This window comes from Panthera tigris, chromosome B2 (assembly GCF_018350195.1).
Source record: "Panthera tigris isolate Pti1 chromosome B2, P.tigris_Pti1_mat1.1, whole genome shotgun sequence".
NCBI classification, from domain to species: domain Eukaryota; kingdom Metazoa; phylum Chordata; class Mammalia; order Carnivora; family Felidae; genus Panthera; species Panthera tigris.
In genome coordinates this window covers 99,270,208-99,331,155 of record NC_056664.1, presented here as the reverse complement: position 1 = coordinate 99,331,155, position 60,948 = coordinate 99,270,208, and the positions used below count along the sequence as shown (strand labels likewise).

General features: G+C 38.9%; 2 protein-coding genes across 3 annotated transcripts; both read right to left on the bottom strand.

Annotated features, from left to right (window-relative positions):
- Window positions 1-1,307: 1,307 nt before the first annotated feature.
- Window positions 1,308-34,706, bottom strand: RPF2 (ribosome production factor 2 homolog). The gene is made up of 10 exons (XM_007078727.3): window positions 34,612-34,706; window positions 32,519-32,651; window positions 29,247-29,284; window positions 22,945-22,984; window positions 22,206-22,287; window positions 21,521-21,597; window positions 16,850-16,949; window positions 8,157-8,259; window positions 2,287-2,431; window positions 1,308-1,500 (listed from the first exon to the last, which is right to left on the bottom strand). Exons 1-10 carry the CDS (start codon window positions 34,632-34,634, stop codon window positions 1,321-1,323), a joined length of 921 nt encoding a protein of 306 aa, XP_007078789.1. The 5' UTR covers window positions 34,635-34,706; the 3' UTR covers window positions 1,308-1,320.
- Window positions 34,707-48,189: 13,483 nt separating this feature from the next.
- Window positions 48,190-57,795, bottom strand: GTF3C6 (general transcription factor IIIC subunit 6). 2 transcript variants are annotated; one of them, XM_042986998.1, is made up of 6 exons: window positions 57,455-57,795; window positions 57,058-57,138; window positions 55,868-55,931; window positions 55,726-55,791; window positions 53,793-53,906; window positions 48,190-48,561 (listed from the first exon to the last, which is right to left on the bottom strand). In XM_042986998.1, the coding sequence occupies exons 1-6, from the start codon at window positions 57,563-57,565 to the stop codon at window positions 48,263-48,265; spliced, it is 735 nt and encodes a 244-aa protein (XP_042842932.1). In that variant the 5' UTR covers window positions 57,566-57,795; the 3' UTR covers window positions 48,190-48,262. The 2 variants fall into 2 exon arrangements, with proteins under 2 accessions (XP_042842932.1, XP_015391515.1); XM_015536029.2 differs by having other exon boundaries at window positions 55,726-55,770; window positions 57,455-57,753.
- Between the last annotated feature and the right edge of the window lie 3,153 nt (window positions 57,796-60,948).

Genomic DNA, 60,948 nt, shown 5'->3' with positions numbered 1-60,948 from the left:
AGGGCCTTTATGTGACCTTTAGCTACCCAGGGCTACTCAGTACCTAAAGTGCTCTCTGTCTCAAAACTTACCCATTCTCTCCTCTCTCACTTCTAGCCCTACTAACACTGCCTTTCTTTCACAGGAGTGGGGATAGGGCTTAGTGGCAGAATCTCTTCAGATAACCAATAGTACAACCTAAAATTAGTATTATACTGTATGTATGTAAATGAACTGGAATTTAAATAAAAACTTGAAACAAAAAAACCCAATAGTATGGTAATATGTCAATGATCAGGTACCGGACATGCTCTTAGAGAAATGTTTTAAGACGCAAAGTTAAAAATCTCAAATGAATCTCAAACAGGCAAAATAAAATAACAGAAAGGTAAAAAAACAAAAGTCAGACTGTAGGTCTGTGCTGGAAGATGGGGTTAACTTTCCAGGTAGTTCATACTGAGCGTGTATACAGTTCCTTTGGGCCAATTCTACTTTCCATGGCTTCCTCCCTTTATTGAAAGCTTAATCCAGAAATTCTTTAAAATACCAATCCTTGTTCTGGAGATCCCTCCTCACCTACCAATCCAATGAGACAGGAGACTTTGCAGGAGGGGGGGTGGGTAGAGGGCAAAGGGAATACCATAACATTCAAAGAAAATGCCCACTAGGATAAGCCTCAAGTAAGAGGCTTGGGATGCTTGGGTGGCTCAGTTGGTTGCGCATCTGATTCTTATTTCAGTTTGGGTCATGATCTCACAGTTCATGGGTTTGAGCACCACATGGGGTTCTGTGTTGGCAGTGCAGGGCCTGCTTGGGATTGTTCTTCCCGCCCTTTATGCCCCTCCCCCACACACATGCTTTCTCTCTCCCTCTCAAAACTAAACGAACATTAAAAAAAATATTTAAAAGGGGGCAGCTGGGTGGCTCAGTTGGTTGAGCATCTGACTCTTGATTTCGGCTCAGGTCATGATCTCACGGTTTGTGGGTTCGAGCCCTGCATCAGGCTCCGCACTGACAGTGCACAGCCTGCTTGGAATTCTCTCTCTCTTCCTCTCTCTCTCTGCCCCTTCTCCACTTGTGCTCTTTCAAAATAAATTTTAAAAAATTTAAAATATATATATATATATATATATATATATATATATATATATATAAAGAGGCTTACTTTCAACCTAATTCATAATATTTTTAAGTTTAGGTAAATTTATATATAGTTTAGGTAAATTACCATGTTATAAAAATATACAATAAAATCTTGTAAGAAACTCTGAAATGACTGATGCTTGATAACTCTATTAGGTAAACAGACTACAATAACACTGCAGTTATTGGCTAGTTCCATCAATTTTTTTTAATTCTCTTTGATTTTTTCTCCTGGTCTTCTGTTATCCTTTCTGCAGGTCGCTTCTTCAACCCCTTCATTTTCCTGGTTTGTAGTTTGCTTAGGTCTTGCTTCTGCATATGAATCCTTCCATAAGTTGTGCCAAAAGTGTCATGGGAGACATTTTTCTTCTTCTTTGGCTATGAAACAAGAATATACATATATATATACATATATACATATATACATATATATATAGGTAATGGTCTCTACTACCATAAACTGGTAAAAATCTAGTGTACAACAAAGGTCTTACTAACAATTTCCATTCGTGAGCTCCTACTCAATAATATAGTCTATAAGCCTACAGACTTTTCTTCCCAAACTTAAGTACATACAAATCACTTAAGGATCTTGTTAAAATGCATATTATAATTCAAAAGGCCTAGGGACCTGAGACTCAGCATTTCTAACAACTCCCAGGTAAACTGTCAGACAACATTTGAAAAGCAATACTATAGACTACACTAACCATTGTCATCCAGTGAGAGAATTTCCTGTGTTTAGCTTAAGGAATTGTGACTATCTAGTCAATCTTTATTGGCATTCCAGAGAAGCCATTTCTACTTGTTTTTCAAAACCATTCGAAAGTCAAAACACATTTTAAACAATATGAGTTACACATCCTGTGCTCTAAATCCTCCATCTCCACAACGCCCCACACAATTCTTTCTTGCTGAAAACTGGCAGTCTTGGCTACCAGAAAGCTCTCAGCCATAGTTGATGCATGGTTTCTACAGCTCTTTTATTATCCTTTATGGTTGGCTTATGTGCTTCTTCCTCCTTTTCTTTGTTCTGAGAGTCTAATTTTATCTATTTTATCGATCTCTTTCTGTATGTTCTTTAATGTACTATGCTGCTAATCTCTTTTGGAAAGAAGAGTGGAATATACAAATAAATATGGCACCAATCTGCAAGTTATAAACCTTGAGGGCTTTTGGCATTTTCATAGATAATTTGTAAAGATCATCTGACGCCAGATGTGTCCTCCTCAGAACCAGATCCAATGAGGGCCCCATCTCTTCCAATTCAATCCTTGGTGTTTTACAACCAGACTTCTTCAACAGCAACCTTTGTGAAATAGAAAAAAAAAAAAAAAAAAAAGAAAGAAAGAAAAATGTTGCTTTGACTTTGATGGAATCCTTATCCCCTCAAATATTTTTGTTCAAGAGAACTACAGTTCCATAAAATGACACCGTCTTTAGGAGGCTAAACTTCTTTTTTTAAATGTTTTTATTTATTTTTAAGACAGAGAGAGACAGAGCATGAGCAGGGGAGGGGCAGAGAGAGAGGGAGACACAGAATCGGAAGCAAGCTCCAGGGTCTGAACTGTCAGCACAGAGCTCGATGCGGGCCTCGAACCCACGGAGTGTGAGACCATGACCTGAGCCAAAGTCAGATGCCCAGCCAACTGAGACACTCAGGTGCCTCTAGGAGCCTAAACTTCTTAAATGCTTTACACATTTAGGCCAAGTATATTCTTTGGCTTGCTGGTTTTTAAAAATCAAACACAAAAGTATACAATACTGTTGAGAAACAGCAAGTGAGACAGACAACTGTTTTAAGAAATGGAATCCTTTGATTTGACTTCTTCATCTTACTTACAGATTTACATAATTACAAAAACATTTTCAGTTGGCCCTTTGAAATGTTATGCTTACATGATTAACAATTCTTATTTCTTTAATGTTTATTTTTGAGACAGAAAGAGAGACAGGGCATGAGTGGGGGAGAGGCTGAGAGAGATGGAGACACAGAATCCAAAGCAGGCTCCAGGCTCTGAGCTGTCAGCACACAGCCTGATGTGGGGCTCGAACCTACAAACTGTGAGATCATGATCTGAGCTAAACTCAGACGCTCAACCAAATGAGCCACCCAGGTGCCCCAACAATTCTTATTTCTTTAAAGATCCATTCAGAATCCACTTTTGTCCATAGTACAGACATTTACTGATCTCCATACACTGGAATGAATTTTAAAAGCTTAATATAACAAAACCACAACTTTCTAGATAACATATGTCCAAATAGCTATGGATGTGGAAACAGATGAGGAATGTGGAAACCGGAGGAAGGGAGACTAACAAATTCTTTTTGTGAGTCACAGAACAGTCAAGAACAGCTCAAAGACCCGGCAATTATTTGAGCTGACTCAATTTGTTATAGTGGCCAGATCTCCACATGGACTAAAAGAACTGAATGAAAACAATATTTATAAAAGGTCAAACTTTTCACACCAAAGGTGGAATGAGAGAGAGACAACAAATGACATGAGAGAAGAGAAAGAACATTAAGAGTAGAGTACAGTAAGGAATACCCAAGAGCAAGAAAACACCAGGAAGCAGAAGTGAATGTGCATAATAAGCTCATTAACAGCCCTTTGGGCCCTAAACGCGTCACATGCAGACAGTCCACCCATGGGAGGTACATCCACTAGCTGCAAGAAGAGTCATAATGATAGATATGCTGTATCAGATAGTTATTTATACCCAATTGAACAAGACAAAAAGAAAACAAAACGAACACCAGCCTAGGATATGTCAAAAGCAGAAGTATTTAAAAAAAAAAAAAAAAAAAAAAAGCTCCAATAACAGTACAAGGTAACATGAATATTTTATGGGACTTGAAGGGAGCAAGCAGAGAGAAAAAAAGCCAAAACAGGAGCCTTCAGGCCACTCTCTGCATACTGGTTCCAGTAGGAGAGAGTTGAGAGAATGCCTGCCTCAGGCCCACTGTGGGGAAAATACTTTTAGAAACTAAATGGTGATATCAGGGCATCTTCCATAAAAGCTAATTCAAAGCATATGGTGGCAGTGACCATTTGACTCAGTTCTAACACACATACTTCTGCTTTTGCATCCACACTTTCAGTACCTCCAATAAAGGATATTTAAAGCTGAACTCCCATCAAAATATCTTGATTAATGTCTTGTGTTCAGCAGACTATTTAAGACATCAGGGACATTGTATATATAAAAATGTCAAACTAAAAATGTTTCTACCACTTAAAATGCTGATTTTCAGCTCAATGGAAGAGTTGTAGATCTAGAACAGCTCCTGGCATGCCTGACGGATTCACGTTACCCAAGTACCTTTTAATTTATGAAAGTGTCCTCCTAACAGAGTAACCTTTTGAGTGGTGTATATAATTAAGATTTTCTACATAACTACATGTATATATATAACTACATGTGTTGCCATTTACCAAAGAATTAAGTTACAGTGCCATACTGTCTGTATAGATGATCTTATCTGAATTACTTCACTGAGCAGGTTTACTGGCACATCAAACGGACAGAAATAGAAGAAAACTTTCTCCAGATATCAGTTTTCTACATATGGTTGCTGGTGATAGACCTTTAATCCTTTCTCTTTGTTAAACTTTTTATTTTTTAATATTTTTTATAGTTTGTTTTGAGAGAGAGGGCATGAGAGAGAGAGAATCTCAAGCAGGCTCCACGCAGCATGGAGCCCAATGTGGGGCTTGAACTCACAAACCACGAGATCAGGACGTGAGCTGAAGTCAGACACTTATTTGACTGAGCCACCCTGGCGTCCCAACTTGATTAAACTTTTAACAATGAAATCTAGAATCTAAAATGATTGAGGAAATGTATTAATAGAGAATTTATAAATGATTTTTATAATCACACTAAGCAAAAAGAAGAGACTGACACTGACCCGTTAAAAACACAACTGAAACCCTTTTCCTTCACCCCCGTTCTATTATTCATCTCACACTTTTTTTATTTTTTTAAAGATAGACATTTCAATTCTAGGCCATCATGTCTCCAGCCAAATACCTACGCCAAGAAGTGTTATACCAATATGCCTATTAACTCCATCTCAGATCCTAACCTCAAGCTTTGTTTTGTTTTGGCTCCCTGTAATCAAAAGTGATATTCAATTCCGCAAGGTTATATACTATAAGACACAAAGACAACCCAGCTCCTTTGCTTTCAGATGGGCTCAAGCTATAAGATATGTTGATGGGTAATTTCTGTATATTTTAAAATACTGTTTGCCTATTTCTTGAGAAAGACTGCCATTACCACTTTTGTTCAAGTTTAATTTCTTTACTTTTCTCCCTTCCATATCCCTCTCTTCTGCTGATATTGTTTTCTTGCCTATAATGTTGTTTGCTTTTTAAGGTATGCTAATACTTCGTTTTGCATGTTTCTCCCCATAAAACCTTACAAATGCCATCGTAAAGGCAAATGTGGCAGTTACTAAAAATTTTTATATTCAGAACTTTAACTTTCTAAGTGAATAAAATTCTCCAAGGAATACAAATGATCACTCACATATGAGGAATTAATTACTATACAATATACAGGAAGAGGCCAGTAACAATATGATTTATTCCCCCAAAAGGTCAGATCAAAGGTTATATTAACACAATTTCATGTTTACACTTCCTTTCATTCAAGAAACTCTAAGCCATTTTATAAAATTAACCTTATTAATCTTCACAAGTAATGTGTGGTAATGTTAACTATTACCTTGTACCAACTGTTCCAGGTAAAAGCAAAGGCAGGACACAGAAGTGTAGCTTGCAAGAATGCCTAAGGAACCACACGAAGTCAGGCACACTTCTCTGGCATATTCCCACCTCTACCTGCAACTCTTTCCCTCTTATAAAGGAATTACTGTTGATCACAGAGGGGCTGCAGAATTACCGAAATAGCATCGCTACATTTTGCGAAGGAAAGGCCCGGAGAAGTGCTCTGCCTAAGTCATGTGGCTAATGCCTGGCCCTGAGCCAAGTCACTAGGCTCAGAGGTGATGTTCATTCCTCAGACCACTTCTTTCTTCCTCTCCCAAGTGGGGCACAGCCCCTGCAGGCTAAACTAATCTAGTGATTTTTTTTCTCCACTAGCATCTTGCTCTCAATCACACAATACTTTTTTTTTTTTTTTTTTAAGATCTTATTTTTAAGCAATCTCTACACCCAACATGGGACTCGAACTCACAACTCTGAGATCAAGAGCTGTATGCTCCACTGACTCAGCCAGGCAGGCACCCACAGTCTATTTTCTATTTTAAATCAACAGCTAACAGGTATTACAGGGCCTATACAAAATACCTGGGGTTAAAAGTTTACTCTAGGGTCTCTGATCTGAAAAATTCAAGCCTTTTTTTTTTTTCCACTAAGGGATGGAAATGGTTATGCCATGCTAACCTAACAGTGATTCCAGTTAATTCTTCTTAAAGTAAGTGGATGGGTAGATATGTGTAGTTACACTGCTAATTTATCCATGTTTCGAAGTCTGATTTACTAATTTTCTGACCATTTTATTATCTCTGCATTTCTTTCTTTACAAATTAATCTTTCTCTTCACTAAATATAAGTTCTGATATAAGTGAATACTTTCTTTGAAACTATTTACAATGAAAGAGTTTTAGATTACTGTTACCCATTTTTCATCCTCAAAGATTTTGATCTTTATATTTTTAGCTCCTTTATGTCCCTAGGGCCTGCTTAACACAAGTTTCCAAAAAGATTCTTTTTATTTAGTGATTTTTCATCTTTCTTGTTCTATAAATTGGAGCCATCTACTTTATAATATATTCTTCATAGCCCCAAAGTAAGTTGGGAAATTCCAACACATTTAAGGGGCTTTCAATCTCAACCAGCTAAAAATGATTATAAAATCCCTAATTACATCTTGCAATCATGTAGATATTTTACTGCATTTTCCCTATTATTATTATCTAAACAAAAGGAAAATAGAAAAACAGAAATGATGACACCAAACGTATAGTGAGAAGAATGGAGTTATCTCTGACTCAATACAATTGAGACAAAGATGTAAATTATTAACAAAAAAGGTGAATATTTACTTTCATTTGGACGTTCATTGATACAAGCTAGTCAACCAGGTATTTCATGATGAAGGAAAAAAACCAAAATGAGGGGTGCCTGGCTGGCTCATCAGTAGAGCATATGACTCTTGCTTTCAGGGTCATGAGTTCAAGCCCCACATTGTGGGTACAGTTTACTTTAAAAAAAAAAAAAAAAAAATTAAACCATGGATGAAATGCTGAAGTCCCCAAGTGGCTGCACATATAGCACAAATGCACACAAGTCACTGTCAACACTGAACTGTCAGTGGCTCTCAGGCTGCACTTCCATACCATAGCTCAAAAACGGGCATCGGTCTGACTTTCATGTACAAAGGAAGGCAGCTTGTGGAAGTCAATATATTCTCTAGGCAAGTGTGGGCTTGATCAGCCAGGGCCAACACTGTTATAAATAAGAAAAAAAATCATGCTTATCTCAAAAGACACAATTGTAGCATGTCATTAAGCTTTTTAATGAAAACAAAATCAGAGCATTAGGATTCATATTTATATTGTGGTAGGGGTAGAAGGGCTAGGCTGAAGAAGGTAAAACAGCCACTGAATGTGCTCATTCCATTCAGACTCCAGTTTTTAGGCTCAGAAGACTCAGAGTTTTGAGATTTGCTTTGGCTGGTCTAAGACTTGTGACTCGGTGTTCTAAATCCAGTCAAAAAAAAGAAGGAGATATTGCACAATGAATTAGTGTTCTAAGCTTGGAGGACTGCAGCACCAGATGCTCTGGGGCCCTGGAAAAGCAGGGTTTCAGAGGCAGACGTGAGCGGGGGGATGACACATCTGAGGATCAGCACAGAGCTGCTGTGCCTGCCACTGCTTGTCTGCCCACTCTCCAGACAAACTTTGGACCAAACGCCAATTCTAAGTTCGAACTCTATAAAAGTCACACTAAAGTGCTGTAGCCCTGGATTCAAGAGTATACTAACAAATGCACTCACTTGTAGCTTCGAAAGTAAATCTTCCCATTCAGTGCAGTGAAGTGCAGAACATACTCTAAACCAGCCAGGCGGATATTTGATACTGTGGGGCCTCTGAAGAAATCTAAAAACAAATTTTAGGTTGTTAAAAAAACAAAAAACAAAAAACTAACATGTTTTTAAATTCAGTTACAGAGAGCTGGACTGTCGATGCTCCATTTCGTACCACTGCTCACAAAAAAAGATAAAAAGGTGGCACAAAAACTGGTCCCCGAACAATGTCTGAGACTCTCATCCCTTTACCATTTAAGCTCATGACTATTGTTCCGTGTTTAGCTCACTAAACCATGTAATTTTTCAGTTGTGAAGTTCTCCTTCTAAGCCAATGCTCAGCATAAGAGTCCATCACATTTATCATGCATGTTCACTTTTTTACAAATGTAAATCAAAGCATAAATTTTTTTATCTATGAGACAGGTAGGTTAAGATGGCAAATTCCTATAAAAACAGCTGTTCAAACTTTGACTGTTAAATCAAACTGGCCTCTGTTTTATGGTAGAAGCCAAGACACAAGAAAATTCTAACAGGAAATCTCAATTATATGAGCAAAGATAACAAACTAAATTGTTAAAGCCAGAAAAGAACCACTGAGATCCATGAATAGGCTGTTTCCCCACGGGTGGCACATGAAGTGATCTTGAATGATACATAGGCAGAATAATTTACTATGTATTACTTATCTTTTTATCAGATACCATTTGCCATTCACGGTAGAGACATAAAGTTTCCTTGTAAAAAGAGGAGTCAGTGTAAAGAAACCTCTTCGGAGAACACCACCATAATACTATGTGGACTTGGCTAAAGGTATGAAGGTAGCACAAGAATGAAAGAAGTCTGAAAAACAAGTTTGGTCCCCTGATTTTACAGCCAAGAAGACTGAACCCCAAGAAGGCTAAACAAATACACAAATAATATTTAGATAAGGAAAAGTTATACATAAAAGTTTATCCAACTTAATTAGGAAGAAATGGCCCAAGGCAAGTGATGTAGTAAACAGAAAAGCTCATTGGGTCCCAATTTGTAGCCACCCAGCATTGTCCTTCTCACTTCCGATTAGCTCAGATGAGAAACATCTCCAGTGCATGGACATACACATCCTTTGTTGTTTGCTTTTTTCTTTCTCATGGTTAACTAAAAGAAAATCACTAACGTGTATAAAAGAGGAACAAGTGTGTATGCACATGTATACACCACCCTTCCCTACTCCCCCAACAAAAATCCCTCAAGGATATTTTTATAAACCAGGTATATACTTTTTCAAAGTAAACTGATCTAAATTTGCATCATAATCAATAAACAGGGCTCCCATTATTTTGTCAAAATCTAACTCTCCTTCAGTGGCCAAGTTAATAAAGTCCCCCTCATTGTGTTGGAAGCACTAGTGAAGTCAATCTTTCTGGGGAACAAGATATGTACATTTCAGTTTCCCTGAAGCAGCTTTTGTAATGCAAATCATACAGCAGGAATATGTGTTTCTTCCATAAGCTTTTAAGAATGCAAAGGAAAAAAATGATGGTAGAAAATTTTTTTTTTTAATGCTTATTTTTGAGAGAGAGAAACAGAGTGTGAGCAAAGGAGGGGCAAAGAAAGAGGGAGACACAGAATCCGAAGCAGGCTCCAGTCTCTGAGAGCTGTCAGCACAGAGTCTGATGTGGGGCTCGAAACCATGAAGCGCAAGATCATGACCTGAGCTGAAGTTGGATGTTTAACTGACTGAGTCACCCAGGGGCCCTGAAGTGGAAAGTTTTAAAATCACTGGCCCTTTCCTCACACCATACACAAAAATTAACTCATGATCATAACTAAATGCAAAACCTAAAACTCTTAAGATTTCAACAAGAAAATACTAGAAAAAGTCTTTGTGATGCTGCTGAGGTAAGCAAAGGCTTCTTAAAATACAGGAAGAACATACCATTACAGAAAAAAAATGTAAAACAGACGTCACAAAAAACAAAAACTTCTGCTCAGGACACCTGGGTGGCACAATCACTTTAATGTCTGACTTCAGCTCAGGTCATGATCTCACGGTTTGTGAGTTCGAGCCCCACGTTGGGTTGTCTGCTGTCAGCACAGAGTCTGCTTTGGATCCTCTGTCCCCCCCTCCCCCCGCTCACATATTCTCTCTCTCTCTCTCAAAATTAAATAAACGTTAAAAATAAAATAGGGAAAGCTTCTTTTAAAACAAAACAAAACAAAACAAAAACCTTCTGTTCTTTGAAAGACGTCACTGAAAAAAAAGGCAAGCCACAGATTGGGAGGAAACATTCAAAGACTATGTATCAGACAAAGAGACAAAGGACTTCCCTCTCCCTCTCTGCTCCCCCCCCCCCCCCGCCACACCTTATGACACAAACAAACACCCCTACCTTATTACTCAAGAAGACAAATAACCTCCAAAAAAAAAATAATAAGGCAAAGATTTGAATAGACACTTCACCAAAAATATATGAATGGCCAATAAGCACACAAAAAGATGTTCAACATCATTAATCAGAAAATGCAAATTACAACTTCAACAATAGCACTACTTTATTTTATATAAATTTTTAAGAAATTTTATAGAAATTATTTAGAAACACATACTATCAGCATACAATATTCGTTAGAATAACTAAAATTAAAAAGAATGGTCTACCAAGTATTGGCAAGGCAGTGGAACTGGAGCTTTTCATACACCATTGGTAGGAATGTAAAATGGTACAGCCGTATTGGAGAACAGTTTCTTAAAACGTTAAACATACGCTATTCAAATGACCCTACCATTCCATTCCATTCCCAGCTAGGTATTTACCCAAAAGAAATGAAAACATATGCCTTCACAAAAATCTGTATATAAATGCTCACAGCAGCTCTACTGATCAAAAAAAATTTTCTTGAAAGCGAGCACAAGCAAGGGAGGGGGAGAGGGAGAGAGAGAATCTCAAGCAGGCTCCATGCCCAGCCCAGAACCCAACATTAGGGCTCAATCTCACAACCCTGGGATCATGACTTGAGCTGAAATCAAGAGTTGAATGCTTAATCGATGGAGCCATCCAGGCGCCCCAAGAAATGAAATCATATGCCCTCACAAAAAATTTGTATATAGATGTTTTAATTTTTTAATGTTTATTTATTTTTGAGAGACAGAGAGACACCGCATGCGAGGGAGAGGGGCAGAGAGACAGAGGGAGACACAGAATGGGAAGCAGGCTCCAGGCTCTGAACTGTCAGTACAGAGCCTGACTCAGGGCTCGAATTCACGAACCATGAAATTATAACCTGAGCCAAAGTCACACAGTTAACCTAAGACTGAGCCACTCAGGTGCCCCCTGAATATAAGTGTTCATAGCAGCTCTACTCACCAAAATTTTGATCTAATCAAAAGCTGGAATCAACCTAAGTGTCCACTGACAGATGACAAAATAAACAAATTGTGAAACAGCTATAAATGGAATACAGTTCGGCAATAAAAAGAAATGAACTACTGATAGATCCAACAAATCTCAAAACAAGCTGAGTGAAAGAAGCCAGACCAAAAAAAGTACATACTGTAGTGTACATACTGTGATTCTATTCACCTAACGCTCTATAAAATGCAAACTAATCCATAATCACAGAAAGCAGATTAATGTTTGCTTACAATACAGAAATAGGATAGATTGCACAGGGACACAGGCTAATTTTTGGGTGTAATAGGTTCTATACCTTGACAGAAGTGGTGTTTTCACAGGTGTATTACAGATGTCAAAAACCATCAAATTTTAAATCTTTAAATATGCAGACTTGCTTTTATGTAAAGCAGATCTCAAAAGTTATATAATTTAAAATTTAAAAATTTAAAGTAATCCCTAAAAACTGAAAACAAATGAACCTGCATACTGAGCTGAAGGCATAATCATACAGAAAAGAACTATTTCAAGTGACTTCAAAACAGTGATTTGACCATATATTCTTAGCAGGATGTATTTTATAGACAAAAAGAACTGCAAAAAACCCCAAAAACAACACAACAAAACCTTCAACTGCACTCAATATTCACATCATCAGTAGTAACACTGTATGGTAGGTAGTACAGTATAAAAGAAATGCATACTTGTGTTGGATCATTGAGAACCTGGATTTTTTTCATGGACGAAAGAAGGTACGCATGTGAAGTCAATGAAGTTAAGATCCTTTTGTCCTAAATTTGAGTTAGAAGTTTCAGTATGAACTCAGATACATTTTATCTTAACAAACAAATCTTAATTCACTGTTCCATTCTCTAAAAAAGCCTACAGTGACCAACCACAAAACAATCCCTGGCACCCAAACTGTGGTTTCTAAAATAATTTCTCATTTTAAAAATGTTCATTCAGGGTTGGGGCACCTGGGCGGCACAGTCAGTTAAGCGTCTGACTCTTTGACTTTGGCTCAGGTCATGATCTCACATTTTCTGAGTTTGAGCCCCGCATCGGGCTCTGCACTGACAGCCCAGAGCCTGCTTGGGATTCCCTTTTCCCTCTCCTTCTGCTCCTCTGCACATGTGTACACTGTCTCTCTAAATAAATAAATAAACATTAAAAAATAAAAGTTCAGGGCTGCTTAGAGAAAACAGCTAGTTGCAGGACTGGAGCAATGAATGTGTAAGAGGAGTCTGAAACATGGAAACCTCACCTCAAAGGGGCAATGAATTAAAATGTGTGGAAACTCAGAACACTGCCAAAAAAGCTGACCCGAAACTGGGCACGAATGATGGCTAAGGTAACAAGAGAGATACTAATGAGTAATGATAAACATAAAAACCTGGTTAAATACAAGTAAGGGGGTGGAGAAGAGGAAGATAAATTGGCTACTGTCAGAAGGAAAGCCCCAACTTGGATCTTTTTTTCAGCGGATCAATTCCAAGTAAAGATAAGATCTCACGCGTGGCTATGTCCACGAGTAAACACATTGAGAAAGGGGACAGAAGGTTACCATGTGTTGACAGGAAAGACCAGGGGATCCACAGTTAGAGAACACAGCAGATCCTGATTCTGCCACTTACTAGCTCTTCAATTGGCCTCAACTTCTTCATCCACAATATGGGACTAATATTATAATATACTGAATGTTTGCCCCTACCCCCTTGCCACTCTAAATTCATATGTTAAAAGTCCTAACCCTTAATGTGTTCGAATTTGGAGATGGGCCTCTGAGGAAGAAATTAAGATTAAATGAGGCATGCCATAAGGGTGGGGCCCTGGTCCCATAGAATTAGTGTCCTTATAAGAAGAGACCCTAGAAAGCTGACCGCCCCCCACCACCTCCACCTCTCTTCCCTTCCCTTCCTTCCTCCCTGAAGGAAAAGCCAGGAGCACAAAGCAAGAGCTGGCAAGAATCCTCATCAAAAATTGTGATTTTGCACTTTCAGCCACCAGAACTGTTTGTTTTTTAAGCCACCCAGCACATGGTATTTTTTACAGCAGCCCAAGCAGACTAACATGATTGCCTTTGTAAAGCTATAGAAAGAGTCAAACTAATAAATTACCTGACCTACATGATCCCACAGTTTTGGGATCGAGCCCCATGTCGGGCTCTGCTCTGACATCAAGGAGCCTGCTTGGGATTCTCTTTCCCCCTCTCTCCCTACTCCTCTCTCTCAAAATTAAAAAAAAAAAAAGATGCACTAAATCTAAAAATAGATATACTGATTTTCTATAAGGAAAAGCAATACCACTAAGATTAAATAGAAATCTAGATAGTATTTAAGAAAGCAAAACAGAAGCAAAAAAAATTTAGTTCAGCATGAACTAAATGCGCACCTGGCATAAAAACACTGAAGTTAAGGGCGCCTGGGTGGCTCAGTCGGTTAAGCATCCGACTTTGGCTCAGGTCACGATCTCGCGGTCCGTGAGTTCGAGCCCCGCGTCAGGCTCTGGGCTAATGGCTCAGAGCCTGGAGCCTGCTTCCGATTCTGTGTCTCCCTCTCTCTCTGCCCCTCCCCCATTCATGCTCTGTCTCTCTCTGTCTCAAAAATAAATAAACGTTAAAAAAAAAAAAAACACTGAAGTTAATAACTTCACTTTTCTTTCTGGCCAATTACCAAAAAAAGAGAACTTCCTAAAAGGATGGAAGCCCTTGATAACATTCTCTTTCCCCACTGCTCTACTTTACTTCATATGAACACAAAACATACACCAAGGAGTCTGCAGCTGGCTTACTTCATATTTACATTAAAAACACAACTGCCCTTGGGACCTGACAATCTCACTTCACTCCTCTACCTTCCTTCTTTCCCCAGATTCCTTTTTTGGTTTTCACTCCCTCTCCGTCACCACTGCATTATGTGGTTATTCTTGCCCTCTAGTGGAAGCACAAAATAATAAAGTTTTTATAAAAACCAATTATACAAAAGCAAATGAAAGCCTTCTGTTATAACAAATATATACTGACAATTAACAATTATTACGGAACAACTGGAGGGAAAAAGGCAGAAAATCTGGGCCAATGGAGTACAAGTAATCTTAGCTAAAAACCATCCTTGATATTTTGGGGTATGTAATTTTGAAAAAAGGAAATGTTGGTCATTGTCTTTCATGTATGATTTTCTTTTTTTAACTCATCAAAAATTCAGGTAAGAACCTATAGCAAAGATTCCAATAAGCCAATTGAACAGACACTTCTCCAAGGAAGACATCCAGATGGCCAACCGACACATGAAAAAATGCTCAACATCACTCATCATCAGGGAAATACAAATCAAAACCACAATGAGATACCACCTCACACCTGTCAGAATGGCTAACATTAACAACTCAGGCAACAACAGATGTTGGAAAGAAGGCAAAGAAAGAGGATCTCTTTTGCACTGCTGGTGGGTATGCAAGCTGGTGCAGCCACTCTGGAAAACAGTATGAAGTTTCCTCAAAAAATTAAAAATAGAACTACCCTACGACCCAGCAATGGCACTACTAGGTATTTATGCAAGGGATACAGGTATGCTGCTTCGAAGAGGCACATGCACCCCAATGTTTATAGCAGCACTATGGACAATAGCCAAAGTATGGAAAGAGCCCAAATGTCCATGGACTGATGAATGGATAAAAAAGATGTGGTATATATATATATATATATATATATATATATACAATGGAGTATTACTCGGCAATCAAAAAGAATGAAATCTTGCCATTTGCAACTATGGGGATGGAACTAGAGGGTATCATGCGAAGCGAAATTAGTCAGAGAAAGACAAACACGATATGACTTCACTTATATGAGGACTTTAAGACACAAAACAGATGAACGTAAGGGAAGCAAAAATAATATAAAAACATGGAGAGGAACAAAAGATAAGAGACTCCTAAATATGGACAACAAACAGGGTTACTGGAGGGGCTGGGAGAGGGGGGATGGGCTAAATGGATAAGAGGCATTAAGGAATCTACTCCTGAAATCATTGTTGCATTCATATGCTAACTAACTTGGATGATAAACAGATAGATAGATAATTAATTAATTAATTAATTAATAGGGGCACCTGGGTGGCTTGCTTAAACATCCAACTTCGGCTCAAGTCGTGATACTGTGGTTCATGAGTTTGGGCCCCGCGTCAGGCTCTGTTATGACAGCTCAGAGCCTGGAGCCTGCCTCCGAATTCTGTGTCTCCCTCTCTCCCTGCCCCTTGTGCCCCCCTTAAAATTAAACATTAAAAAAAAAATGAAAAAAAATGAAGGAGACTTGTGAACACATAGGAAAGGATGTAGTCATTACATAAGTCCTTAGGAACTAGTGTAGTTCACCAAGAATAACTCATCTATAAGACAACCTTACAAGGTTGCGAGAATAAAACAATACATATAAAGATCGATCATTAAGGATAATAAAAAAAAAGGAGTTGGGAAGTCACTGAAAGTTTTCTGGGAAAGAAACTTGATCTGAAACTTGCAAGAATGGAAGAAACTAGGTAAACGAGAACAAAAATCAGAAAAGACAATAGGAATGTGTACAATGTATTTTTAATAAGCCACTTTAAATGGAAAAAAGAGGAAGGAAATTGGGAGAGATAAAAAAAAAAAAAAAGTTATAAGGGGTTAGAGTCTAAAAAACCTTCCCTATCAAGACTAAGAAAAATAGAGGTTTTTGAGTTGGAAATGGATGATGTACAACAATCTTGAAAATTTAAGTTCTCAATTTTCTAAATTTAATGATGCCAATAATGACATAAAATGGGTGGAAGCATTTTATAAAGCATAAAATGTTTCATATATAGGTTGACAATGAAGTTACTAGAGCATCAAAAAATAAAAATGATCAATGCATTATAACATCCATTAACTCTCCCTTACTGCTAGTGGGGAATAAAGAAAATAATGAAAGGGTGCCTGGGTGACTCAGTTGGTTAAACGTCCAACTTCGGCTCAGGTCATGATCTCGTGGTCCGTGAGTTCAAGACATACGTTGGGCTCTATGCTGACAGCTCAGAGCCTGGAGCCTGCTTCAGATTCTGTCTCCCTCTCTCTCTGTCCCCACCCCCACCTCAAAAAAAAATTTTTTTTTAATTTTTTTTTAAAAAGAAAATAATGAAAAGGGGGGAAGAAAGGAAAGAGATCAAAAAGAAAAAGATGTATATATACAGTGAAGTGGCAAAGTGCCACCAATGACAGTCTTAGATTGCCTACTTGAGCAAACGTGTGGAGAAGTATTAAAATACTTACCAATAAGAAGATTTTTTAGCCTTCTGTAGTCTTCTGTTACATCAAAATCATCACCAGCAAATATTAACATGGGTTTTGTTCCCTCAGGACATTTACTATTCTATGAAACAGAAAAAAAATTATAATTATAAAATTATCAATTCTAAACTATTTATAAGTTGATTTTAAAGTAGTCAATTCTTACACAGTGATTAGTTTTCATATTTTAACTGTCCTAAAACTATATTTATGAATACTGATTAAAATCTAAAGATTTAAAACTACAGTTGCAACTTTTAAGCTAAAAAATTATTTTTTGTTCCACTCCCTTCATATCACCAAATTAATAAGTGGTCAAAGAATGATGTAAGCTATTTTTTAAAGTTATTCTGTACAAAGAATAAAAAGCTAAAATTGCTGCAAAACATACACAGCCTTTTAACAACCGACATCCCAGAGTCTAAACAAATTTAATTTCTTTAAATCATTTACTACCACTATGCCTTTCCTACTGTGTCACATAAACATTATTTAAATGAAAGCTAGATTAAACTACCAACTCCACAGTAACACGGGAAACAAGAGAATTTTATACAAGCTATAGAAAGTATGGGCAATCCTTACTCAGCATGGTTGAGGCTCTCACTAAAAAAAGTATTTTGTCCAGTTCTGGATTTTCCATACAAAGAAGAATGTGATGTGAATAATAATAACCTTTAAAAGCCACCAAAATAAAAGGAAAAAATCTAATACACTCTTTAACTAAATGATTAATTTATGACAGTGAACAAGTGTTAGTCTGAGCTTCCCATTGATTCTAGCACCTCTATTTTGGGATCAATCAAGGACTGTACACATCTAGAAACAAACAAACAAACAAACAAAAAACAGGACAAGAAAACAAATATCCTCTGCCCTAGGACCAGAGGTCACCTGTTGCCTCTTCCTGTTCACTCTTATTGACAGTCTCTGCTTCCTAACTCTGAACCTTAACTGTCTCTACTTAGGAGGTGTACCTAAGATCTGTGTCCTCTAGGGCCTGAATGGACCTTCCAGACCCAATGACTCTTCCATGGTTCCATCTGTGCCTCCCTGACCCTGCTGCTGCTACCCCTAGGTCTATGGAGGCTATTTAAGCATACAGAAGGTAAAGGGGCACTGGGTGGCTCAGTTGGTTAAGCGCCAGACTTCAGTTCAGGTCATGATCTAATGGTTTGTGGATTTGAGCCCCACATCAGGCTCTGTGCGGACAGCTCAGAAGCTGGAGCCTGCTTCAGATTCTGTGTCTCCTTTTCTCTCTCTCTCTCTGCCCCTCCCCTGCTAACGCTGTCTCTCCCTCTCTCAAAAAAAATAAATATTTTAAAAAAAGAAAGTACACAGAAGGTAAGAGAAAGTGAAGCAACATCCTGACCACAATGCATAATAAAAAAGATCATGTTACGTCATGACCCAGTCCACACATCATAAAAATATAAATGAACAATGGGGCTCAGTCGGTTGAGCATCTGACTTCGGCTCAGGTCATGATCTCGCGGTCTGTGAGTTCGAGTGCCGCATCAGGCTCTGTGCTGACAGCTCAGAGTCTGGAGCCTGCTTCCGATTCTGTGTCTCCCTCTCTCTCTGCCCCTCCCCTGCTCATGCTCTGTCTCTCTCTCTCTGTCAAAAATAAATAAACTTTAAAAAAAAAAATTTTTTTTAATATATATATATATGTAACTGAACAAGTTATATGAAACAGTACTTAACACGTAGGTCACTGATATTTTTCACAATGTGTAAAGCCAGAACTAGAAGAAACTACAACAGATGAGCTTTATTTGAATTATCTAAAAGGCACTAAAAATTCAAAATATTACATAAGTACTGTTTTTATAATTATGTAATGTCCTTGAACTAAATTTCTGAATTAAGTTTTTTTTTAAAACAAAGGGAAAGAAAGGAAATAATTCTTTTCTTTAAGTGTATTTATTTCTGAGAGAGAGAGAAAGAGGGAGTGGGGGGAGGGGCAAAGAAAGTGAGGGACAGAGGATGTGAAGCAGGCTCTGTGCTGACCACAGAGAGCCCAATGTGGGGCTCAAACTCATGAACCGTGAGGTCATGACCTGAGCCAAAGGCAGACGCTTAACCAACTGAGCCACCCAGACACCCCAGAAATGTCTTATAAATTATAAACAAACTTTCCAAATAAAATACTCCAAGGCACCTGCAATGTATCTTTTCCTATCTAAAATAAAACCATTGGAAAAAGTAAATAAAAATTTAAAAAACAACAACATTGGCCTTAAATTTTAATCATTTCATCCATTAAGGCTTATTTTATGTAAAACAACCATCCCTAAAAGTCTGGCCACATCTTAGAAAATAAGCTCCCAGAATAATCATTCAATTTCCTGGTAGAACTGAATCACTTCTCACTTAAGAGTAAACAGGAGGATGAGGCTTGGCTTGGCAATAAAAGTAGGCAAGTGAGAAAAGAAACATCTGGCGAAGAGGTCTTAAAAATAAGGACGTAGACGCAGAAAAGAAATAAATATGAAGAGAAAATATAACAGACATGCAATTCCAAAACAAACTAAAAACAAGTTGTAATGGAATAACGAGGTAAAAGTGAAGCTCTGGCTAACAGTGTAGGTAGGGACTGCCAATGTAAGCATATGGTCATCAATTAGTGATTATTATAGTTATGGATATGCTCCATGAGTGAAAATTTAGTATTCAATTTAAATGGTGCTTGTTAAGCGCGAGGCCTGACAAACGATAATGGTCTTGTGACCTGGTGGTTATAGAAGCTACACAATAACGCAAGTACTTCTTTGCTTTGGAAGTAAAATGGAAAGCACCGAGGGCTAGCATGCGTGCATCAACCAGTGCTCACACCCACTACCTGGTGACCAAGCCAGATATGCTGCTCCTCTCCAAGGATTCATACACTGCCCTAAAGACAAACTGTAATAAAATGATAGCCTCCACCATAACAAGGCATCACAGTTTACATACTTTACCAAACACCTTCCAAAACATTATATTCGCTGATAAACATTTTCACATATATTATCTCATTTGATATTATTATACCTATTTAATACTTGATTGCAATCTGAAGGTCAGGCAAGTAATTTATCAGGTCATAAAAGTCATCTAGGGGCGCCTGGGTGGCTCAGTCGGTTAAGCATCCGACTTCAGCTCAGGTCACGATCTCGCGGTCCGTGAGTTCGAGCCCCGCGTCGGGCTCTGGGCTGATGGTTCAGAGCCTGGAGCCTGCTTCCGATTCTGTGTCTCCCTCTCTCTCTACCCCTCCCCCATTCGTGCTCTGTCTCTCTCTGTCTCAAAAATAAATAAAAAACGTTTAAAAAAAAAAAAAAGTCATCTAAATGGCCAACACAGGCCTTCAATCCAATTGTTCTGTCTCGAAATCCAATCTCAGGCCACTGTTCTACCCTGTACCTGAAGAAGCTGGTGTAGCTAAGTAACATCTGGGAAGAGCCTGTTTGCAAACACACAACAAACTTGGAAAGCATATCCTCTTTTTAGGGGAGACTAGGAAAAGGAGTCATGACACATTTTACAATTCTTTCAACTATACCATGACCTTCAAAGACCCATAAACATGAACAATTATGTAACTTTCCACTGCAAACTTCAATATCCTTTCTTTCTAAGTTCTATATGTATGACTCCAGATCACCAATGGAATTCCCCTGGGCCTCAATCTCTAACTTTATCCAATAGGAAAAGTAATTTTAGCCTTACACAGGGTAGCAATGAAATCTAAATAAAATAATTACTTGATGGAACATTTGATGGAACAGATTCTGCTAAAGTAGAGTTCTGAGGGAACAGAAGCCCAGTTTGGACCCAGATGCTAAATTAGAATAGTTTTCTTGCCTATTTACTACTTTCTATTTAATAATCCATGCAAACAACGGAGACACGAAGATGTAAGTCCTGAAGAGAAAGACTGAACTAGCATTTTGGTGGCCAGCAGCCAAAATACTGTAGGACCAGCCAAAGTATCGTAGGTTTAGAACAAGGCTCGCTTTCAAACTCTGGTATTTATTTAAAAAAATTTTTGCAATGTTTATTATTTTTGAGAAAGAGACAAGAGTACCAGTGGGGGAGGAGCAGAGAGAGAGGAAGACAGAACCTGAAGCCAGCTCCAGGTTCCGAGCTGTCAGCACAGAGCCCGAGGCGGGGCTCAAACCCATGGACTGCGAGACCATGACCTCAGCCAAAGTCAGAAACTTAACTGACTAAGCCACCCAGATGCCCCAGAAAACTCCAGTATTTCTGAGGTTCCATAAAATAGGTGCTGTGACAATTGAGGGAGAGGATAGCATTTAAACTATGAGCCTAGACAAGAGTTAAAAACCACTCTGAATCTAACTGCTAGAAGATCCAAATATGTTATATGTTTATATCTCTTTTTAAAGTAAAAATAAAATGAGGGAGTTTCCACAGCATGAAAAGGAACAAAAAATTTTAAATATAGTGTATTTTCCAGCTTCCTGTCTTTACACCAAAATAGTGACACTCAAAAACATAAATAAAATGAAATTTACTTTTATCTCAGAGCACACTAGAATAAAAACAAAGTTAAGCTACAAACTGTGATAGTACTCTTCACCACAAGATGTCACTATTGCCCAAGAACAACATTACAAAATGCTTTTATTTTTATGATTAGTATCGTACCTTGATGTCTTTTAGAGAGACAAACTTCTCAATACCTAATTCGATCATATCGAGCACGTGGTAGTCATACATACGACCTAGAAGGAAAATACATTTTCTTTTAAACATTTATTTTTCCCAAAGAGACACCTTATATGTACCCACTAATTTGCATGTCCAAAATGTTATTATCTCCCTTTTTTTTTTCTCCTTATACCCCACCAAACATGTCCCCTTCTTTCTTAAACTTTCAACTCTACCTAGAATACAGTGTTGCAATCTTGGCCCTGAAAGGATCTTGGAAATCGTTTAACCAAACTCCCTTATTTTATAGAAGAGTAAATAAAGGCCCACAAGAAGTAAAAGGGGTTGCCTAAGCCAATGACGATACCAAGTTAAACGTCAACTCTTACTGGTGAAGGGTTAATTTATGTGGGTAGGTATGCTACTGTTTTTTTTCTCTAACACTGATTTAAGATACATATATTTTAGAAAAATATCGGCAACTTTTGGTAAAGTAGTATTTTTACATGCCTATTCTCTACCTGCAGTCTGATAGGTTAAAAATTTCATTCAAAGGCACAAGAAAAATTTTTAAAAACTAGCTTAGAGCTTACTTGTTATTCCTGAAATCTCAACACCATCAATTAATCTGAGTCACAAAACAGACTGTAAACACAAACATTAGAAAGTAAATTATATTTACCTATTACTAGATTATTTGGCCTCTTCTTATTATGGGAGCCAAACATGAATAAAGAGCAATCTGACTTCTTTGAAAAGAATTCCTATAAAACCAAAGAAATCCCAATTAATGCATAAATATAAGAACTTTACGAACTGTATTCTGGGGGCACCTGGGTGGCTCAGTTGGTTAAATGTCCAACTCTTGCTTTTGGCTCAGGTCATGATCTCAGTTCATAGGACTGAGCCCCACATCCAGCTCAGCGCTGTCGGTGAAGGAGCCTGCTTGGCATTTTCTCTCTCCCTCTCTCTCTGCCCCTCCCCTGCTCGTGCACACATGCACATGCTCTCTCCTCTCTCTCAAAATAAACTTTAAACTTTAGTCATAGTTTTAAAAGTATGAAAGTCTTACTTCAAAAAGAAACAAACAGGGGTGCCTGGATGACTCAGTTGGTTAAGCATCTGACTTTGGCTCAAGTCATGACCTCCTGATTCAGGAGTTCCAGCCCTGCATCGGGCTCTGTGCTGACAGTGGGGAGCCTGCTTGGGACTCTCTCGCTCTCCTGCTCACTCTGCCTTTCCACCCTGCCCCCCAAAATAAATAAACTTTAAAAATTAATAAATCTTACTTCACTTTCACTTTACAACAAAATTCCCTCATATAGGATGATTTCGAATTCAAAAAATCACAAATTACTAAAGGAACAGTAATTAGTCCAATCATGTATATGCTGTCTTAAATCAGAGTTTCTTGTACTCACCAATGATGTCTGATCCTCAAATGGTCTTGTAATGTTTTTCCTAAAAATATTTTTAAAAGATTACCTTAATTTTAATAATCTTAATTAGCAATTCACCCATAACAATTAAGTAATATATTAAAAAAAGATAATTTTGTAGTAGATGATCAAAAATAAAGTTAGAGGGATATTCATTCATTCAAATATGTATTTAGTGCCTATTATGTGTCACTCACTGTTGTATGAGCTAAGGATACTAGAAAACAAACAAGATCTTTGCTTTCATACAGCCTACATTCTAGTGGAAAAATAAAAATTTCAAAAAGTAATTAATTGTAGTGACAAAAATAAAATAGGGTATTGTGTTAGTTATGAACAGTGGAAAATGACTATTTGAGCTGAGATGTGATAGATAAGGAATGAGCCATTGAAAAGTTTTGAGGCTGAGGTGCCTGGGTGGCTCAGTCAGTTAAGCGTCTGACTCTTGATTTTGGCTCGGGTCATAATCTCATGGTTTGTGGGTTTGAGCCCCACTCAGCATAGAGCCTGCTTGGGATTCTCTCTCTTTCTCTTTCTGCCCCTCCCCTACTCACACTCACACTCTCTCTCTCAAAATAAATAAACATTTTTTTAAAAAAAAGTTTTGAGGCTAAGGGTATTCTAGGAAGAAGGAACACAATAAGCAAAGATTCTGAGATGGAAACAAGCTTAGACTATTCAAGAAATGGAAAGAAGGCAAGTATCACCGAAGCTTAGCATGCAAAGGGAAAATGGTGGGGCATGAGGTCAAAGATGTAGGCATGGCCCAGATTATGTTGGTCAAGGTAAGGCCTTGTTGGTCAAGGTAAGGAATGTAGATATTAATATAGTAACAGGAAGCACTAAAGAGTTTCAGGCAGGAGAGTGACATGACTGAACACAAATTTTCTTTTTACTACTTTTTTAAAATCATAATCATTTTTAAATTTTTTTTATTTTAGAGAATCTCTACCAGGCTCCCCGCTCAGCACAGGGCCTGATGCAGGGCTCAATCCCACGACCCTGGGATCATGACCTGAGCCAAAATCAAGAGTTGGATGCTCAACTGACTGAGCCACTCAGGCACCCCTCAAATTTTCTTTTTAAAGGACTATTCTGTCCACTATGTGGAAAGGGAATGTAGTTATGGCAAGAGAGAAAAGAATTAGCAAGAAGCTATCACAGTAATCCAGGAGAGAAAGAAATAAATGGTGTATTGGACCAGGAACACTAGTAGGGGAGCTGGAGTAGAACATGCTATCTTTCATGCAAAAGGGAGAGAAATACGTATATTTTTCTTTGCTTAAATATGCATAAAATCTGGTAAAACATGTAAGAAACTATATATTTTCACTTATAATCTCTGATTTCTCATCATGTAAATGAAGTTTCCATAAAATAGTTCATAATTTTTATGAAGCAAAATCAATGTACATGATCTTAATTTTGTTCAAAGAATAAAATAAACATACAGACATGAAAATATCTGTACACATGTGAAAATGGGTGAAGGGAGTGGGAGATACAGGCTTCCAGTAATGGAATCAATAAGTCATGGGAATAAAAGACACAGCATAAAGAATATAGCCAATAACATAATAATGGCAGATGGTAGCTACACCTATGATGAGCACAGCATAATGGAGACACTTGTCAAATCAGTGTTTTACACCTGAAACTAATGTAACATTGTGTGTCAACCATACTCAAATAAAACCAATTAAAATATGTATATACACAGGGAAAACATGTCAGAATGTACATAGTGCTATGGGTGATTATTCTATTATCCCAATTATCTAAGAGTAGCATGTATTACTTTTATAATCAGTAAAAAGAGTATTTTTTTTTAATGTTTATTTATTTTTGAAGGAGAGAGAGACAGAGTATGAGTGGCAGAGGGGCAGAGAGAGAGGGAGACACAGAATTGGAAGCAGGCTCCAGGCTCTGAGCTGTCAGCACAGAGCCCAATGCAGGCTCGAACTCACAAACCGCAAGATCATGACCTGAGCCGAAGTTGGACGCTCAACTGACTGAGCCACCCAGGCGCCCCAAAAAGAGTATTATTTTTAAAGATGCAAGGCAAACAAACTAAGAAAAACTACTACAGCATTTACGATTAACAACCATCAGCTAACTATAAATCACAAATAAGCAAATATGACCTGTTGAAAACATGGAAAATGCAAGTTAAACAAAGTGTGATTTTGACTTCTTAGCTTAAAAACATAAACAAAAAGTGGGTAATGGTCTATGAAACTTGTATATTGCACTCTGCTAAAAGGACAACCTTTCCAAAAAGCAGTAATTAATATGCTCTATTGGGCATGAAGTAATCTCATGTCTAGAAATCTCACATAGGAATTAATTCAAAAGGATAATTCATTTGTGTAAAAATGGCCATTTTAGCATAATTTATAAGAATAGCAAAAAAGAAAAACCTACATTTTTAGCAATAAAATTGCTAAAATTTATAAGAATAGCAAAAAATAAAAACCATAAAATTAAGGTAAGTTATAAATTTTAGTATAACCATTTAATAGATATTATATTGGCAATGAAAATAATACCTAGGGCACCTGAGTGGCTCAGTCCGTTAAGTGTCCAACTTTGGCTCAGGTTATGATCTTAGGGTTCATGAGTTCAAGCCCTAACATCAGGCTCTGAGCTGCCAGCACAGAACCTGCTATGAATCCTGTCTCCCTCTCTCTCTCTCTGTCCCTCCCCCATTTTTGCGCACGCTCTCTCTCTCTCTATCTCTCTCAAATATAAATATTAAAAAAAGAAAAGAAAAGAATACCTAAAGGATCACTTACTAACAGAAAAATTTTAGGGGCACCTGGGTGGCTCAGTGAGTTAAGCATCCGACTTCTGCTCAGGACATGATCTCACGGTTTGTGAGTTCGAGACCCATGTTGGGCTCTGTGTTGACAGCTCAGAGCCTGGAGCCTGTCGTCATAGTCTGTGTCTCCATCTCTCTCTGCCCCTCCCCTGCTCACACTCTCTCTCCATCTCTCTCAAAATCACATAAACATTAAAAAAAAAAATTTTTTTTAAAGAAAAATGTTTATAATATAAATGAAAAAGGCTTGATATAAAATTTAATGTATGTTGGGGCACCTGGGTGGCTAGTCGGTTAAGCGTCTGACTTTGGCTCAGGTCATGATCTCGCGGTTTGTGGGTTCAAGCCCCACGCTGGGCTCTGTGCTGACAGCTCAGAGCCTGGAGCCTGCTTCAGATTCTGTGTCTCTCCATCTCTCAGCCCCTCCACTGCTCATGCTCTGTGTCTGTCTCTCAATACTAAATAAACGTTTAAAAAAAAAATTTTTTTTTAAATGTAATATATGGCAAAAACACAAATAATATTTTATTATTTTGCTAAAGAAAGAAGATAGACTCTGAGGCTATATGTTGTATGATTCCATTTATGTAACATTCTAAAAAAGGAAAAACTATAAGGATAAGAAACAGTTCACTGGTTACAGGGGGGAGGGGAAAGGGTGGCCCTCAAGAGCACTGCACAAAGAAATTTTTAGGATGATGATATGGTTTCTGTATCATGACTGTTTCCATATCATGTGGCAGACACAGCCTAATGCATTTTTAAAAACTCATAAAACTGTACACCACAAAGAGTAAATTTTACATACTTAAATTCAAACAACAACCGGGAGAAAAGTGGAGAAAAACTCAAAATAGAATACAATCTAATAAACGACCCTAACTGTAGTTTAAAGTAATAACACAATCGGGGCGCCTGGGTGGCTCAGTTGGTTAAGCGGCCGACTTCGGCTCAGGTCATGATCTTGCGGTCCGTGAGTTTGAGCCCCGCATCGGGCTCTGTGCTGACAGCTCAGAGCCTGGAGCCTGTTTCAGATTCTGTGTCTCTCTCTGACCCTCCCCTGTTCATGCTCTGTCTCTCCCTGTCTCAAAAATAAATAAAACATTAAAAAAAAATTTTTTTAATAAATAAATAAAGTAATAACACAATCACATTAAATAGGCAGAAAAAAACCCAACCTAAGTTACATTTGAAAACAGTATTTGAACTGGACACCCTAAGGCTAAAGACAAAGAACTGTACACACATTCTATACTTTAGTTAGTAATTTTGTTTCTTACAGGGTTAGACATTCTGAAAGTATGCACGTACTAGAAACCTACAAATCAATAAACATATTATCAATCATGAAAGCCAGGTTTCTTACTGTCAGAAGAAGCACAGTTACAAATAAGAAAAGAAGAAAGGCTGGAATGAAGTCTGTGGCAGTGGACTGGAATTGGGAGTAGTATTAAGACTCATGATTTTTTTAGGAAGTATCAGTATGAACTCAGAGTTTTTTTTAAATACATAAAATTAAATTAGATGTGCATGTATGCATGGGTTAACATGCATAATACTTATTTTCAAGCTCTGTCTGCTAAGAGGATCTAGAGACAATGACACTTCCGTAGCAACTAAGCATACTTTGTGCCCAGATCTCTGTTTTCTAAATTACCAGCCCCCGATATATGGAAACAGGGCTCCACAGAGAAGGGATTGATTCCAGAGCTTTTGCAAGGAAAAATACAAGATGAGCTTGGAGCATCGTGTGGCACCAAAAAGGAGGACTTAAACACAAGGGGCATGTTGAAAGAACATAGGAGCCACCCTGAAAGAGATCTTAATGGCAAAAGGTATAATAATTTGAGCAACAAAATAGTGACAGCATTGGATTATAACTCAAAGAATATAAGTATCTGTAAGTCCACACTAATATAAATGAGTAATTCAACAGAGAAGAGAGAGATTTTCCTTACAAAATTCCAATTAATAAATGTAGAAGGAATGAGACAGAAAACCACCATTAGAACACCAAGAGTAATCCCTATGTAGACAACAGTCACTGATGGATGCTAAAATTAATAAGCAAAAGTGTGATGAGAAAGAGGATTATTTGCACAGTGTTTGCACAGTCTCCAAATATTTCCTCCAAACATTCACTAGTTACAAAGGGAAAAATAATAAATTTATAGTGGAGAAACCAAGCAGACATCACTTTAACCGAGGTTAATGCTACCAACATAAGACATCCTGTACTCCCCGGTATCATTTATTGAGAAAAGCACATCACTTTTGTGGTACCCTTGCCAAAAACACATAAGGCTCAATCTATTCATGAGAAATGTAAAACAAATACAAACTGAGGTATATTTTACAAAATTATTAACAAGTACTCATCAAAAACGTCAAAGTCATCAAAAAGAGAAGGACTGAGGAACTGTCACAAATGGGAGAGTAAGGAGACATGACAACTAAATGCAATATAGGATCCTGGAAGAGAAAAAAGATATTATTGGAAAAACTGGTGAAACAAGTCAAGTCTATAGTGCAGTTAAAACATTATTGTACCAATGTTCACTTCTTACTGTTGATAATTGTACTATGGTTACATAAAACATAACACTAAGAGAAGCTGGATGAAGGGTATATGAGAACTCTACTATTTCTGCAACTTTTCTTCAAATCTATAATCACTCAAAATAATATACATATGATAAGATTACAACCATGTAAGAATATTCAATACAAATGAAAACACAAACTAGAAAGAAATAAGTTTTAAAAATACTAATGCTAAAAAATAAAAAAATAGGGGCTCCAGGGTGGCTCAATTAGGTATCCAATTCTTGATTTTGGCTCAGGTCATGATCTCACAATTCGTTAGTTCAAGCCCCAAGTCAGGCCATGCTGATACTGAGGAGCCTGCTTGGGATGCACGCTCTCCCTCTCTTCCTCTCTCTGCCCGTCCCCTGCTCACATGCATGCGTGCACATGCATGCGCTCTCTCTCAAATAATAAATGTTCAAAAATTTAAATAAAAACATAAATAGATAAAATAAATAAATAATGTTAATAGCTGTATTTAAGGAACTGTCATTTTCTCTCTTTTTTTTTTTTTAATGTTTATTCGTTTTGAGACAGAGAGGGAGACAGTGCCCATGAGCAGGGAGGGGCAAAGAGAGATAGAGAGAGAGAAGAAGGGGGGGAGAGAGAGAGGAGGAAGGAGGGGGGGAGAGGTGAGGGGGAGAGAGAGGGGGGAGGGGGAGAAGAGAGAGAGAGAGAGAGAGAGAGAGAATATCCCAAGCAAGCTCAAACCGTGAGATCATGGCCTGAGCTGAAACCAAGAGTTGGTTGCTTAAACAAATGAGCCACCCAGGCGCCCCTGTCATATTTCTTAAACAAAGTACTTTTCTAAATCTCCCATAAAGTAATTATTACCTTTATAACAGAATAATAGGAGTTAAAATAAATCATTACTTACTTTTTATACAGAACGCCATATGGTTTTTTCAATGCATACTGTAAAACATAATTTAGTTTTCAAAATAAATTACATTCTGAAAAGCAGAGATAAAAATTAAATTGTATTATATCAGTCATTATACAAGATTACCTGGTCCCTGAATCCTATTCTGAGGTCTTCTGCTTGGCTCTCTTTTGATCACTTATCTAAACCTGTAACATAAGCTTAATATTCTGACTTAGACTACACTTTCCCAATTAAAAGTTTCTATGCCCTGAGCACCTGGGTGGCTCAGTCGATTAAGCATCTGACTTTGACTCAGGTCATGATCTCACAGTTCAGGAGTTCCAGTCCCACATCAGGTGAGCTCAAGCCCCCACTTGATGTGAACACAAGCCCTACTTCAGGTAAAAACATGAGCCCCACTTCTCTCTCTCTCTTTCTGTCTCTCTGCCCACCCCCCCCCCAGATTCTCTCTCTCTACCCCCCTGCCCTTCATTCACTTGTGCCCTGTCTCTCAAAAAAAAAAAAAAAAGTTTCTATGCCCTTTCAAAAATCCATCCAACTTAAATGATTTCTTTCATTTCTTTAAATTCTACCTATTCTATTCTTTCCAGGAAAACAATTTGAGAGTAGAAAGAAAAGCAAAAGAAAGCAGATAAAAACAAATCCTATTGGGGCACCTAGATGGCTCAGTCAGTTAAGCGTCTGACTTTGGCTCAGGTCATGATCTCATGGTTCGTGGGTTTGAGCCAGCCCCATGTCAGGCTTTGTGCTGACAGCTCAGAGCCTGGAGCCTGCTTCGGATTCTGTGCCTCCCTCTCTCTCTGCCCCTCCCCTGCTCGAGTTCTGTCTCTCTCTCTCTCAAAAATAAATAAACATTAAAAACATTTTTTTAATAAATAAATAAAACCTATCAAGAAAAGCTGACAAAATTGAAATAATGTTATCTGGAGATGAGAGAGCTGAGAAACAGTTACAATGAGGGCAATAAGAACTAGAGTTTTTAAATTCAGCCCTTGAAAAAATTCCTGTCGAGGCACTTGGTGGCTCAGTTGGTTGAGTGTCCAACTTCAGCTCAGGTTATGATCTCACAGTTGGCGAGTTCGAGCCCCGTGTCGGGCTCTGTGCTGACAGCTCGAAGCCTGAAGCCTGTGTCAGATTCTGTGCCTCCCTCGCTGCCCCTCCCTCGCTCACGCTGTACCTCTCTCTCAAACATAAACATTAAGAAAAAATTTTTTTAAGTTCCTGTCGTTCAGCCCTCTTTTCATTTTTTTCTTATTTCTTTCCATTCATCCACTAATAATCAGTTGTTACCAGTATGATCAGTTCTGCTCTACTATAAGGAATAACAAAGATCTAAGGCATTACCTTACATTAGGGAAAGGAGTAAATGAGGGAAACAATGAAAAGGAAAATGACTGACTATCAGAGCTGATAGATAAAGGAAATCCAGCAGTAAAACCTATCTTTTAAGTACTAAAACTTTTTTTTTCTTTTTTTAAGTTTATTTATTTGCTTTAGTAATCTCTACACCCACACTGGGGCTTGAATTCATGACCCTAAGATCAAGAGTCACATGTTCTTCTGACCGAGCCTGCCAGGCACCCCTTCAGTAGGAAAACTTTTTGGTAATTCTTGACCAAATATTTCCCTGCCTTGGTGTGATGCACACTAGCACAGTGACAACTCAAGAATCATCAATATGAATGTTAACTACTGTAATAACCTGTAACATTGTGTTATTCTTGGAACTTACTTAAATACAGGGCCAGAATCCTATCAACACAATGACACTGAGAAGGATGAGCATGTATTAGATTATTCAGTTATCTGAACTATTGTGTTTAACAAACGTCAACAGTTTAGTCAAGTTTAAAAATCAATTATTTAGTTGATTTAACTCAAAGAATCTATCTGCTGTATCCAAGGCCTAAATAATCAGCCACTTACTAGGTATCTCCATGGACTATGCCTTTCATTCACTGATTAAATATTTACTGAGCACCTACTGTGTGTCACACAAAGGGCTAGACATGAGGCTACAGAGGTAGGAAAAACGTAAAGCTTTTAACTTCATCACTTATATTATAGGCCCTGAACTGAACATATTACTTTTCTCTTCAAACCTGCTCCACATGATATATTCTCTACTTGCCATTATCACTTATCAAGAACCCAACCCAGAAACCTGGGAAGTTCATACTTCTTACTCATGCCCAAACTCTTCTACCCTCATCATCTACTCTCTCTGATGATCTCTCATTTTCACTGGCACCACCACATTCCAGGTACTCATTACCCGGCTGAAAACAATGGTTGAATCAGTTGCTACATTTGCTCTCAGTTTTCCCTGGTCAAACTGATTAAAAGGACTGATCATACCTGCCACCTCCAATCTTTCAGCGGTTCCTCAGATCTTTTACAACAAAGCTCAATCAAACTCCGTGTTGCTACCTGATCCCTGCATGTTCTTCTAGCTCCATCAAGCCCACTTTCCTTTAGCCATCCCCAATTATTTGCAGTTCCCCAAACACATCATATGCTCCTTCACGTTCCCTTTTGCACAAGTTTTTTCCTCAACCTTGGAAGACTTTCTGCTTCTCCTCCTCTCCTCCTCCTTGTTCTGACTCCTCCTTCAAAATGAAGTGTCTCCTCTGGGAAGCCCATTCTGTGTATGGCTACCCCTATGGGATTTTAACTGCCTCCTATCCTAGCCTCTACATGCCTCCAGCACAGCAGTTAATTCAGTGTTATAATTTCTTATTTGCCTGTCTCCCTCATTAAGCTCACTGAAGGGACAGACGTGTTTTATGTAACTCTTAATCCTCAGCACCTAGCGCAGTGCTTGGCGTTGCTGACGGAATAAACAGATAGTGATATGCAGTTATTTCACTTTACAAACTAGAGATGTTCCTTAAATGTGGGTAAACCAAAGTCCAGTCATTGAAATCAGTTCAAATTTACAAAAGGAACAACAGTAGTTGCTTTAAGGAAAACCAGTGGATAGTGTCTTGCCATGGCAAATTATCTCCAACTTGAGCTTTTTTCTAAGGCAAGGCAAACTTATCCACGTATCCAGCAGCCCAAACTTGTATGCTGAAAATTTCCTAAAATGATTCCAATATCATTTAAAAAATAAGTGTATAGGGACATCTGACTAGCTCAGTCAGTAAAGTGTGCTACTCCTGATCTCAGGGTCGTAAGTTCGAGCCCCACAATGGGTGTAGAGATCAGTTAAAAAATAAAATCTTTCAAAAATAAAAATAAAAAAATTATTATATACATACCACATCTCTAAGTACTTGTGTCACCAGTAAATTTGCATTTCCCCCTTTAATCAGCATAGCATTTTTAACATTTTCACTAAGTTTCGGTTCTCTCTTCTCAAGGAATCTCTTGGCTCGTTTTGTTTTTGGCTTTCTGTTTGGAAAATCACAATTTGTAACAACTTAAAACATTTTCCTCATAGTACAAAATCATGACTTTACTAACATGCAAATTCTTAAAAATCAACAATTACATAACATTTATCAGTTAGGATTCCACCACTAAACAAAAATCTCACTTTTTAGGGAGATATTAACAAAAGGTATTCAGCTATTACTATTAAGTAGTGTTAACTTTATTAGCTTTTGATTTTTTTTAAAGGCTTTCATTTTTTTAATATCACCAACATTCCTTTATTACTGTTTTTTCTCTAAACCTTTCATAAAAAAAAAAAAGACTCAATGAAGACTGTTGCTATTTTTATTCCATCATTTTTCCTTCAGCCTTAGAGCAAACAGTACTCTTACCCTAACACAAAGCATTGCACACCAACTAGTGATCAATCTGTGGGCAGTTACCAAACACAGGGAGGCTACTCATTGTTTATCTTTCCTATAGGTCGTAGACCTACCGGGAAGTATACACTATCCCACTCCAACATCACAGCTGAAAAAGTCCAACATTATTGCCGCCAACGGGGAATAATAATGACTGACACTTTTATAGAGTTACCTTACTAAGGCTTATCTTCACCAAGACCCTACCACACAGGTAAAATTATTATCTTCATTTTACAGATGAGGCAACTGAAGCCAGAGAGGTAATTTGGCCAAGGTCACACAACTTGCAAGTAAGCCAATCTTCAAAATGAGCAAAATTTAAAAACTCATCTCGACCACTGTGCAAAATATGAAGGGAAAACAAATTCATTATTCTGACTTTATGATGTGACAGGAGCAGAATGGTTTTATACAATTCTGTTCAGAGAAATTCTGTTCTGCTTCCACTATATCTTGCTTTTCCAACAGTTCTTGGCCATCTACTGAAAGAATTCCTCCTCTCTTAAATAACTACGACCCACCATCCTCCTTTCAGTCCTGTGGACACTTTGAGCAGGAAAAGAAAAACGCAATATACACACACTTCATTTATCAAGCAGAGTTTAAAAATTCTCCTGCAGACAAAGTGTTAAGCAATATAAATAAAGCCTCCAATCACTTACTGTTTGATAAAGATACACATTATTTATTAAATCAAAAAATATTTAGTATGTCTTATGGCAAAAAACAGTGCTCTATATTTCATGTGGTTTATTACTTCTCACTAACCAACTAATGCAAATAACATCTTCTATGTTGTATCAGCTGTTTGTTCCCCCATCAGATCATAGTCTTACTCATCTTTGCAGTCCCCATACCTAGAGGAATATATAGCAGATGCACAAAATTCTCTGAATGACTAAAAGACGAATTTGTTTTGATTAGATGTTAATCCAGGCAAATCCCAAGAAATAACAGCAGGACTATTCAGAAGACCAATAAATATTTTCTGAACGCATTTAAAACAAACATCAACTCAAGGGAACAAAAAAACTAATGAACATTTCTACGTGCTGTAGCAAAGGCTTTACGTACATACATTCTCGCCAGTAATCTTCACAGTTCAATGAAGTACGATTATTACGAACGCTATTATACAAAGTAAACTGAGGTTTAGGGGGATTAAATGGCCTAAAGTCACAAAGTTTTGTGAACGCGCCCGGACTGTCACCTACATCTGTCAGATTCCGAGGCCTTGTGCTCGTAACCATTCATTCGACCACCTTCCTCACGCTTCTCGGGAAACCAGGACTTTTCTAACTGGCTAGAATAAAAGCGGCGAACACCTCCGTGCTACCGCCTGGCAGCTCCCACCAGTGGGCTTCCCGGCACTTCATCGCCCAGCGAGCTGCACTACTAGAGACCTAGGCTAGCGGATGGATCGACCCACCATAAGCCAAACAGCGGGAGGAACGAGAGGAGTAGCCCAGGCGGAGAGGAGGTTTTTTCACTCGTCCCCACCACACGAGTCCCACTCCCCAACGTCCCCCATAGAAGGGACCCAGCGCACTTACACAACTCGATCCAAAGCGTCCATGGCTACCGCAACACGAACCCGCAGAACACACGTGCACAGCGCGGTTACGCGAGATACGCCAGTGGCCCGGAACAGGCGGAACCGGAACTTGAGCGTGGCGTCACTTCCTGGGACCGCCCCATCATGGATGCCTAGGCTTTTTTTTTTTTCCCCCCCTTCTCCCTTTAATGAAATTGCGCCCCTTTCCCTTGGTAACAGATTTTTGCCTTGGCTTTTAGCCGGAAATTAACACTTTAGGTAACATCGTCTATAGCAGCTTGATGGACGCGCCTGTGTGTATACCTGCAATAAGGTATTCAGGGACCAGATGTTATTCTTCTGGGAACCTCCCAGAATGTCAGAAAGGTTCACATGGTAGGTACTCACACAGTGAGTGAAATCAATGTGAAATATGCACTATTGACCGAACTGTAAGCTCAGTGAGGCAGAATTTATAAATACTGCAGTGCCCGACACATAAAAAGTGTGCATTGAAAGTTAACACTATGGATCTTCATTTATAGCCCCAATTTTTAAATTGCTATATAATTCATATGCCATAAATTTTACCCCTGTAAAGTGTACATTTCACTGGTTTTTAGTATATTCACAAAGGTGCAACTATCACCACATCTAATATCAGAACATCTTTATCACCCCAAAAGGAAACACCCACCCTATCAACCCAATAGTAGTCACAACCCATTTTCCTGTGTGGTAACACACAGGCTGTCAGCTACCTAAGCTTGAGGTCAAGCATGCCATGCCTTCTTTTGCCTCCTACAGAATTGACACAAACTTGGTGGTAAGAAATCCCAAGCTCTTCAAGAGCTGGCTTGGGGTGCCTAGGGGCATCAACGTCTGTGGCCTGGCCTCTGCCATCACACTGATTTGCTGACTTCCTCTGGCCAAGCCAGACCATTACCCTACACCTTCTTTTCTTCAAAGAGTTTTATAATTTCAGCTCCAACATTTAGGCCTTTGGCCCATTTTGAATTAATCTTTGTATATCGTATAAGATAGGAGATCCAACTTCATTCTTTTGTATATGGATATCCAGTTGTCCCAGCATCATTTGTTGAATAGATTATCTTTGGGGTGCCTGGGTAGCTCAGTGGGTTAAGCAATGGGACTCAACTTCAGCTCAGATGGTGGTCTCATGGTTTGTGGGTTGGAGCCCCACATCAGCATGGATCCTGCTTAGGATTCTCTCTCCCTCTATCTCTGCCCTTCCCTGCATGTGCACGCACAAACTCTCTCTCTCTCTCTCTCAAAATTAATTAATTAATTTTTTTTTTAAAGATTATCTTTGCTCCATTTTATTGCCTTTGCTCCTTGGTCTTAAATCAGTTGACTATATTTATGTGGATTTATTTCTGGGCTCTGTATTCTGTCTATTAGGTATTATCTATTCTTTTGCCAATTCTCACTATCTCCATTATAGTAGCTTTATAACAAGTCTTGAAGTTGGGTAGTGTCAGTCTTCCTACTTTGTTTTTCAATATTGTGTTAGCCATTCCAGGCCTTCTGCCACTGCATATAAACTTTATTTTTGTTATGATTCTTTTTTACAAAAGTTTATTCTTAAATGTACAAACGGATCTAAGACAACACTTGATTCTAGCTATAGGTGGCAACAGATACTATGACAAGGAATCCAAATGTTTGAACAGGAATGGAATTTAGGATCACATTGTCTCGGGGCGCCTGGGTGGCTCAGTCGGTTAAGCAGCCGACTTCGGCTCAGGTCATGATCTCGCGGTCCGTGAGTTTGAGCCCCACGTGAGGCTCTGTGCTGTCAGATCAGAGCCTGGAGCCTGCTTCGGATTCTGTGTCTCCCTCTCTCTGACCCTCCCCCGTTCATGCTCTGTCTCTGTCTCAAAAATAAATAAACGTTAAAAAAAAAAAAAAGGATCACATTGTCTCAGGCATAAAAAAACAGCTTACTTTTTGTCAGTTTTCTTAATTCCACCCGTGGCCAGGAGGCCCATCCCCATAGCCTTTGCTTTTAGCTCCTTGAGTTTCTTCTGCTCCCCTTTCTGTTTCTACTTGAGTGCCTTATCTTCCTCATCTGTGTCCTTGGCCTGCTTCATGGGCTGCTTCAGGGGCTCCTTCTTGCCACATTCATGGTCAGACATGGCACCTGACACCCCTTCCCCAGACCCTGCCACCAAAAGCTCCTCCATATAAATTTTAGAATCAGTTTGCCAATATCCACACAATAACTAGCTAGGATTTTGATTGATATTGCATTGAATCTATAGAGCAAGCTGGAAAGAACTGATATCTGGACAATGTTGAGTCTTCCTTTCTGTGAATATGGAACATCTTTCCATTTAGTTCTTCTTTGATTTCTTTCATCAGAGTTTTTATAGTTTTCCTCATATAGATCTTGTATGTGTTTTGTTACATTAATACCTAAACTTTTCATTTTGGGAATGCTAATATAAATAGTATTATGCTTTGTTATAATGAGCACTGGGTGTTGTATATAAGTGATGAATCACTGAATTCTACTCCTGAAACCAATATTGCACTGTATGTTAACTAACTAGAATTTGAATAAAAATTTAAAAAGAAAAAATAAAGCTTGAATTATTTAAAATAGTAATGGTATAAAAAACAAATAAAAAATAAAATATTAATAGTATTGTGTTTTAAATTTCAAATCCTATTTGTTCATTGCTGGTATATAGGAAAGCAATTGCTTTTTTGTGCATTAACTTTTACCCTGCATCCCTGCTATAATTGCTAATTAGTTCCAGGAGTTTTTGTTTGTTTGTACATGCTATTTTCCACATAGATGATCATGTTATCTGAGAACAAACAGTTTTATTTCCCTTTCTTCTTTATTTGCATTAGCTAGGACTTCCAGTGTAATGTTAAAAAGCTGTGGTGAAGGGGGACATTCTTGCCTTTTTTCTGATCTTAGCGAGAAAGCTTCAAGTTTCTTACCATAAACAAGATGTTAACAGTAGAATTTTTGTAGATAGTCTTTATCAAGTTGAGGAGGTTCCCCTCTTTCATTCCTGATATTAATAATCTGTCTCCTCTCTTTTTAATTAGTTAGCCAGGCTTGAGGCTTATCAATTTCATTGATCTTTTCAAAGAACCAGCTTTTGGTTTCATTAATTTTCTCAATTGATTTCCTATTCTCAATTTCATTGGCTTTTTTGTTCTAATTTGTATTATTTCTTTTTTTCTGCCTACTTTGAATTTAATTAGCTCTTTTTTTCTAGTTTCCTAGCATGGAAACTTAGATGATTGATTTTAAATCTTTCTTATTTTCTAACATATGCATCCCATGCTATAAATTTCCCTCTAAGCACTGCTTTCACTGTATCCCACAACTTTTGACAAATTGTTTTTTCATTTAGTTCAAAATATTTTTAAATTTCTTTTTGAGAGTTTTACTTGCCCTGTGTGATATTTAGAAGGGTGTTTTTTAGGGGCACCTGGGTGGCTCAGTTGGTTCAGTGTCTGACTTCGGCTCAGGTCATGATCTCATGGTTCATGGGTTTGAGACCTGTGTCGGGTTCTGTGCTGACAGCTTAGAGCCTGGAGCCTGTTTTGGATTCTGTGTTCCCTCTCTCTCTGTCTCTCCCCCACTTGTGCACTCTCTCTCTCTCTCTCTCTCTCTCAGAAATAAACACCAAAAATTAAAAAAAAAAAAGAAGGGTATTCTTTAATCTCTGAGTATTTTGGAATTTTCTGTCTGTTTAATGGTTTCTAGTTTCATTGTGGTCTGAGAGCAGACATTGTACGATTTCTATTCTTTTAAATTTGATAAAGTGTTTTTTGTCCCCAAATGTGGTCTCTCTTGATGAATGTTCCATGTGAGCTTGAGAAGAATGTATGTTCTGTTGTTATATGAAGTAGTTTATAGATGTCCCTTATGTCCAGTTGACTGATAGGATTGTTGAGTTCAACCATGTCCTTACTGATTTTCTACCTGCTTGATCGCTCCATTTCTGATAGAGAGATGTTGAAGTCTTCAACTATGTTAGTGGATTCATCTATTTCTCCTTGAGGTTCTATCAGTTTTTGCCTCATGTATTTTGGTGCTCTGTTGTTAGACACATACATGTTAATGATTAGTATGTCTTCTAGGAGAATTGACCACCTTATCAATATGTAATGCTCCTCTTTATCCCTGATAAATTTCCTTGGTCTGAAGTTGGCTCTGTATGAATTAATATAGCTACTCTTATGTTGTTTTGATTAATGTTAGAATGATATATTTCTCCATCCATTTACTTTTAATCTTTATGTGTCTTTATATATAAAGTAGGTTCCAGGTAGACAGCATTTAGTTGGGTCTTGTTTCTTGATCCAGTCTGACAGTCTCTGTTTTAATTGGTGCATGTAGAGCATTGACATTCAAAATTATTGTTTATATAGTTGGATTCATATCTACCATATATATTACTGTTTTCTATTTGTTGCCCTTGTTCTTTGTTCCTATTTTTGTCTTCTATTATTTTTCTGTCTTTTGTGGGTCTGTTTTTTAAAGATTTTATTTTAATGTTTATTTTTGAGAGACAGACAGACAGAGCACAAGCAGGGGAGGGGCAGAGAGAGAGGAAGACACAGAATCCGAAGCAGGCTCTAGGCTCTGGGCTGTCAGCACAAGACCTGAGGCGGGGCTCAAACTCATGAACGTGAGATCACGACCTGAGCTGAAATTGGATGCTTAACCAACTGAGCCACCCAGGCACGCCTTAAGATTTTATTTCTAAGTATCTCTACACCCAAGGTGGGACTTGAATTTACAATCCCAAGATCAAGAGTTGCATGCTTGTCGTAGTCTCTGGGTCTGGAGTTCTCTCTTGTCCAGCAAGGGAGCGGATGCAAGATTGAAATGCAAGAGACAATAATGTCCAAGAGGAGACAAGAGTCCCAAGTAAGAGTCCTTGCTCTGTTTTTATTAGGATCAGAAGGCTTACAAGCATGATGGACGTGCACAAAGAGACAATGAAACCATGAACATTAACTTGTGGGTGTGAGGGAAAGGGGGTTTTGAAGATATGCAGTGTTAGGGGTTTGGGTCAATACAAAACTAAATCCTGGGCAGAAGGTTGTTTACAGCAGACATGAGGCACCACCTCTGTTTACCTAAACTGGTCTAGGGGACAAGAAAGACAGAGTATGCTACCTCAGGGTCAACAAGACACCTTTCTTCTGCTAATTAGCTCCTCTCCAGGCAACTTCCTCCTGCTGCAGTCTATAGCCCTGTTTACCTGTTTTTGTCCTTGCTTCCAGTGAAAGAAGCTTTCTGCTATTGTACTAAATTGGGGGGTGTTTCTGCCCTGAATACCTAATCTTGTTTACTAATCTTGGATGTTTTCATCCTGAGATTTCCTATTCCTATACCTTTGTCCTATACTGGGGGCCTTTGCCCTGTTTACCTAATCTTGTTTGCCTAGTCTTGGATGTGTTCATCCCGTGGCTTTCTATTTCTTTATGTCTTGTTAACCCATCGGTGCAAATTCAGGGAATTCCTAACCTTATTCCCCACACACGCTCTACTGACTGAGCCACCCAGGTGCCCCTGTATTTTGTGATTTTAATTAACCATTTTCTATGATTCCATTTTCTCTCTTTTCTTAGTTTAGTTGGTTAAAATCTTTAAGATTTTAAAGTAACCTCTGCACCCAACCTATGCTCAAACTTACAACCCTGAGATTAAGAGTCACATGCTCTACCAACTGAGCCAGCCAGGAGCCCATGCACTTTTTTCCTTTAAGTTTATTTATTTTGACAGAGAGAGAGGGAGAGAGAGAATCCCAAGCAGGCTCCTTGCTGTCAACGTGGAGTATAATGCAGGGCTTGATCCCACAAACCATGAGATCATGACCCGAGCCAAGACCAAGAGTCAGAAACAACCAACTGAGCCACTCAGGCACCCCTGCACACTTCTTTACAAACACTTTTTAGTGGTTTCCCTAGAGTTTGCAATATACATTTACAATTAATCCACATCCATTTTCAAATAACAATATACTACTTCATGGGGTGTACAAGTACAAAAAAAAACCTCCTAATTTCTTCTGCCAGTCCCTTATATCATTTCTGTCATTAATTTCACTTATACATAAGCACATATGTCTTAGTCCATTCAAGGGGCTATATACCAGAATACCATATACTGGGTGGCTTATAAACAACAGAAATGTATTTCCCACAGTTCCAGAAGCTTTAAAGTCTAAGATCAAGGCATCAGCAGATATGCTGTATGATGAAGGCCCATTTCCTGATTCGTAGACAGCATCTTTTCACTGTGTCATCACGTGGAACAAGGAACAAAGGAACACTCTAGGGTCTCTTTTATAAGGGTACTAATACCATTCAGGAGGCCTCTACCCTCATGACCTAATCACCTCCCAAAGGCCCTACCTTGTAATACCATCACATTGAGGGGTTAGGATTTCCACACATGAATTTGAGAAGGACACATTCTGTCTATAGCAATCCATATATACAAAGGCATACATAATCAAATATATTGTCATTATTTGAACAAATTTTTCTGGTATATCAATTAAAAATAAAAATAGGGCGCCTGGATGTCTCAGTTGGTTAAGTGTCCAACTCTTGATTTCAGCTCGGGTCATGATCTAACAGTTCATGAGTTTGAGCCCCATGTTGGGCTCTGTGCCTGCAGTGCAGAGCCTGCTTGGGATTTTCTCTCTCTGTCTGTCTCTCTCTCTCTCACTCCCCCACTTTATGCTCTCTCTCTCTCTCTCAAAATAAAGTTAAAAAAGTAAAAGTAGAAGTTTTTATTTTACCTTCACGTATTCCTTTTCTGATGATCATCCTCTCTTTATGCAGATTTGAGTTTCTGACTCATATCATTCTACTTCTCTCTAAAGAACTTCTAACATTTCTTGCAAGGCAGGTCTACTGGCAACAAATTCCCTCAATTTGTGTTTGTCTTTATCTTTTTGAAAGTCTTTCTTTCTCACTTTTAAGGGATAATTTTGCAAGATACTGAACTCTACTTTAGTGTGTTTTTTCTTTCCACATTTTAAATATTACATTCTAGGGCACCTGGCTGGCTCAGTCAGTTAAGCATCCAACTCTTGATTTCCGCTCAGGTACTGATCTCAGAGTTTGTGAGTTCAAGACCCTCCTTGGGCTCTGGGCTGACAGTGTGGAACCTGCTTGGGATTGTCTCTTCTCCCTCTCTCTCTCTTCCCCTCCCCCACTCATGCACTTGCTCTCTCTCCCTCAAAATAAACTTAAAAATAATAATAATTCATTCCATCTGTCTTCTTGCCTGCACAGTTATTGAAGAGAAATTAGATGTAATTTTTATCTTTGCTCCTCTATAGGTATGGTGATTTTCCCTGCTCTGGTTCCTTTCAGGATTTTAAATTAATTGTTGATTTTATGTAGTATGAAAATGATATCCTGGAGTGCCAGGGTGGCTCAGCCGGTTAATCCAGCAATGGATTCTTGATTTCGGCTCAGGTCATGGTCTCACAGTTCTTGAGTTTGAGCCCCGTGTCAGGCTCTGCACTGAGCCTACTTGGCATTCTCTCTCTCCCTGTGCCCCTCCCCAACTTGCATGTTCTCTGTCTCTCTAAATAAATAAATAAAATGATATCCCTAGATTTAGGGGTTTTTTTGGCATTTATCCACTTGGTGTTCTCTGTGGTTTAATGCCTGATATTAATTTGGGGAAATTCTCAGTCATTATTGTTTCAAATATTACTTGTTTCTTTCTCCCTTTTTTCACTTCTTGAATTTCCACTACATGTATGTTACATCTTTTGTAGTTGTGCCATATTTCCTGATATTTTTTTTTTCTTTCAGCCTTTTTTCTCCTTTTCCATTTCCATTTTGGCAGTTCCTATTGAAATATCCTGAAGTTCAGAGATTCTTTGCTCAGCCATGTCCAGTCTACTAATAAACCTATCAAAGACATTCTCCATTCCTGTTATGTTTTTGGTTTCTAGCATTTGTTCTTGGTTCTTTCTTAGACTCTGCTTACATTGCCCATCTAGACTTGCATGCTGTCTACTTTATCCATGAAAGCCCTTAGCACCTTAATCATAGCTTTAAATTCCCATTCTGACAATTCCAACATCCCTGCCATACCTGAGTCTGGTTCTGATGCTTACTCTGCCTCTTCAAACTGTGCTTGCCTTTTAGTATGTCTTGCAATATTTTTGGTAGCTGGACATAATGTGCTGGGCAAAAGGTACTGCTGTAAATAGGCCTTTAGTAATGTGGTGGTAAGGTGTGGGGAAGGGAAAATGTTCTATAATCCCATGAGTTGGTCTCAGTCTTCTATGTGACTCTCAGTTTTTCTTCTTCTGTTTGGTGGGACAGAATGACTAGAGTGGACTGGAGTTGGGTATCTCTTTTCCTCAGGTCAGTTACCCTCTGATAAAACCCCAGCAGGTTAGGCTCTGGTTACATAATTTCTCCTGAGGGTAGACCTTGTTAAGAAGACAGAATGCTCTGAGGTATTTCAAAACCATTCCTTTTGTCTTCTCCTTTGTGGAAGCACGAGGAGATTTTTCTCCAACACTCACTGTGAGAACCTAGTTGAGCTCTTGGAGGCAAAATTGAAAAGTGAATGAGGACTTCTGATAACTGGGTCTTCCTGGAGTTTTTAACATTCAAAGTTATCCACATTGAACCTCTAGCAATTTATCGATTACAGTTCAATTTTTCTTATCCCATAACTGGTTCTCATAGAGGTTTGTGCTCATAGGCTTCTGCTCCATTAAGTTCTGATCCTCTGTATTCATCTGTCTGTGGTTTGTCCTGTGACTTCACTTGTCTAAAGTGAAGAGTTATTGATATGTCTTTTCAGTTCAGCTTTTTATTGTTACAATGGAGTGGCAATTTCCACCTTCTCAGCATCAGACCAGAAACCAGAAGTGTCTTTGATAGTATTTTGAGTGCCAGACATTGTGAATTTTACTTTGCTGGGTGCTGGATATGTTATTCTACAGTGTTGTTCTGAGATGCAGCTACTTGGAAACCATCTGATCCTTTCAGGTCTTCCTTTTCAGTTTTGCTAGGTGTGGCAAGAGCCTTATTTAGGCTAATTATGCTCTAAGGCAAAACCCTTCGGAGTCCTCTCTCCATGCTCCATGAAATATGAGATTTTCTACTCTGGCTGAGAACTGCACGCTGCAGGGATTGTTCAGACAGCTCTTTTCCCTGCCTCCACTATTTTTCTGGCACATATGTGATCAGTATTCCACTGAAGACTCCGGGAGGATTCTATATAGATCATTGAAGTTTTCTCTCTCTGTACTCTCCCCTTTCTGATATTCTGCTGTGCAAACTCCAGCTCTCTTGATCTTCATGGGCTTCCAGTCCCATCTCCTCAACTCAGAAAGCTGACTGAATCCACCTGGACTCCTCCTCCTTACACTGTAACCTGGTAATTCTCTCTAGGCAGTATTCTAGGGAAATCATGAGGCTACCTCACTTGTTTCCTGACAAGTTATGCGACAAAGTGTAGAATGACAGTGTGGAAGACAGAACAAGTTCTCTCTAAAATGCTCAGGTCCTACTCCCCAGAACCTGGGAATGTTCTATGTAAAGGGGCTTTTGCAGACATGATTCAGTTCAGGATTTTTTTTTTTGTAATATCTTTTAATGTTTATTTTAGAGAGAGACAGAGACAGAGAGTGAGCAGGGAAGGGGCAGAGAGAGGGAGACGCAGAATCCAAAGTAGGCTCCAGGCTCTGAGCTGTCAGCACAGAGCCCGACATGAGCCTTGAACTAACGAACCATGAGATTGTGACTTGAGCCGAAGTCTGATGCTTAATAGACTGAGCCACCCAGCCACCCCTCAGGATCTTTAGATAGGAAGGTTATCCTGGATTTTCTGTATGAGACGAAATCTAATTACAAGGGACCTTTTAAGGGGGACACAGGAGTGTAAGAATCAGAGAAAATGTGATGACAGAAGCAGGAGAGAGAGATTTAAAGATGTTACATTACTTATTTTGAATATGGAGGAAGGGGCCTCAGGCCAAGGAATGCAGGCAGCCTCTAGCAGCTGAAAAAGACAAGAAAATGGATTCTCCCGTGGTATGTCCAGAAGGAATGCAGCCCTATCAACATCTTGATTTTATCCCCGTAAGACTTATTCTTGGAATTTGACCTCCAGAACTATAAGATAATAAATTTAATCGTGTTTTAAGCCACTAAAATTGTGGTATTTTGTTACAGCAGCAGTAGCAACCTAATACAATCACCAAATGAAAGCATGGGATATGAAGAGAATACAAGAGTTTGTGAAGACACGATAGTGAAGGAAATCTTACTTGGGATCTGAAAAAAAAGTAGGACCTTTGCTATCTTGACATCCTTATTCATACGTTAAGTATGGCAACGTTAAACCCAAAACAAAGTACCAGTTGTCCCCCCCACACACACACCCAAAGAAAAAAATTTTTAAAGAAAAAAAATATATACCAGTATCTAGAAACTACATATTGTCATTAACAAAGGCATATATTTACTCTGTATTGAATCAATAAAATGTACCTCTAGACAATTTTATAAACAGGATTCTCTTATTCCATAAGGAAAGAACGGTGGGGTCACCTGAGTGGCTCAGTCAACTGAGCCTCCAACTCTTGGTTTCAGCTCAGGTCATGATCTTGCAGTTTATGAGTTCAAGCCCCAGCATCGGGCTCCGTGCTGACAGTGTGGATCCTGCTTGGGATTCTTTCTTTCTCTCTCTCTCTCTCTCTCTCTCTCTCTCTCTCCCCCTCCCTCTCTCTCTGCCCTTCCCCTGCTTGTGCATGCACTCTCTCTCAAAATAAAAACTTAAAAAAAAAAAAAAGTGGTGGAAGTCATAAAAGAGAGACAGCAAGTCCGTTTCTAGAATCAATGACATTTCTGGAGAGAACTGTATGCAAGCCTAACACATTAGGAAGTTTTTTCAGTTTCACATAGGAACAACAAAAAAATGAAAACAGTAGATTCTGGGAAATTATTAGCTGCTGCTAAATAGCTAACCACATAGTATCAGTAATTTCAGCTGACTCTGTCAACAAATTTGTTATGATCAACTATATAGTACATAATGAACAAATGTGTGGATTTCCTAACATTTCTATAATGGCCTTAAAGAGTAATTCCCCATGATGAACCTTAGCCATATAAAATCCTATTAAATAGAATATCCTTGGGGCACCTGGGTGGCTCAGTCAGTTAGACGCCTGACTCTTGGTTTCAGCTCAGGCCATGATCTCATGATTTCATGGGTTCGAGCCCCACATCAGGTTCTGTCCTGACAGTTGGAGCCTGCTTGGGATTCTCTCTCCCTCTCTCTGCCTGTCCCCACTAGCACTGTCTCTCTCAAAAACAAATCAAAACAAACAAACAAACAAACAAAGCCATTTTAAATAGAATATCATTATTTCTTAAGCAAAAGCCACCTATCGCATTCAGTGTCAGAAGCAGTATTGTGACAGCTACAAAGAGACTGTAGTTCCAAGATTCGTTTGTAAGTGATAGCAGTTAAATCAGTAAGACAAACCAATGGTGGAGAAATTAATTTGTGAAGTTCTAGTCTGACAAAACATTTCGTAATTGAAAAGTAAGATTCATTTTACTAAATTCCCAACATTTATCCTCATATCCTCATTTACAGGCAAGGAACTAAAAACACGTTATGTTCTTTTCAGAATATAAGACTTTATTATCCTCTTCAACTTAAGGTAGAACTACATCACACATTAGATGAGTTTCTTTGCAAGATTACAGGTCTCAAGAATTTTCCATTCTACTTCCTTACCCTTTTCTCCAGTTTTCTAAACGCATAATGTATTAAATAGGATTACATGTGGCTATTACAGCATGACTTAAACAAGAGGAAAGGTATTTCTCCCTCACACAAAAGGCCGGAGGTAGGTAGTTGCAGTGCCTTCCCTGCCTGAACAGCAGCAGTCACAGGTTAGGAATGACGTTCACACTCAGGACCCAACAGGTCTTCTGGGACTGAACCCGGCACCAGGCTCACTTCACTTCATTGGAAACAGCACAACAGCATGAGGTTTGTTTCAACAGGAGGCTTTACTCTGGCACCCAAGTGTCAGATCAGGTGTAAGGGAACAAGATCATCTGGGTGGGTGCAGAAGCCATGCTGGCTTAGAAACTTCAGGCTCCCCAAGAACCAGTATCTCTTGAAACAGCCATGAATGTAGCTTCCAGGGATCTTTGTAATAGGAACCACAGTGCTTGAAGCACCTGGCTGGCTCAGTCAGTAAAGGACATGACTCTTGATCTCAGGGTTGTGAATTCAAGCCCCACATTGGGCATGGAGCCTATTTTTGAAAGAAAGAAAGAAAAGAAAGAAAAGAAAGAAAAGAAAGAAAGAAAGAAAGATTTAAGAAAGAAAGAAAAGAAAAGAAAAAAAGAAAAAAAAAAGAAAAAGAAACAGTGCTTCAGGAGGCCCAGTCCATATTTTCCGATGGGTATTTACAGTTGTCGTATAGTCTTCCTGGTCTAGATACCATTTACCAATAAGGGGTCATTTTTAATCATAAGCAATATTGCCTGACATCACAGTTGACATTCTATTATTTCATCTTGTAGATTTCCAGGGAAAACAGTGCCAAAAGTTAAACTTGAAGTCATTCTACCATGGAGAAAAAGAAAGGGTTCTATTATTAACCTTCTTTATTCTTGGCAGTCCAGGGCAGCATATCAAGATCCAATCTTCTATCTTGTTGCTTTGCCACTCGTGGCTTCTATTTCCAAGGTTACTTTCTAGTCCCAAAAGCCTGCTGAAGCTCTGGCCACCACATCCATGTTCCAGCAGGAAGAAAGAGAAGATGAACTGGCCCACTTCCCTTTATGTCTTAAAATTTAAGGAAACTTTCCAGAAGCATCTATCACTCAACACTTATAATTCCATGTCACTGGCCAGAACTTAGTCATATGGCCACATATATGCATACACATGGGCAAATTGATAACCTGAATAATTCTGGGATTGTTACAAAATGAAAAAAGAAAAAACAGATACTGGGTCAGGTAATTAGCAAGATGAGTCAGAAATAGTATGATGAAGAAGCAGGAGAGACTCAAAGAGTGAGAGGGACTTGACCATTACTGGCTTTAAAGAGAAGAGGACCATAGCCAAGCAATGTATGCACCCTCTAGAAGGTGGAAATGGCTCTCAGAGGATAGTAAGAAAATGGGACATTGATCCTTCAATTATAAAGAATTGAAATCTGCCAATAACTGAATGAACAAGGAAATAAGAGTCCCCAACCCCAACCTCCAGTAGAGAATGAGGTCCTGCCAACACTCTGATTTTAGCCTAGCCCATGTCAGCTAGCTGACCTACACTTGTGTCATTTTAAGCCACTACATTTGGAGTCATTTGTGACAGCTGCAATAAAAAATGATACACTTACCTTAATGAAACTTCCAATTTAAAAGACTTACCAGAGAAGGGTCCCTATAGTCATTTATATCATATTTTTAAAAATTCAATTCATATCTGGTCCTTAATAACTCTGGTATATTAAACTGTACTACAATTGGAAATGTGTGTAGAGTCAACAAAACTAGTAAAATAGTGAACTGAAAAGCTACACAGTCAATTATTTTATATAAAAGCTCCAAAAAGTTTGTTACTAGTTACTATGAGAAACATTTCATCTAGGAGTGATTTCTAAGGCAGTATCTTGAGTTTCCATAAATACAGAACCTTCTGACTCAGAAGGGATATCAGTAAGAGACCCAGAATTCTCCATCTCCAAGTTCAGTGGTTTCCCCTGTTCATAACTCAGGTTTGAACTATCTTTCATTTGAATCTCTTGCTCTTCCAGCTCCAAAGGTTTCTCTGAGGCTGGAGCTACCACATCGTCATCTTCACTTTCATGCAGAAAGCTACAAATCATGTTGGGTCTATAGGAGAAATCATTGTCCTTGATCTGCAGCCATTCCACACCACCTGGTAAGGGAGGGTGAGGGATGGGAGGACAAACCAAGAAAGAAACATGAAAAAGGAATTTCAGGCACTGAAGTAGATTTCTCTTTAATTTAAATTTTCATCCTATGGATACACGTCAAAGTAAAATCCCAAGGTAAAGCAATGAACAGGGTGCCCATAACTACTGATAAATAATCATGGAATTTCCATCTTATCTGGAGATTTTAGAATGCCTATAGTGTATGCAACATCAAAATCACTAAAAACGGAATATAGTCAATAATATTTTAGTAACTTTATATGGTGACCAGTGGGAACTACACTATATGGTGAGCACTTTGTAATGTATATAATTATCAAGTCACTATGTTGTATGCCTGAAACTAATATAATATTGTATATCAACTATACTGCAATTAAAATTTTTTCTTAATTCAGACTAAAAATAAATCTCTAAAAAAAAAATCACTAAAAGTAATTAACTTTAGTTACCATTCCAACCTCCTTTTCCAGAGTCCAATTCCCAAATCATCCTGAGAGATCACTGAGCTCTCACTGCCACCTCACACCTTATAGAAAATTCTGTCACTTCCATACGATTTTCTCCTCAGTTTTCGTAATGGATGATACCACCCTATCGTCTTTCAAGTCAACAGTAACATGTCATTTTGAGTTGGAACATCCAATGATGAAGTAAGACACCTCTCCAAAAAAAACAAACAATAAAAAACAAAAACTTGAAAAAAATTGTTTTCCTTCTCGTACTTACAAAGCCCTAACCCATCAATGAACCCCCCATAATCAAGAACTGCTTCTGGCACAAAAACAGACACATAGACCAATGGAATAGAATAGAAACCCCAGAACTAGACCCACAAACTTATGGCCAACTCATCTTTGACAAAGCAGGAAAGAACATCCAATGGAAAAAAGACAGTCTCTTTAACAAATGGTGCTGGGAGAACTGGACAGCAACATGCAGAAGGTTGAAACTAGACCACTTTCTCACACCATTCACAAAAATAAACAAATGGATAAAGGACCTGAATGTGAGGCAGGAAACCATCAAAACCCTAGAGGAGAAAGCAGGAAAAAACCTCTCTGACCTCAGCCGTAGCAATCTCTTACTCGACACATCCCCAAAGGCAAGGGAATTAAAAGCAAAAATGAACTACTAGGACCTTATGAAGATAAAAAGCTTCTGCACAGCAAAGGAAACAACCAGCAAAACTAAAAGGCAACCAACGGAATGGGCAAAGATATTTGCAAATGACATATCGGACAAAGGGCTAGTATCCAAAATCTATAAAGAGCTCACCAAACTCCACACCCGAGAAACAAATAACCCAGTGAGGAAATGGGCAGAAGACATGAATAGACACTTCTCTAAAGAAGACATCCGGATGGCCAACAGGCACATGAAAAGATGCTCAACGTCGCTCCTTATCAGGGAAATACAAATCAAAACCACACTCAGATATCACCTCACGCCAGTCAGAGTCGCCAAAATGAACAAATCAGGAGACTATAGATGCTGGAGAGGATGTGGAGAAACGGGAACCCTCTTGCACTGTTGGTGGGAATGCAAATTGGTGCAGCCACTCTGGAAAGCAGTGCGGAGGTTCCTCAGAAAATTAAAAATAGACCTACCCTATGACCCAGCAATAGCACTGCTAGGAATTGACCCAAGGGATACAGGAGTACTGATGCATAGGGGCACTTGTACCCCAATGTTTATAGCAGCACTCTCAACAACAGCCAAATTATGGAAAGAGCCTAAATGTCCATCAACTGATGAATGGATAAAGAAATTGTGGTTTATATACACAATGGAGTACTACAGGGCAATGAGAAAGAACGAAATATGGCCCTTTGTAGCAACGTGGATGGAACTGGAGAGTGTGATGCTAAGTGAAATAAGCCATACAGAGAAAGACAGATACCATACGTTTTCACTCTTATGTGGATCCTGAGAAACTTAACAGAAACCCATGGGGGAGGGGAAGAAAAAAAAAAAGAGAGGTTAGAGTGGGAGAGAGCCAAAGAATGAGAGACTCTTAAAATCTGAGAACAAAAAAAAAAAAAAAAAAAAAAATCTGAGAACAAACTGAGGGGTGATGGGGGGTGGGAGGGAGGTGAGGGTGGGTGATGGGCATTGAAGAGGGCACCTTTTGGGATGAGCACTGGGTGTTGTATGGAAACCATTTTGACAACAAATTTCATATATTGAAAAAAAAAAAAAGAACTGCTTCAATGATGCTAATCATTTCTTCTTTTATCCTTCTGACCCTTTCAGTCAAATATTTTCAGTGGTTCCTCATTAATTTCCATAGCAAGCCTTAGTTATACCTTCAAAATGCCATTAGATATCTCTAAGATACCACAACCTATCTTGCCACCCTGTTCACACTTCCATCTGCTCCTATTCACCACCAGAAGCTAAGTCTTCTGTGACTGTTTGTTGAACCATCCTTATGGCTGATGCCATGTCTTCTCATATGTTACTACTATAAAATCTCCTTCTATCACAAGTTGATTAGTCCTTTTCCCTCCAGCCAGCTTCAACCATTCTTTCATTATTTTTTTCCTGCAATACCATCATTCGCATAGTCACCAGGTTCAAAATCTTGAAGCCATCCATCCTATTGCCTATTCTGTTATTTAGCTTAAATATTTGGCACATAACAGAAACTTAAAATAAGTTGAATGAAACGGGTATTGAGTCCCATTCACACATGTCCGTTTCAGTGTGACTGACTTTAGAGTGCAAACTCCCAGAAGTCAGGGCCCACATCTCCTTTTCTTTTGTTCTGCCTGCAGCATATTGCCATGTTTGGTAGCCTCCAAGATGGTCCCCAAAGATCTTCACCTTCCTGGTATTCATGCCCCTGTGTCGTCCCTTCCCATAATAAATAAGATATGGCAGAAATGACAGAATGTGACTTCTAAGGCTAGTTCATAAAAGATATTGTGGCTTCTATGTTGTTCTCACAGATCACTTGATCTGGAAGAAGCCATCTGCCATGTCAGGAGCGCACTTGAACAGTACTATGGGTAGGCAAGGTCCTGAGGCATGCTGCTAACAGACAGCATAAACCAGCCAGGCATGTGAGTGAGCCAACTTATATTCAGATGTTCCACATTACTCAAGCCTTCAGATCCCTTCTTCAGTCCAGCCAACATATTGACGGTAACCTCAAGACAGACACTGAACCAGAACCACCTGGCTAAGCTGAACCACCTGGCCAAATGCCTGATTCACAGAAACTGTGTAAAATATTTTTGTTGTTGTTTTAAAACCATTAAGTTTAGAGGGAATTTTTTATGCAGCAATGCATAACCAATATAGCCTTGAGCTAACTAACGTATTGGATTAAACAAAACACGCAAATCTTCCCACGGTCGACCTGGTGGTTTATTAAAGACTCTAGGAAAGGAAATTCTACAACTTCCTGCTTTAAAAAAATATATCAAAATAATAGCTAAGCTATCTGATATGTATCTGCCTTTTAAGTCCATTCTAGAACTTCAAGTACCTCTTTCTTCCTGTTATTTTATTTTATTTTAATTTATATTTTGTTTTATTTTAGAGAGAGAGAGACAGAGTGTGAGTGGGGAAGGGGCAGAGAGAGAGGGAGACACAGAATGCAAAGCAGGCTCTAGGCTCCAAGCCGTCAGCACAGAACCTGACGCGGGGATCGAACCCATGAACCATGAGATAATGACCCGAGCCGAAGATGGACACTTAACCGACTGAGCCACCCAGGCACCCCTCTTCCTGTTACTTTCACGAAATGCTAAAAATGGGGATAGTTTTGGGATATACATGTTAAGAACAAAGATTTTTTATGTACTTATATGTAACTGGTATAATTAATTTCTACATGATTAATGTGCCTTCATATGTTTATTCCTCAAATATAATAAATCAAGCCACAAATATTCATCACTAGGGTCATGTTTATCAGAGTTTGAAATATGTCTTTGAGCAATGAGCTTTTTTTTCATTAGCAAATTTTTTAAAATGGAAGAATAGATGACACACAATGTGACATTAGTTTCAGGTGTACAATACAGTGATTTGAAAAGTCTATATATTATGCCATGCTCACAACTGCAGCTACCATCTGTCACCATACACCATACGACACTATTACCGTACCATTGACTATATTCCCCATGCTGTGTCTTTTATTCGAGTGACTTACTCATTCCATAACTGGAAGCCTGTATCTCCCACTCCCCTTCACCCATTCTGCCCATCCCACCACCCACCCCTCTGGCAACCACCAGTTTGTTCTCTGTATTTATGGGCCTGTTTCTGCTTTTTGTTTATTAGTTTGTTTTATTTTTTTATATTCCATGTATAAATGAACTTACTTCACTTATGAGCAATGAACTTTTAAGCTTCCAAGTAATTATTTGCTCATCTCCACAAATATGTGCCTACTATGGATGGGTTCAAGAAGCACTAGTTCAAAGTCTCTACTCTGGGATGACCAGCAATTGGAGAAGGCTCAGCGGATGCAAATTAAGAATGAGATTTAGGGGCACCTGGGTGGCTCTGTCATTAAGCACCTGACTTCAGCTCAGGGCATGATCTCACCATTCCTGAGTTCAAGTCCCACATCGGGTGAGCTTGAGCCCTGATTCAGGAGAACACGAGCGCTGCATCGGGTAAAACATGAGCCCTGGATGAGCCCTGCTTCTCTCTCTCTCTGCCCCTCGCTCATTTGTGCTCCCCTCCAACTCAAAAAAAAAAAAAAAAAAAAAAGTCTTTGGTCTAAAACCTGTGAGTCCTTCCCTCACATATAGAGCCAGCTTCTTCCAGTTGCGAGCTTCTTGGGAAAGGTTGCCACCGCTGCCACAAGTTTCCAGGAGATCCTCTGGGGTTACACCTTGACGACACAGATCCTGTCGTCTCCATTTACAAAGAAGTTTTAATTAAGGGGATGGGGTGGGTAGCAGCTGCTGAATTCCCTAGGGGCTGAAAATCTATCAAGTTTCTTGACAAACTCCTCACAATTGTTTCCACGCAAAGCAGATAAAAGATTTCTTATACGTCTCTAGTGCCCTCTGCCACACCAGAATTCAAATAAATTTTAAATCTATGTTTGATACTTTTCATGGAACACCCTCAATTTTCATATTACATAGCTATTACTACAAAGTACAGGAATGTCCTGGCAGCAATGTGTCATTATCAAAGCCGATACTAAATCACCTACTTTCAGAGAACTAAGTGAACTAACCTATGTTTTCTTCTCCTTCCTTCTTTTCTGTCAGAAGAGTTCTTGTCATGCTGAGCTTCTTCATTGTATGACACTTATATTTTAACACCGTTCTATTACTGCCTTCTGCATCACCTAGAACATAAAATGAACTCAATTATTTTATTGTTGATGCCATCAAATAGTCATGTTAAGCCCCAACAATTCCGGTTCAGAGTCGCCTGGGTGGCTCAAGTGGTTGAGCGTCCAACTTCAGCTCAGGTCATCATCCTGTGGTTCGCGGGTTCGAGCCCTACATCCGGCTCTGCACTGGTGGTGCTGAGCCTGGTTGGGATTCTCTCTCTCCCTCTCTGCCCCTTCCCCACTTGTGCTCTCTTTCTCTCTCAAAATAATTAGTAAACTTAAAAAAAATTTTTTTAAATAATAATTCCAGTTAAAGAATTACACTAAACTACTTCCTGTAGAAATAGTGTAGTAAGTTCAAAATTTAACTCATCCCTCCTGCTCCCAGCACAGAGAAGTAACAGATAAAATACATAATAACTGAAGGCAAAACAGGACTCAAAAACAGCAAACATCTCCAGAGGACTAAAACACAAAACTGCGAGTGAAATTAAAGCTATAGGCCTGTTAGGCTCCAGCCCTGAAGTACAGAAGTGGGGCCAGGAAGCTGGCCTTACAGGGTAATGAGGTCTCAAATTCTACCACTCAAAATGAAGCACCGAAGTCAGACCTACTACCTGCAGCCAGAGACTGGAGTGAGGACATTCCCAATCACGAAAGAAGGCTCAGAAAAAAACTTGCTGCCTGGGGGTACAGCTTTATAGGAAACCGTGGGCACGGGCAAGAGGGAGGATGAGGCTCTGAGCTACAGGTGTGAAGCACAATGAAAATTTGCACATGCTGTTACATGAGTGTAACCGATACTACCCTTTAGAAAGGATCACAGTCATATCTGTTTGGTTGAACCACATGAAACGGTCCATATTCAGTCCAAGCTGATCACTTCATATGGTTAAACCTAACACACACTCAGCAACCTAGTAATTCCATTTCTAAGCATATATGTTAGAGACATGTTTACATACATGCACAAGAAGACACACAAATACTCATGGCCGCATTTCTGCAATGAGTTAATATGTATAATTAAGATCAGAGGCTCTGGACCAGACAACCTGGGTTCAAATCCTGGCTGTCGCACTTCGTGTATGACCTTTGGAATGTTACCTACCTCTCTGTGCTTCAGTGTTTTCAAATATAAAATGAAGACAGCAATGGTACCTACCTCACAGATGTGATGAGGATTAAATGAGTTAATATACATGTGGCATTTAGAACAGTGTGTAACAAATAGAAGGCATTCAATAAATGTTCAGAGGTATCAATATTTAATGGTAAAAATAAAAGTGATCAACCTGTCCAGTAACTGGAGAATAAATTGCGGTATGGTCACAAATAGAATACTAAGCAACAGGGAAAATAGAATTATACATACCGATATGTATAAATCTCAAAACCTATCTATAACTGAAAAGGGTTATAGAATGATACATGTAATTTATATCAAGTTTGAAATTATACTAAAACAAAAGCTATTTATTGTTTGTGGATGGATGGATGTGTGTATACATATACATATATATATACATATACATATATACACATATATACATGTATATATATATATATATATAACAAAATCAAATACAGGAAAGAAATACATCAAATTCAGAATAGTGATTATCAAGTCAGAGGAAGGGACATATGTTTAGAGAGAGGTATACAAGAGGCTTCAAATGTATCTGGAATGTTTTTTAGCTATCTGGCAAAATGATAGGATTTGATACAGCTAGACAATGGATACATGAGATGTTTAAGTTTAACATTCACTGTACATAAGTTTGTAATATTTCACAGTAAAAAGATCTGAGTCAGCACTGCAAGCACTTACCATGTTCAACATTTTCTTCAAAAATAACACAGGTCCCAAGAGTGTCTGCAGAAAAGTTGAAAGCAACTTGTTGAGAAATAACAATGACTTTCTGTGAGAAGCATATAAAAAAAGAAGTTTCATCTATCTGACATCCTCCTACCTTCATACTCTCCAGCAAAGACATAACTGTCCACTTGCAGAATGGGCCTCTCAGTGTCAATTCCCTACAACAGAACACAGGATCATAAAAAGTCATCACTAGAAAAAGCCTTGCAGGGTTGGGTGAAATGAGTGAAGGCAGTCAAAAGATATAGACTTTCAGTTATAAAATAAATAAGTCCTGGGAATGTAACGTACAGCATGGTGATTCTACTTAATAATACCATATTGTACACTTGAATGTTGCTGAGAGTAAATCTTAAAAGTTCTCGTTATGATGGGATGCCTGGCCAGCTCAGTCTGTAGAGCATGCAACTCTTCATCTCAGGGTCCTGACTTCAAGCCCCACAATGGGCACAGAACTTACTTCGACAAACAAAAACTCTATAAGAAAAAATATTGTAACTGTGTGTAGTGACGGATGTTAACTAGACTTCTTGTGGTGATCATTTCCCACCACACATACAACTATTAAATCATTATGTTGTACTCCTGAAATATAATGTTATATGTCAATTTTACGTCAATTAAAGCCACAAAAGAAAGAGCACTCAATACATAACCTTGCTACCAAGGAGAGTGATCTCCACAACTGGGGAACCTCTGGAGCTTGAACTAGCAAGTACAAGATAAGCTAAAAATGCTCTGAATACAGCAGTTAAGGGCCTGAAGAACACTTAATTCATATCCAAGGAGTAACGTGTATTTCAATCAACATCCTCCTCAAGGTAAGAGCAGTGTTGTCCACAATAGCTGAAAGATTTTAAAGTAAAGTGATAAAACAGATGGTAACTTATGACACCATAGCTCAAGTCAACAGCAGAGCTTGAGGTCTTATAACTTTAGTACGAATCTCCCTTCTCCAGGTGGTGTCTGCGTGCACATCTGAGCTCTCTTCGCTGCGTTTTTTCTCCCGCACTCACTATCTAAAACAATGTGGGTTTTTTTCAAAATGTATTGTTCCATCTCAAAATGCTACGCCCTCTAAATCTTAAACTCTCGCCAGCCACACATTCAGACCCTCAGGCCGAGTGTGGCATTTTCTCCCACAATCCCTTTGTACTTCTACCTAATTGTCCTTAGAATTCAATGCTTTGTAACGAGGAATAGATCTTCGGGGATACGTATTTCTTTCATTCTTGTTTAAATGTAAGAAAACCTACAAATATCCTCTAACTCTAGAAGACTCACCAAAATCTTGCATTTATTTTCACATTTTGATAGAAAGTCTGAGTCAATAATTCCGGACAATTCCACCAGAACCAACTGCTCCTGGTGGAAGAAAGAGGAGTTAACATGCTAGCACCGCAGTGTGCAGAAAGAGGCAGTTAACAAGAGAAGCCAAAACTCCCCAATTCAACGACCCCAACCTTTGTGAACACTAAGTCCTGCTTTCAACGAGAGGAAGCAAGCGACGTTACCGAAAGCGACTGCCTCTACTTCCCCATTCTAACGACCGTGTGGCAGTCAGGGCAGGGGCCCGCCCTCCTGGCCTTACGCGCTGGGGACTCTGCCTCCCGCCAGCCGCATCCCGACTCCCTGCCCCACACGCCGCCTCCGCCGCACAGGCCGCGGCAATACCACTCACTGCCTCCTCTTCTTCCTCTTCTTCCTCTCGGCTCCGCTCCTCCGTCGCCGCCATGATACCGCACCTTTTCGGAACCTCCGAGTCACAGGCCACGCCCTTCACGGCCGCCATCTTGAGTACGGGCGGCAGCTCCCGGTCCGGCTGCCGCTCTGACCCCGCGGACTGCTCCTGCCAGGACGCGAGATGGCCGCCTCCGTGCCCACGTGGAAGTCCGGTCCGGGCCTCCTCCTTGTTCCTTTCTCGAGAGCAGGCCCTGGGCTCTAGTGGCTGCTGGCCGGGGACGGCCTACGACCGAAGACGCCTTCGGACTCTGGGCCCCGGGTTAGGGGAGAGAACTGGGGAGGGAGAGATGATAAAGCAGGTGCTTGCAAAGAAACCACTTTGTGGGAGGGAAACGGAGAGGCCTCGCTTTGCCCCGAGCCTACATTTCTTGGAAAGAAATTCTTTATAGCGTGTGAGCACTGCCCCTCAATTCAAGTTCTCCGTGAGCCGAGTTAAGGGCACATTTCTTTTTTTTTTTTCAATATATGAAATTTATTGTCAAATTGGTTTCCATACAACAGCCAGTGCTCATCCCAAAAGAAGGGCACATTTCAATGTAATACCTAAGGAGCACGCGCTGCGCTGCTCAAAAAAAAAAAAAAAAAAAAAAAACCCGCTAGAAGGTAGGCTGGGGTTTCAGGCAGGCCAGCTGCACGGGATCTAAGGTAGAGAAAGGGACTCAGCCAATCGTACGCTAATCAGATCGCCATAGGTGCTGTAAGACAAACATTGTCCTGGGAATACAGAGACCTGGGGAGGTGGAGTTTTGAACAGGATTTTCTCAAACTCATGGTTTCTCTGATTGTAAAATAAATGATCTTTGTACATGAGACAGGACGATCTAGCGCTGAAGAGCATGAGCTTTAGGGTCTAATACTTGTCCAGTTCAGCAGCATTTTTAGCAGCAAAATCTTAGGCAAGTTGGTTATTGTGAGGATTAAATGAGACAATACATGTAAAATTTAGCCCAGCATTGGGCATATATTAAGCACTGAACTATATTTTATCTGTTAGTAGTGACATACAAAATTTTAGAGTATTGACTTTTTTTTTTTCCAAAAAAATTTTAATGTTTATTTATGTTTGATGGTGGAAAGAGGGAGACAGAATCTGAAGCAGGCTCCAGGCTCTGAGCTGTCAGCGCAGAGCCCCACATGGGTCTGGAATCCAGGAACCGGCAGATCATGACCTGAGCAGAAATTGGATGTTTAACCGAGCCACCCAGTTGCCCCTAGAGTATTGTCTTTTAAAAAACACTTTGGGGTGGGGAGTGGGGGGAGGGCTGGTAGCTCAGTGGGTTGAGCGGCTGATTCTGGACTTTGGCTCAGGTCATGATCTCAAGTTTTGTGGGTTGGAGCCCTGCATTGGGCTCTTTGCTGTAAGCATGGAGCCTGCTTAAGCTCCTCTGTTTCTCTATCTGCCCCTTCCTCATTCGCACTCTGTCTCAAAAATTTATATTAAAATTATATATATGTACATATATATATACACACACACATAGCCTTCCTTTTTTTTTTTTAATTATAAACACCTTTTTTGAGGTAGTCAGTTTGTATGTTTTAAACTTGTTTTCTCACCATATGTAGTATCATGGATGTTTATTCCAAGTTTTCCATGGTAAATACTGATCTACATCATAATTTTTAGTAATGCGTAATGTTTATTGTGTAATGTTGATATTACACAACGCTTGGGGCACCTGGCTGGCTCAGTGGGTGGAGCATGCTACTCTTGATCTCCTAGTGGTAAATTTGAGCCCCGTGTTGGGTTAGAGATTAACATCTTTAAAAAATATATTACATAACACTTTAGTAAACATCTTTGTACTTTTTTACCCAGTTGCCCCATTAAAGAAATAGGATATCATAGCTTTAAAAAAAAAAAAAAAGAGCACTTGGCCTGTTAGAAGTTGTAGATTTGGGGGCGCCTGGGTGGCACAGTTGGTTAAGCATCCAACTTCAGCTCAGGTCATGATCTCATGGTTTGGGGGTTTGTGGGTTCCAGCCCCATGTTGGGCTCTGTGCTGACAACTCAGCCTGGTGCCTCCTTGGGATTCTGTGTCTCCCTCTTTCTCTGCCCCTCCCCCGCTCATGCTCTGTCTCTCAAACACAAATAAACTTAAAGCAAATTCGTTTTAAATTGTAGATTTGAATTCTAGCTCTGAAATGTAATAATTGTGATCTAGGACAAACTGCTACACTTTCTAAACCTCAGTGTTCTTATTTATTAAATGAAGATTAAAATATTTTATATTTATTGTATATTTTATATTTGAAGATTAGATCATGTTGTAACTAAAAGTGCTTTGTTGGGGTGCTTGGGTGTCTCATTCAGTTAAGCGGTTAAGCGTCTGACTTTGGGTTGTGGCCCAGGTCATGATCTCACGGTTCACAGGTTCAAGCCCCGCACTGGGCTCTGTGCTGATATTCTCTGTCTCCCTCTCTTTGCCCCTCGCCAGCTAGGGCTCTCCCTCTCTCTCTTTCAAAATGCATAAATAAACTAAAAAATAAAAAAATAAAAGTGCCTTGTAAATTGAAAAATTACAGAACGTGTCAGATTTTATTGGAGTAAAAGGGAAGATAATGAGAAGGATAATCCAAGCTGAGGGAACAGCAGCCACAAAGACTTGAGGAATGAGAAATGTGTGTTTTGCAAGGTCAGTGTAACAATTCAAGATGTCCCTTTCAAATAAATAGCTTCATATTTCTAATCAAGGTTATTCCTGTTTACTATTTATGAAGTAATTATTATTTTTATTTATTTTGAACAACTTACAAGAGGATATGGAGTGAGAAGTTACCTTTCCATCCCTGTTCCCCAACATCCTCTTTCTGTAGGCAACCATTTTTACCCATTTCTTATATGTCATTTCAGAGATATTCTATGTATTTACAAAATCATGGATACAAAATCTATATAAAGTAATTTTAATATTATAACTTAGCACACAGACTAGAAATCCATTCCCTTGGGCGGACTGGAGTCATTATAGTATTGGCTTCATAGCCTAGAGCTCAAGCTCTTTGAAAATTAGCTTAAAGTTTGAAACATCTTGGACAGTAAAACAGATATTTATTGGGCATAATAACCTGTCAGCATCAGCCTTGAAAGAGGAAGAAAAGAGAAGGCTTTTGGTGATTGGGAGGAATTTCAATGGTTTGTAATTGGAGTCCATTCTTCTTTTTTTTTAAGATTTTTTTTTTTTTCAGTAATCTCTACATCTAACGGGGGCTTCAAATTCACAATCCCAAGAACAAGAGTCTCATGTTCTACTGATTAAGCCAAGCAGATGCCCCTGGAATCCATTCTTTTTTTCTTTTTTTTAAGCTTATTTATATATTTTGAGAGAGAAATTGTGAGAGTGGGGGTGGGGCACAGAGAGAGAGAGAGAGATTGAATCCCAAGTAGGCTCCATGATGCCTTCGAGGAGCCGGACTCAGGGACTTGAACCC

Excerpts from the sequence above, each read along its gene's own strand:
- GTF3C6 (XM_042986998.1), bottom strand. The coding sequence starts at position 57,565 with ATGGCGGCCGTGAAGGGCGTGGCCTGTGACTCGGAGGTTCCGAAAAGG. Across the intron at positions 57,139-57,454 it reads AAGAGGAAGAAGAGGAGGCA|GAGCAGTTGGTTCTGGTGGA; the intron begins GTGAGTGGTATT and ends TTCTTCCACCAG. Across the intron at positions 55,792-55,867 it reads CTTTGCTGGAGAGTATGAAG|TTGCTTTCAACTTTTCTGCA; the intron begins GTAGGAGGATGT and ends TTTCTCAACAAG.
- RPF2 (XM_007078727.3), bottom strand. The coding sequence starts at position 34,634 with ATGGACGCTTTGGATCGAGTTGT. Across the intron at positions 29,285-32,518 it reads CACAAGTACTTAGAGATGTG|TATGCATTGAAAAAACCATA; the intron begins GTATGTATATAA and ends TATGTTTTACAG. Across the intron at positions 21,598-22,205 it reads GCCAAATAATCTAGTAATAG|GTCGTATGTATGACTACCAC; the intron begins GTAAATATAATT and ends TTTTCCTTCTAG.